Genomic DNA, 69,781 nt, shown 5'->3' with positions numbered 1-69,781 from the left:
ATTAAAATTCATCCTATTTTTTTATGTTTTATGACATACTGATCATTTTTCCCTTCTATGGTAACATCAAATTCTCACTCTAACATGTACTTATGAACATTAGGTATTTTTACCGATTATGTCGTTTTACTCGTTTTTGCTTAAAATCGCTTAGCAAAAGTTGTTTAACATAAATTCAAGCTTCATATTCTATCATAAAACATCAAAATAAACATATTTAACCTATGGGTATTTTTCCAAATACAAACCCTAAGTTAAATTATTGCTAGAATAAGCTTAAGCAAGTTACCAGGACTCCAAAAACGTAAAGAACATTAAAAACGGGGCTTGGAATCACTTACTATGGAGCTTGGATGCTTGAAACAAACCCTAGCTATGGAGAACCCCTTGATATTTGTCCTAAGGAAGAAGATGAGCATATTTTGCCATCTTTTTCCCTTTTTTAATCTTTTAATTATCATATGACTAAAATACCCTTCATTAAAATTTTTTGTTATTTCTACCTATGTATATCTTTTTTTGTCCATGAAAATATAATGGTTTAATTACCATTTAAGGAGCTCTACTTCAATTATGCACTTCAATTTAATCCTTTAACATTTAGAATTCATATTTATCAACTTTTGCAATTAGGCCCTAATATGCAAATCGGACATGCAATCACTGAAATTTCTGATCGGTACTCTAACACATACATCTAATCACTTGGTAAATCACAAAATTTAATTGAACTAAACTTTTCTATTTTGGATTCGTGGTTTCGCAACCACTGTTCCGTTTAGGCCCTATTTCGGGATGTTACATTTCTCCCCCCTTTAGGGATTTTCGTCCCCGAAAATCTTACCTGTGAAGAGATTTGGGTACTGTTTTTGCATAGCCTCTTCGGGCTCCCATGTAGCCTCGTTTATCCCATGTCTATTCCATAATACTTTCACAAGTGCAATACTTTTGTTCCTTAATTGCTTTACTTTTCGAGCTAGAACCTTTACCGGTTCTTCACCGTAAGTCATGTCTGGCTGAATCTCAACCTCTATCTGAGAAATCACGTGTGACGGATCTGAACGATAACGACGTAGCATAGACACATGAAATACATTATGAATCTTTTCTAGCTTAATCGGCAAAGCTAACAGATATGCTAATGGTCTGACTCTCTCAATCACTTCAAACGGTCCAATAAAACGTGGACTTAGTTTGCCTTTCTTTCCAAATCTGAGAACTTTCTTCCACGGGGATACTTTCAAAAACACTTTGTCACTAACTTGATACTCAATCTCTTTTCTCTTCAAATCCGCATACGACTTCTGTCTGTCTGAAGCTGCTTTTAAGCAATCTCTGATGACTTTTACTTTCTTTTCGGTTTCTTTGACCAAATCAATTCCGTAAATCTGATTTTCCTTAAGCTCTGTCCAATACAAAGGTGTGTGACATTTACGTCCATATAAAGCTTCATAAGGTGCCATCATTAAACTCGACTGATAACTATTATTATAGGCAAATTCTACTAATGGTAAGTACTTTTCCCAACTGCCTTGGAATTCTAATACACAACATCTAAGCATATCTTCAAGTACTTGGATAACTCTCTCTGACTGACCATCGGTCTGAGGATGGAAAGCTGTACTAAAACTCAACTTTGTGCCCAAAGCTTCTTGTAACTTCTTCCAAAACCGTGAAGTAAATCTCAGATCTCTGTCTGAAATAATTGATAATGGCACTCCGTGTAATCTGACTATCTCTGAAATATACAAGTTAGTCAACTTGTCAAGTGAATAATCCGTATGAACAGGGATAAAATGAGCCGACTTCGTTAACTTATCAATCACAACCCATACTGCATTTTTCTTTCTCGGTGTCAATGGCAATCCTGTCACAAAATCCATAGTTACTTGGTCCCATTTCCACTCAGGAACTAGAACAGGCTGCAATAAACCTGAAGGTACCTGATGTACGGTTTTTACTTGCTGACAGATTAAGCATCTAGAAACAAACTCTGAAATATCCCTTTTCATTCCTGTCCACCAGTACATTTTCTTTAAATCATTATACATCTTTGTACTACCTAGATGAATAGATAAGGAACTACTATGTGCTTCCTGTAAAATCTTTCGAATAAGCTCATCATTCTTTGGTACACATACCCTGTCTCTGAACATCAAACAACCGTTAGAACTGATCTAAAAATCTGACTCTATATTCGACTCACACTGAGCTCCTTTAGCTAGCAACTCACTGTCATTTTTCTGAGCTTCACAAATTTCTTCAAGAAACATCGGTTTAGCTCTCAACTCAGCTAAGATAAAACCATCATCTGATAAGGCTAGGCTAGTATTCAAAGCTCTTAATGCAAACAAAGATTTCCTACTTAAAGCATCAGCAACAACGTTTGCCTTACCTGGATGATAATCGATCACTAGTTCATAATCTTTAATCAAATCTAGCCATCTTCTTTGCCTTAAATTCAAATCTTTTTGAGTCATCAAATATTTCAAACTTTTGTGATCAATGAATATTCGGCACTTCTCACCGTATAGATGATGTCTCCAGATTTTTAGCGCAAAGACAATTGCAGCTAGCTCTAAATCATGTGTCGGATAGTTTTTCTCATGTGGCTTTAGTTGTTTAGAGGCATACGCAATTACCTTTCCTTCCTGCATAAGTACACAACCAAGTCCATTCGAGGACGCATCACTGTAAATCACAAACTCCTTACCTGGTTCTGGTTGTACTAAAACAGGAGCTTCAGTCAATAATGTCTTTAACTTGTCAAAACTCTGTTGGCACTTCTCAGTCCATTCAAACTTGACATCCTTTCGTAGCAATCTTTTCAATGGAGTAGCTATCATGGAAAATCCCTCTACAAATCGTCTATAATATCCGGCAAGACCAAGAAAACTTCTAACTTCTGATACATTTCTAGGAGGCTTCCAATCAACAATGGTTGAAATCTTGCTCGGATCAACCTTGATACCTTCACCTGAGACAATATGTCCAAGAAAACCTGTAATACCCCATACCCGTACCTGAGACCGGGATAGGATACGAGGCATTACCGAAATTTTCAGAATAATTTCAATTAATTTTATATTATTTAGTATTCATTTTCATGTTTCATGTAACATCCTTTTCATATATTCAATTCAAAATATCATATAAAATACGATATAATACTTAAATTGTCATATTTACATGCTCATTCAGGGTATCCGAACCTACCTGACTAAATTGCAAAAATACCAAGATTTAGGGGCATATTGGTAATTTACCATTTTCCCAAATTTCACCCAATCTTAAATTGATAATTTCATTCAATTTATTAATTTAGATAATAAAACAATTTATTCCCTTCAATTTAGTCATTTTTACATTTTTACAAAACTACCCCCAAAGTTTTACTTTTATTCAATTTAGTCCATGAGCTTAAAACATACAAATTAGCCATGCTAACTGAATATTCGTATATATTTTTCCTCCTCCTCCTCCTCTCCATTCCACATCCTTAATGTATATAACATTCTTATAAGTATGATTTCACAATTTACTTATTAATACTCACATCAATCTGTTCACACGAGTCATAGTCACTCAATTATTTATAATTCGAGTTACAGAGCTCAAAATTAAGATCCGTAAATTTTCCCTAAAACTAGACTCACATATAATTCCACCATAAAATTTTAAGAATTTTTGGTTTAGCAAATTATTACAGTTTATTCATTTAAGTTTCCCCTATTTCACTATCCAAGAGTTCTGACCTCTCTTCACTAAAAATTAATTATATCACAGTACAAAACTCGGACAATGTTCCCATTGATTTATATTGAAAATAGACTCATTAAGGATTTTAAGTATATAAATTTGAGACTATAATTAATTTTCTCCAATTTTTAGTGATTTTCCAAAGTCAAAATAGGGGAACCCGAATTCATTCTAACATTGTCTCACAAAACTCATTATATCTCATAATTTACAAATCCATTGCTTACACTGTTTCTTCTATAAAAAAACTAGACTCAATAAGCTTTAATTTCATATTTTATTCATCTTCTAATTCGATTTATACAATTTATGGTGATTTTTCAAAGTTAGTCTACTTCTGCTGTCCAATATTGTTTTAGTTCAAGATGTTTATTACCATTTTTCCTCTAAATTTCAAAGGTCATACAATTCAGTCCTTGCTCAATTAGCCCATCTATTAAGCTAATTTTTCTCAATTAACATTTTATTCCATCATTCTAAACTATTACACAATCTATAAAAATCAGAATTTTAATACTAAACCTTAATTCACAACTTTTTCACAATTAGGTCCTAAAATCAATTTCTATTGAAATTACTTGATAAATCATCAAACAACAAAATCAAAGCTTCAAATTCATTTTATTTCATCATAAACAGCTAAAACTTATCAATGATAGCTTTTAATTTTGTTCATAAAATCAAAAACTAATGAATTAAACACTTGGACCTAATTGTAAAAGTCACAAAAACATAAAAATCTCAAAGAAAAGGGTAAGAATTGAACTCACAGATGTCAAAGTATGAAAAACCAGCAGATTTCAGACCTCCCATGGCGTTTTTGCTGAAGAAAAATGATGATATCTCTAGATTTTTCAAATTTGTCTTGTTTTATATGTTTAATTTGAAAAATTTCCCATTTTGCCCTTGTTTCTCCTTGTCTTTTTTGCTGATTTTCTTGCCCAACCGTCCAGCCCATACAATTTGGGTCCAATTGCCTTTTAAATCTCTCCTTTTTAATCACTTAAACTATTTATCACAATTTAATAAATTTTGCACTATTTCAATTTAGTCCTTTTTAATTAATTGACTAACCAAACGTTAAAATTTTCTAACAAAACTTTAATACTAACTTAATAACACTCCATAAATATTTATAAAAATATTTATGGCTCGGTTTATAAATCTGAGGTCTCGATACCTTGTTTTCAACTAAATTTACCTGACTAATTCTTTTAAAATCGCAAAATTCACTAATTAAAAATAATTCTTTTAAGTTCGCGCTTGGCCTATAATTATTATTTTTTAATATTTCTAAACTTACTCGTCGGATTTAGTGATCTCGAATCACTGTTTCCGACACCACTGAAAAAATGGCTGTTACAAAACCAACCTCTTGTAACCAAAATTCACTTTTGCTGAACTTGGCATACAACTGATTATCTCTCAGAATTTGTAAAACTATTCTCAAATGCTCTGCATGCTCAGTTTCATCGTGAGAATAAATCAAAATATCATCAATGAACACAACTTGAAACTTGTCTAAGTACGGTCTGAAAATTCGGTTCATTAAGTCCATGAAAATGGCAGGAGCATTAGTCAAGCCGAATGGCATCGCAAGGAACTCATAATGACCATACCTAGTCCGAAAAGCAGTCTTCGGAATATCTGAATCTTTAACTCGCAATTGATAATATCCGGATCTCAAATCTATCTTGGAGAACACTATGGCTCCCTTTAATTGATCAAACAAATCATCAATTCTAGGCAGTGGATACTTGTTCTTTACTGTTACCTTGTTAAGTTGTAACAGCCTAATTTTCAGTGGTATCGGGAATAGAGATTTGAGATCACTAAATCCGACGGGTGAGTTGAAAATATAATAAATTAATATCTATGAGTCAAAAGTGAATATAAAAGCATTTTTGAATCAGTGAATTTGGTGATTTAAAAGAATTAATTAGGTAAATTGGGTCGAGAATGAGGTATCGAGACCTCGACTTCATAAACCAAGCCATAAATATTTTTAGAAATATTTATGAAGTGTTGGTGAGGTAGTATTAAAATTTTGTCCGAAAATTTTGACGTTTGGGCAGTTAATTAAATAAAAAGGACTAAATTGAAAAAGGTGTAAAAGTTGCTAAAATGATTAAATAGCTCAATTTTCAAATGAGGAAGGACCTAAAGTGCAAATAAGCCCAAAAGAGATATTTTGGGCGGCAATAGCTGAGAAAAATTAGGAAATGGGTGAAATAAGGGTAAAATTGGAAAATTGCCAAAATTAGCTAAATAAAAATGGGACTAAATTGGAATATCTAGAATTCTCTTCATTTCTCTTCATATTTATCAGCTGAAAAACAGCCATGGAGGAGGGTTCAAGCTGGTTTTCATACTCTAGCTTCATATAATTTTAATTCTTGCTTTCTCCTTGAAATTTTTTATTTTTGGACTTTTACAATTGGGTCCAACGTACTATTTCATTAGTTTTTGATTCCATGGCTAATTTTTGAAGTTTTTATGGATGAGTACTGGAAGAATATGATGAAAAAACATAGAATTGAAGCTTTAATTTTGATATATTGTGATTTTATCAAGTAAAATTGATGAAAATTGTTTTGGGACCTAATTGTGAAAGAGTTTGGAATTAAGGTCTAGTGTTAAAGTTCTGGTTTTCAAGGGTTATGAAGTAGTTTAAAATGATAGAATAAAGTATTAAATGAGAAAAATTAACTCAATTGAGGAGTTAATTGAGCAAGGATTGAATTGTATGAATTATGAAATTTGGGGCAAAATGGAAATCAATATTTTGCACTAAAACTATTTTGGGCAGCAGTAGTAGTCTAACTTTGAAAAATCACCAAAAATTGTAGAAATCAAATTATAGAATGAATAAAATATGAAATTGAGTCTAGTTTCTTATGAAAGAAATTACGTAAGCAATGGAATTGTAAATCATGAGATACAATAACTTTTGTGAGACAAGGTCAGAATGATTTCGGGTTCCCCTATTCTGAATTTGAAAAATCATAAAAAAATTGGATAAAAATAAATAGGGGCTTAAATTTATATGTTTAGAATCCAGAATGAGTCTATTTTCAAGAGAAACAAATGAGGACATCATTCGAATTTTGCACGAGAAGATAATTAATTTTTAGTGAAGAAGGGTCGGAACTGTCAGACAGCAGAACAGGGGAGACTTCAATTAATAAACTGTATTAATTGGCTCAAGCAAAAATTATGAAATTTTTATGGTAAGATGACATGTGAGTCTAGTTTCTGGGAAAATTTATGCATCTTAATTTGGAGTTTTGTAGCTCAAGATAAAAATAATTTAGTGACTATGACATGGATGGACAGCTTGAATTATTCACATAAGTAAATAGTGAAAATTATGGATGATGTTACTTACAAGTGTGTTATTTATATTAAGGATGTGGGTGGAGAGGAGGAGGAGGAAATATACATATGTGTATGAATGACTTGTGTATAAATTGATCACGTGCCCGATTATAATAGATAAATGTTGAATTAGAAATGATATAATGTTTTATTTGGAATATTTATTATGAAATTATGATTATCGTTATAATACAAAAATTGAACTTGTGAATTTATATAACTAAATTTTAGTGATCATTTGTTAATATTATTAAATTTCAATATTATTTTATGAATGGTGATTAATATTTATGTATGTTAATTGTTATGCAAATATATTTAAATTATTTGTAAGTGTTTTGTACTTCTTGGTAATGCCTCGTACTCTATTCCGGCGACAGATACGGGTAGGGGGTGTTACAATTTTGGTATCATAGCTATGGTTTAGTCAGTTCTCGGACCAAACGTAGTATATGTGAAGTCTAAAAACACATGTCACTAAAATATGTGATAGTGTGATATCTCTCGACTCTAATGAAATTTGTTTTACTTATAGAAAGAGATATTTTTTTTTCAACCAAGCTAATTCTGATAATGCTAAAAGCGATACTCAAGTATACGAGTAGAAAGTTGATTATGATGAATCGGTACCAAAAAAAAACATGAATAAATGTTTTATAATACATGTCGATGATGAATATTATGTTATATGTATTATTAAAAGCAAATTATATTACTACATGAAATATTGTGCTGATGACTAAATTACAAAATATATAAATGTAATATATGAAGTACATGATAAGGATTATTAGAGAATTATGAATGAATAGTGAATTTTGAAATATATTACATGTATTGAAGATACAGAAGATATAAGTATATGAATTATTGGTACAAGGATTAAATTGTAAAGCATGTAAAAATATTATGCGAAAGATGTAAAAGTGATATACATGTATGAAATAATTTGCCCAAGTAGACAAGATTGGAACTACTAGGATGTTAAGGGACCTCAGCATGCTCTATGAATATTAGCACTCCGGTGCTCTCTGAATATTAGCACTCCAGTGCTCTCTGATTATTAGCACGCTAGTGCTCTCTGATATTTAGCATGTCAGTGCTCTCTGTTCATTAGTGCATAATAATGCACCTCTGTATAAGGGCTCTATATCCGAAGTGTTCTATCTAGTCTACTGGGCCTCTGTTAAGTAAAAAGTAAACAATTTTCGTTACAAGGTAAAGGATTATGCCTAAGTAAAAATGTTAGTTATGATGAAGCAGAACTCGTAAAAGTACAGATAAATGTTTTATAGTACTTGAGAATGATAAATGTTATATGAATAAATACATGAAAATTAAATTATGAGGCTTTACGATCTATACCCCTTTACTAATAGAGTTATATGCAATGAAATTCATGAGATTTATATTCATTAAGTTCAAAAGTAGAAAATGAAAAGTTTAATAGTTGAGCAATTGATAATACAGTCGGAACTGAGAATGAGTTAATAAGTAAAGATAGGTTCTGAATAGAAATATCATGTTTTTTCTGAAAACTAGCTGAAATATATAGTACCACTGTTAAAGAAAGAAGTTATTTATAGGAAAATCGATTTATTCAGACATGGTATTTACAGAATAGTTAACTAAAAATTTCTTTCGAATTATTTTCTTGAATGAACTGAATGATGTGAAATTATTAATGAATATATTAGTCAATGAATTGGTGAATAAAAAAAAAGAGAAAAGAAAAGAATAAGAATAAGATATTTGAACATAGCTGTTGCAATTGGGTAATTGGTATAAAATGGTAGATATACATTATATGTTAAAGGGTGAATTAAGTAAGGGAGGATGATAAGTGAAACTAGAAGGAATAATGAAGAGTATATTCAGGTGAAAAGTTCCATGTTTATGATAAGAGTTTGAAGAACGATAAGAGGGTTATAGGTCATTAATGAATTAAAAATATATATACATAAGTATATGAAATCGAAGAGACGATTCTCGGATCAAATGAGGTGTGTAAAGTGTTTAGAAATACATGCCATATAAATCTGTGATAGAGTGACGTGTATGATCCGATCTAATTTTTGTTTTACTTATAGACAGAAAACTTTTCAATCGAGTTATTTTAGAAAGTGTTGAAAGTGACACTAAGGTGTCTGAGTAAGAATGTGTTTATGATGAGTTGAAACTTGGAATGGTATGAAAAAGAGTTCATGATATGGATGTGATGATGTATGAAATAAAATAATCATAAAATGAGAAATATGGAAAAAGGGAAATGAAAGAAAAGTTTATCTTGTGATGAGTGCGCCTATGTTGTTTTGTATTTATATGATGTTATGTTGTTAATAAATGCTATGTTAGATGTGTATATATATATAAGAGCTAAAAGTCGAGGCTTTACAATCTTTACCCCCTATCATTATAGTATTATATAATAAAGTTTATGAAATTTATATTGAATAAGGTCACAAGTGTGAAACAAAAGAGTTCAAAAAGTGGAATAATTAATAAAGTGGTCAGAGATAAGAAGGGTTTAACAAGTAAAAACGGTTCTGGAAAAGATGATAGATTGTTTTGAAAATCATTCAAATTAAGTGATGCCACAGTTAAAGAGGAGGACAATCAACTTATCTAGGTATGTAATACCCCTACCCGTATTCATTGCCGGAATAGGGTACGAGGCATTACCTGAGTTTACGAATTAAATTTTTTTTTATATTCAATATAGCCCCTTTATAAATATCTAACATTCCCTACAATGTTAAATCGAGACCAATCCACATCAACCAAATCAATTCAACATATTTTCAAGATAAATTCATGCATATTTATAAGATAACGTCATCACATATCTAAAACCAGGTTTGTTAACCATACTAATGGCTAACTTTATATTCATTTCACGTTAACATTTACTTTGTTAGTTTATACATGCCATTGATTTCCAAAATAAAGTTTCTTTATATACCGAAATCCTGAGGTTGACAGTGTGATGTGTCTCCGACCAAATCCGACCTCCGAGCTCTTAACACTACAAAACAGGAAAAAAGGAAACGGGGTAAGCACTTTGTGCTTAGTAAGCTCATGTAACAAGAATTATACTTACCTAATATTTTCAATACAATACAATAAACATCCATATATCCATTCAATGCATTATTACCCTAATATGCACAAACTCAACATTCAAGTTAGTACAATAATTTCCATGTACCAATAATATATACTATGATTGATGAGCTCGTCAATACCATGATTTCTATTTCCTTGTTATTTTTCCATATTTATCCCGTTGAATTTCTTGGAATTTCCGATGGATTTTCAGAGATACACTTTTAGTACATTTCCGGGTCCGTCAATTCATATTCATGTGCGCACATATCCATTTCAGAGAGCACACTCCCGCGAACCTCAACCTTGCAGTGGGATTACCAGTCCAGGCTAAATCCCCTGCAACGACAATTACTCTAATGAGCTTGGATCTGAATTACCAGTCCAGGCTAAATTCATACCCTAATTCGGATTACCCGTCCGGGCTAAATCCATTTTCCACATATTCTTCGGGAGGGCTATATCAAGATAGGATCACCCGTTCAGGCTAGATCCTTTTTACCGTCAATTCCTTTTCAGAGATCCATCGAATTTTCCTTTCATTCAACCGGGATTTCTTCCCATTTTATCAAATATATCAATGTTTCATAAATTTTCATACAATGAACATTCAAATCATATTTACATCAATAACATACAATCTCAAGCATTTCAGAATATAATTCAAGTTACACGAACTTACCTTGATACTTGTTTGTAAATAGTAAAAATCTACTAATCCCGAACTTTTTCCTTTTCTCGATCTAGCTTCGTATTTGAATCTTCTGGATCTAAATAAATAAATTTAATTATCAATTTAGTACATTTCATGTTCATATGCAACATTCTCTATAATTCAGCTATTATTTATAGTTCATTCAAAGCTGTCTACTTGAGTCACAGTCACTAAATTATTTATAAATTCAGCTACGGAACTCCAAATTAAGATACGTTAATTTTCCATGAAACTAGACTCATATATATTTCTACCATAAAATTTTCAGAATTTTTTGTTTAGCCAATCAGTACAGTTTATTCTTCAAAGTCACCCCTGTTCTGTTGTCTAACAGTTCTGACCCTTCTTCACTAAAAATAAATTATCTCTTTATACAGAATTCAAATGATGTTCTTGTTTGTTTCTATTAAAAATAGACTCATTCATAATTCTATACATATAAATTTAAGTCCCTAATTATTTTTATTAAATTTTTTATAATTTTTCAAAGTCAGAACAGGGGAACCCGAATTCATTCTGACCTTGTCTCACAAAATTCATTATATCTAAAAATTTAAAAATCCATTGCTTACAATATTTATTCTATGAGAAACTAGACTCAATAAGCTTTAATTCCATGTTTTTTTCATCTTCTAATTCGATTCCTACAATTTTTTGTGATTTTTCAAAGTTAGTTTACTGCTGCTGTCCAAACTGTTTTTGTGCAAGCTGTTTATTACCATTTTTCCCCTAAGCTTTTAATAAATGATAATTTCGTCCCTACTCAATTAGCCTCTCAATTGAGCTGATTTTTCTCAGTTGACATTTTATTATATCACCTTAAACTAGTTTACAACCTTTAGGAATCAGAATTTCAGCAATAGACTTTAATTCCAAGCATTGTTTACAATTAGGTCCTAAAAATCAATTTCTATTGAAATTACCTAATAAAATCATCTCATAAACAAATTAAAGCTTTAATTTAATTCTATTTCATCATAAAATTACAGAACTCAACCATGGTGACTTTAAATTTCATCCATGAAATCAAAAACTAATGAATTTAATAGTAGGACCTAGTTGTAAAAGTCTTAGAAATACAAAAATTACAAGAAAAAGGCAAGGATTAACTCACTTGGTGCAAAAATTATGAAATAACAGCTTATAGAACCCTCCTATGGCGTTTTTAGCTGCTGGAATTGAAGAGAAATGAAGAGAAATCTAGATATTTCCTATTTAGTCCTAGTTTTATTTAGTTAATTTTGCAATATTCCAATTTTACCCTTAATTTATCAATTTTTCTGCTGATTTCATACCCTTGCCATCCAGCCCAAATAACTTTTGGGTCTAATTTCCTTTTAAATCCTTTCTCATTAGACTCTTAAGCTATTTAATCACTCTAGCAACTTTTACACCTATTACAATTTAGTCCTTTTCATTTAATTGACTACCCAAACATTAAAATTTCCTAACGAAATTTTAATACCACATTAATAACATTTCATAAATATTTATAAAATTATTTTTGACTCGGTTTTACGAGATAGAGGTCTCGATACCTTGTTTTTACCCAATTTCTTCAATAATTTCTTTTTCTACCTAATCACTAAATTGGTAAAAATTTTCTATTAATATTTTCATACGATTTTCCTATCATATCAATTTTCCAGCAAAAATATTAAAATAAATTTCCGTTTAAATCGGATCTATGGTTACGAAATCATTGTTCCGATAACCTTGAATTTAGGCCATTACAAGGTATGATGTTTAAAGAATGTGTTATCAGGAATTCTACGAGTTTTGTTAAGAAGATTGGCATTGAAAAAGTGTGGATTGTGACTGTTCAAGCTAAATTTTTATATTAATTTTCTTTTCTTAGGTAATATTGATTAAGGTCAATGACATAAATCGAGATGTGGTGTTTTTTTTTGAAATAATGCCGTTAGTAAACCTATTTGACTAGCATGTTACGAAAATTGTGAAAGATTATGTGTTTGAGTTGTTTTAACAACTTGAAGAGGGAATTGTTTTGAAAGGTTATTATTGTTTGACAATTAAGATAGAATCAGATGTTTTAATCAGAACAAGTTATTCAGTTGGAAGGTAAATTGAGATATATGCATGTAAGTCGATCCTCGAGTTTGGAAATGAATTTTATGTATTCATGGGTAAATAGACGGATAGTCTGGAAAAAAAATGCTACATACTTCCTGATCCCAAGAGTTTAAAGTGCCGAATATCACAGAAAAATTTGAATTTAAGACAGTAATGATGATTTGAGCTATTGAAAGATTGTGAGTAGCTATCGATTAACCTTTGAGAGGAGTAAATGTAGATAGGTATGCTCTGAGTGATGAAGTTTTGTTTACTTTGCGAGCGATGATTACTTAATTGATCTTGTATAATGACATTTAGAAAATTAAAAGTAATCGAGTACTGTGTAAGGTTCTTAGGCAACGTTACGGGATGGAGGACTTATGCTGAAACCTTAACCTTTTTTTTTGGTAAGATTTTCGGGGACGAAAATCCCTAAAGGGGGGGAGAGTTGTAACAGCCTAATTTTCAGTGGTATCGGGAATAGAGATTTGAGATCACTAAATCCGATGGGTGAGTTGAAAATATAATAAATTAATATCTATGAGTCAAATGTGAATATAAAATCATTTTTGAACCAGTGAATTTAGTGATTTAAAAGAATTAATTAGGTAAATTGGGTCGAGAATGAGGTATCGAGACCTCGACTTCATAAACCAAGCCATAAATATTTTTAGAAATATTTATGAAGTGTTGGTGAGGTAGTATTAAAATTTAGTTAGAAAATTTTGACGTTTGGGCGGTTAATTAAATAAAAATGACTAAATTGAAAAAGGTGTAAAAGTTGCTAAAATGATTAAATAGCTCAATTGTCAAATGAGGAAGGACCTAAAGTGAAAATAAGCCCAAAGGAGATATTTTGGGCGGCAATAGCGGAGAAAAATCAGGAAATGGGTTAAATAAGGGTAAAATTAGAAAATTACCAAAATTAGCTAAATAAAAATGGGACTAAATTGGAATATCTAGAATTCTCTTCATTTCTCTTCATATTTATCAGCTGAAAAACAGTCATGGAGGAGGGTTCAAGCTGGTTTTCATACTCCAGCTTCATGTAAGTTTAATTCTTGCTTTCTCCTTGAAATTTTTATATTTTTCGACTTTTACAATTGGGTCCAACTTACTATTTCATTAGTTTTTGATTCCACGGCTAATTTTTGAAGTTGTTATGGATGAGTACTGGAAGAATATGATGAAAAAAATAGAATTGAAGCTTTAATTTTGATATATAGTGATTTTATCAAGTAAAATTGATGAAAATTGGTTTAGGACCTAATTGTGAAAGACTTTGGAATTAAGGTCTAGTGTTAAAGTCCTGGTTTTCAAGGGTTATGAAGTAGTTTAAAATGATAGAATAAAGTATTAAATGAGAAAAATTAACTCAATTGAGGAGTTAATTGAGCAAGGATTGAATTGTATGAATTATGAAATTTGGGGCAAAATGGAAATCAATATTTTGCACTAAAACTGTTTTGGGTAGCAGCAGTAGTCTAACTTTGAAAAATCACCAAAAATTGTAGAAATCAAATTATAGAATGAATAAAATATGAAATTGAGTTTAGTTTCTTATGAAAGAAATTATGTAAGCAATGGAATTGTAAATCATGAGATACAATAACTTTTGTGAGACAAGGTCAGAATGATTTCGGGTTCTCCTGTTCTGAATTTGAAAAATCATAAAAAATTGGATAAAAATAAATAGGGGCTTAAATTTATATGTTTAGAATCCTGAATGAGTCTATTTTCAAGAGAAACAAATGAGGACATCATTCGAATTTTGCACGAGAAGATAATTAATTTTTAGTGAAGAAGGATCAGAACTGTCAGACAGTAGAACAGGGGAGACTTCAATGAATAAACTGTATTAATGGGCTCAAGAAAAAATTATGAAATTTTTATGGTAAGAAGACATATGAGTCTAGTTTCTGGGAAAATTTATGCATCTTAATTTGGAGTTCTGTAGCTCAAGATAAAAATAATTTAGTGACTATGACACGGATGGACAGCTTGAATTATTCACATAAGTAAATAGTGAAAATTATGGATGATGTTACTTACAAGTGTGTTATTTATACTAAGGATGTGGATGGAGAGGAGAAGGAGGAAAATATACATATGTGTATGAATGACTTGTGTATAAATTGATCACGTGCCCGATTATAATAGATAAATGTTGAATTAGAAATGATATAATGTTTTATTTGGAATATTTATTATGAAATTATGATTATCGCTATAATACAAAAATCGAACTTGTGAATTTATATAACTAAATTTTAGTGATCATTTGTTAATATTATTAAATTTCAATATTATTTTATGAATGGTGATTAATATTTATGTATGTTAATTTTTATGCAAATATATTTAAATTATTTGTAAGTGTTTTGTACTTCTTGGTAATGCCTCGTACTCTATTCCGGCGATAGATACGGGTAGGGGGTGTTACATAAGCTACCGATAATCTATGCACAATCTCATTGATCCATCTTTCTTCTTCACAAATAACACTGGTGCACCCCATGGTGAACTACTGGGTCTTACAAAGCCTTTATCTGTTAATTCCAGCAACTGAGTTTTCAATTCTTTCAATTCCAACGGGGCCATTCTATAAGGAGCAATAGAACCTGGAGTCAACTCAATTCCAAACTCAACTTCTCTAACAGGAGGCAAACCTGGTAGTTCTTCTGGAAACACATCGGGAAACTCACATACCACAGGTACTGATTCAATTTTCAATTCTGGATCCTTAGTGTTCAACACAAAAGCAAGATAAGCCTCATACCCTTTTCTCAAACATTTCTGAGCAAACATAATAGAAATCATGGCAAATGAACTATCTGACTCTTCTGAATTAACCCGAAGAATTTCCCCATTTTCACATTTCAACTCAATAAATTTCTTTCCACAATTCACTATCACATCATGTGTAGTCAACCAATCCATACCAAGAATCACATCAAATTCGTCAAACGGCAATAGCATGAGATCGGCTGAGAAACAGTGACCTCTAATCATCAAAGGGCAATTTCTACATACTTTATCTACTAGTACATCTTGCCTAATGGATTTGATACTTTAATCACAAATTCTGTAGATTCTATAGGCATACTCATATTAGGCATCAATTTCATGCAAACATATGAATGGGTCGAACCCGGATCAATTAAAGCAACAACTCTAGTATCATGAAGAGAAAATGTACCCGTAATCACATCGGGGAAGGATGCCTCTTCGCGTGCACGAATAGCATAGGTTCTCGCAGGTGCTCTAACATCTGGCCTCACTGCCGAATCTCTAGATGCACCTCTATTACTTGCCCCAACTTTTGAATTTCTCGGTGGTCTGCCTCTAACAGGAGCGTTACCTGATCTTTCACTCAGTATCACTTCTCTTTTAATCATCTCGGGACATTCTCGAATAAAATGATCTGGTGCACCACATCGGAAACAACCTGTCTCAGTTGCTCGACACTAACCTGGGTGACGTCGACCACATCGGGGGCACTCTGGTCTGTCAGCCTGAACACTGCCAACACTTGCAATCGAAGTGGTCTGAGCTCTCGGACTCATAAATCTTCTGCCTCTGTTTCGGCCAGAATATCCAGCTGAAAAATTAGATCTAGTAGAAAACTCTCTAGGCCTCTTGGATGTAGACTGAAATGACTTGCTCATTGGTCTTTTCCTAGTGTCTTGCGTCTTTAACAGCTCCTCTGCCTTACAGGCTCTTTCAACTTGGACAACAAATTCTTTTATTTCCAGAACACCAACCGACAATCGTATATCATCATTAAGCCCATCCTCAAATCTTCTGCACATAATAGCCTCTGTAGACACACACTCTTGAGCATAGTTGCTGAGTCTAACAAACTCGCGTTCATATTCAGTCACTGTCATATTACCCTGTTTCAACTCTAGAAATTCTTTTCTTTTCTGGTCAACAAATCTCTGACTGATGTACTTTTTATGAAATTCCTCCGGAAAGAAATCCCAAGTGGCTCTCTCTTTCGGCACAACTGATACAAGTGTCTTCCACCAATGGTAGGCCGAATCTCTAAGAAGTGATACAACACATTTCATACATTCCTCAAGTGTGCAGGATAACTCATCAAAGACTTTGATAGTATTCTCGAGCTAAAATTCTGCCTTTTCCGTATCATCATCTTTTGTAGCTCGAAACTCTTTGGCTCATTGTTTTCTGAGTTTATCAACTGGTGGCTTTTCTTTTATAACCGTACCTGTGACTGGGGAAGCTACATGGGTGGTTTGAGGATCATGAGGGGGTGGAGGTCTAACAGCAGGATTCGTACGAACGAACTCGGCAAACCATTCATTCACAGCTTGGAAGAAGGCTTCTCGAGCCCCTCCTCCCTGACTAACTGTAGCGGGCCTTTCATTACGATCTGGTGGCACCGTCCCTTCTGCAGGAGCAGGCGCGTTACTCTCTACCTCATCTACACCAACTTGCTCGGGATCCATAACTATATAAAAAAAAATTCAAAATCATCAGGAGCCGTCACACTATCAACATATAAGTATGGCATGTATAGCTAGGCTCTTACTCATACTAAATATTCCGAGAACCGACTAAACCTAAGCTCTGATACCAATAAATGTAACGCCCCCTTACCCTAGACCATCGTCGGAATCGAGCACGAGGCGTTACTAAACTTACCTTACAACTTAATCAAGTTCAAACAATTTATTTTATTTCCCGCAATAAACTGTCTGTCTGCGTTAAAGTTGCTAAAAAAATCATATCTTGAGTTACAAAACTCGAAATCGAAATCCGTAAATTTTCTCTGAAACTAGACTCATATATCTACTTACTAATTTTTTCCTAGAATTTTTAGTTGGGCAAATTAGTACAGTTTATTAGTTAAAGTCTCCCCTGTTTCAGGGTTCAGCTAATCTGACATCTATGTATTACAAATAAAATTTCTTCCTATAAAGAAATCAAATGATTATTCTGTTTATTTCTTGTAAAAATAGACTCAATAAGGAATCTATACATATATAGCATGACTTCTAATTGTTTTTTTACAATTTATGGTGAATTTTTAAATTCAGAATAGGGGATTCAGAAATCACTCTGACCCTGTTTCACTAAAACTAAAGTATCTCATAAAATACAACTCATTTACCTGTTTTGATTCCTCCATATGAAAATAGACTCAATAATATTTAATTCTATCTCTTATTCACTATCTAAGTCCATTTATACTATTTTTAGTGATTTTTCAAATCCACGTCATTGCTGCTGATCAATACTGTTTTAAAGCTAATTTCACCCTTTTTCATGATTTCCATGGAATAACTAGCATTTAGGCATACATAAAACCAAACATGTCTTCAATTAGCCATTCCAATAGCTAACCATCATCAAGAATTTTCATAACATCCATAAACCATATCATAATATTATACACTCAAAATGACTGCTATGTTATACATGCCATACTCAAAATGAAGCGTCTAGCTATACCAAAATAGTTCTTGATGATAGTGTGTCCGGATCTCCGACGTGCTTTATGATCCCCGAGATAGCTTGACAAAACTATAAAAGAGAAGAAAAATAAAAGGGTAAGCATTAAGCTTAGTAAGTTTGCAAGCAGATAAATAACAACTTTCATAAGAATTATTTTACTTATCTTTTTCCTTATCAAACATACATTACCTTTGTTCTTCTATCATTAGCTTATCTTACCTTTTTATGTATAACTCGTCTTACCTTACCTTATGTTCTCTTTAAATTTTCCCTGTTGAACCACTTGGAATACTAAGGATACACGGGTACCTTACCACTTCCATGACTTGTCATGGTCTTACGTGGTATCCTTGCCTTATGAACTCACCAATGCCATGCTTTGGCATGGTCTTACATGGGACCTTTGCCTTATAGTAACTTATCAATGCCATGTCTTGACATGGTCTTACATGATTTCCTTGCCTTAGAAACCTTACCAATTGCCATGCCTTGGCACGGGCTTACATGGTATCCTTAAACCCTAATGTCATGACATTTGTATCCTACACATTCCTAAGGTTCAACCGGGACTATCTGAAATTACTTCTCCTTCAATTTATGTTGGAGTCTTCTTTGAATAATTTCATGAAATAAATATACACATGCTGGAAAATTAACAATTGTAACATGAAATAATAGAAAATTGTATTTATTTACCGCAAACTTACCTCAAAACAAAATACAATCAACTATATCGATTTGGTCCTCTATCTTTTTCTTTCCCCGATCTACCTCCGTATTTCATTCTTCTTGATCTATAATAATAAATTTAGCTTATTTAATACTCACATTTATTAAAACAATCCTTGACCCAAACTTTGACAAAATTACACTTTTGCCCCAAACTTTTACATATTTACACTTTTGCCCCAAGGCTGGGAAATTAAACTTCATCCTATTTTCTTATGTTTTATAACATGCTGACCATTTTCCCCTTCTATGGTAACATCAAATTCTCACTCTAACATGTACTTATGAACATTAGGTATTTTTACCGATTATGTCGTTTTACTCGTTTTTGCTTAAAATCGCTTAGCAAAAGTTGTTTGACATAAATTCAAGCTTCATATTCTACCATAAAACATCAAAATAAACACATTTCACCTATGGGTATTTTTCCAAATACAAACCCTAAGTTAAATTATTGCTAGAATAAGCTTAAGCAAGTTACCGGGACTCCAAAAACGCAAAGAACATTAAAAACGGGGCTTGGAATCACTTACTATGGAGCTTGGATGCTTGAAAAAAACCCTAGATATGGAGAACCCCTTGATATTCGTCCTAAGGAAGAAGATGAGCATATTTTGCCATCTTTTTCCCTTTTTTAATCTTTTAATGATCATATGACTAAAATACCCTTCATTAAAATTTTTTTGTTATTTCTACCTATGTATATCTTTTTTTGTCTATGAAAATATAATGGTTTAATTACCATTTAAGGACCTCTACTTCAATTATGCACTTCAATTTAATCCTTTAACATTTAGAACTCATATTTATCAACTTTTGCAATTAGGCCCTAATATGCAAATCGGACATGCAATCACTGAAATTTCTGATCGGTACTCTAACACATGCATCTAATCACTCGATAAATCATAAAATTTAATCAAACTAAACTTTTCTATTTTGGATTCGTAGTTTCACAACCACTGTTCCGTTTAGGCCCTATTTCGGGATGTTACAAGGAACCTCAACCACTTGTGTCACTTGACAGTACAGATGATTTGTTGATATGTTTTATAAATTAAATTTCTCAAGACCACAATACCTTATTCAACAAATTTTATTATACAAACTAATCATTGGTCCTTCAGGGTCTAAATGAAATCAACCCAAGAGCTTAAGAATTAGAGGAAAGCAATACATTGGCTCTTGCAATTATTCCATCAGGTAGGGTACCATGTTATGTTTTATTTCAATAATTAATTTCTAACTGCCTCCCCACAAAACAAACAAGTTGATGCTAATCCCTTTTAACCAAGGTAATGAATCAACAACAAATCGTGGGTTAAATGAAATTAGTGGCACGAGATGGGAACTAGCACTTGTTACAGCACCTAGCAATCATACAGCTCCACCGGTAGAAAGCAAATTGGTTAGTTTCCTCTACAAACAACTTGTATGTTAAACAGACTTTCACCCCTTATAAGTTTGAAAATTGGACACGGGAGAGGATTTGACAAGTTATTACTAGATAGTTTGTATGAAGATGATGCGGCTAGAAGGCAGTTGCAACTAAAAAATGTAGGATATGGATATGGATATGGAAGTATGGATGTAATGTATGTTACGACCATGGAAGAAGACTCTCAAGAAGGCCATCCTTGGAAGCTGAATTTTAACGGAGCTTCAAATGCTGTGGGTAACGGAATCGGGGCAGTTTTGGTATCCCCAAACGGAGATCATTATCCTTTCACCAGTAAATTGGATTTTGACTGCACAAACAACATGGCAAAATACGAGGCATGCATCATGGGCATCCGTGCAGCTATAGAACGCAAGATCAAGGTATTAGAGGTATACGGAGATTCTGCATTAGTGATCTATCAGTTTAAAGGTGAATGGGAGACAAGAGGCCCCAAGTTGATCAATTATCGAAGGCTGGTTCTTGAGTTAATTAAGGAGTTTGACAATATCACTTTCTGCTACCTCCCACGAAATGAAAACCAGATGGCTGATCCCTTGGCAACCTTAGCTTCTATGATCAAAGTGAACAAGCAAGAGGATGTGAAGTCTATCCAAATGAGTATTTATGAGGCTCCGGCTCATTGCTACAATATTGACGAAGAAGAAGAAAAGGATGATCACCCTTGGTATCAAGATATTTTGCGATATGTGAGGAATCGCGAATACCCAGACCAAGCGACGGAGAATGATAAGAGGACATTAAGAAGATTGGCCAGAGACTATGTCTTGGATGGAGAGATCCTGTATAAAAGAAGGAAGGATCAGGTACTCTTAAGATGCGTGGAAGCTGTCGAGGCTAAGCAAATATTGGAAGAGGTTCACGAGGGTATCTGCGAAACACACGCTAATGGTTTCACAATGGCCAGACAAATCATGAGATTCAGATATTATTGGTCTACTATGGAAGGGGATTGCATCAATTATGCCAAGAAGTGCCATAAATGTCAAATTTATGGAGATAAGATTCATGTACCTCCTTCACCTCTTCATGTCATGACTTCTCCACGGCCTTTCTCCATGTGGGGCATGGATGTCATAGGCCCGATCTTACCGAAAGCATCAAATGGACATTGATTCATTTTTGTGGTCATAGATTACTTCACCAAATGGGTGGAGGCCACTTCTTATGCCAATGTCACAAAGTCAGCAGTCAGCAAGTTCTTAAAGAAAGAAATTATATGTCGATATGGGATGCCTGAGAGGATCATATCAGACAATACACCGAACTTAAACAATAGCACGATAGCGGAGGTCTGTAGCCAATTCAAGATCAAGCACCATAACTCGTCACCGTATCGCCCAAAGATGAATGGTGCGATGGAAGCAGCCAATAAGAATATAAAGAAGATTGTGGGGAAAATGACTGAGACTTACAAAGATTGGCACGAAAAATTACCGTTCGCCCTCTACACCTACCAGATGTCAGTTAGAACCTCTACCGGGGCAATGCCTTTCTCTTTGGTTTATGGAATGGAGGCAGTTCTGCCTAATGAGGTTGAGATTCCCTCGCTACGAGTTCTATCAGAACTAAAGTTTGATGAAGCAGAATGGGTCCAGTCTCGGTATGATCAGCTGAACTTAATTGAAGAAAAGAGATTAAAGGCTATCCATCATGGTCAAATGTACCAAAAGCGAATGATGCGGGCTTATAATAAAAAGGTTCGCCCTAGAGAATTCCATGAAAGAGACCTCGTGTTGAAAAAGATCCTCCTCATACAAAAGGATTTTAGAGGAAAATGGATGCCTAATTGGGAGGGGCCTTATGCGGTGAAGAAGGCTTTCTTTGGAGGAGCTCTGATTTTGACTGAGATGGATGGCTAAAGCCTGCCTAATCCCATGAATTCAGATTCGGTCAAGAGGTACTTTACATAAAATAAAAAAAAACGGAGAGGCCAGGGTGAAAACCTGCAAAAGGGCGCTTTGAGACCAAAAGGGGTTTTGAGTTGAAAACCCAAGAATGGGCAATTCAAATTTTGATCGGAGATGGAGCATACGGTGGTCCTATTTTTTTCTGAATTAACAAGAAGGAGGGATGTTACATCTTGGGGCATTAAAAAATTACTCTTGATCTTCTAAACGCATATCAAGTTCAAAGGGTCCTCAAAAAGTTTGGTGCAGAGAAGCTCACGCTACGATATCTGAGGCACCTATCATTTTTGTTTATTTTATTCATTTTGTATTTTAGCAAAATTTGCTATCTTGATTTGCCTTATTCATTTTGAGATTTGCTCTCAATAAAATTCCATCTTGTCTATTGCGATAATCCTTTTCAAGCGTTTTTCATTGAAATGATGAATAATGGACTAATGATATCCAAAAAAGAGTTCTTCATATTACTCTGAAATGCTTCTAAATGATACAAAGACCTGAAACGGGACGTATTAGTTTGAATCACCCAAATTCAAGGGTTGGAAACGTTTGAGAAAAAATAGCCCAAATTGTGGTTATTCTTCAGGTTTTCTGCCAGGGATACCAGTCGAAGAAAAAGGCAGAGTAGTACGTCAATGATGAAACCTCGATGAACAACGAGTAATATCAAATCAAGCATTAAAAATGACATTTTTGCATTCATGCAAATATCATTCATACACACCTAGTTAGAAGCATTTGATTCATTTCGATCATAGCATCCTAATCATTTGGCATAAGCATAGGTACTTGAAACCGATTCTATAGATCATGCCTCTAGAGGATGGTGTAGCAACATCGGTGAATTTACAGATCTTATCTCCCTAAGCAGTAGTGGAGCAGATCGAAGATAGTAAGCCTTAACCCCTAAGAAATAGGGTAACAGGCTGAAGATTGTAGATTTTGTCTCCCTGAAGTTGCAGTGGAGAAGATTTTAAGCCTCAAATCTTGTCTCTCTGAAGTTTCAGCAGAGTAGATTGAAGTTACAGATCTTATCTCCCTAAAGTTGCAGTGGAATGGATCGAAGATAACAAACATTATCCCCCTGAAGTTGCAGTGGGGCAGGTTAAAGTACAAGTCTTATCTCCCTGAACTTGCAGTGGAGTAGACTGAAGATAACAAACCTTATCCCCCTGAAGTTGCAGTAGGACAGGTTAAAGTACAAGTCTTATCTCCCTGAACTTGCAATGGAGTAGACTGAAGATAGCAAATCTCATTTCCTTGAAGTTGCAGCGGAGCAGACTCAAAATAGCAAATCTTATCTCTCTGAAGTTGCAGTAGAGCAGATTAAAGCTATAAATCCTATACCTCTGAAGTTGCAGTAGGTCGGATCAAGTTACTATGGCGAATCTCATCTCCCTGAAGTTGCAGTGGAGCAGATTGAAGTCGCAAACCTCATCTCCCTAAAGATGCAGTGGAGCAGGTTGAAATTACCAAGTCTTATCCCTTTGAAGTTCTAGTGGAGTAGATCGAAGCTACAAATATCTTCTTCTTGAAATCACATTGGAGCTAATCGTAGCACTATTCTTATACTCCTGAAGATGCAGTGGATGGAATGAGGCTAATCGAAGAAAAGAAGCACCAAAAAAGTCAAGATTCAGCTAGACTAGGTAAAATTGGCTCTTTTAAGGTCTTTGATCCATTCTCGTTACATGACAATGAACAAAGAGGGGCAGTTGTAATAGCCAATTTTGGCCCCAGAATAATAAAACAAATAAAACCCAAAACCAAATAGCCCAACAATTAAAACCCATATCAGACCCAAAACCCAATTTAAAAACCCTAAACTACCCAAACCCAGCAAGCCCAATAAGCCTAAAAGTCTAGAAACCTTAGCCCAACTACACAAAACATTTCAGCAAAACCCTAGCCCCTTCCAAGCTTCAGCTACCGCATGCTTTGGCCACTACACCCCTGATCGGTGCCTCTTCCACGCGTCGCACGATACCTACAAAAAAATGAAGTAGAACAGTAAAAAAGGCATGCGAATGACAGAGAAGTAATTAGCAAGAGAACAAAATCCATGAAACCAACAGTTGGTAGATTGGCTTTAAAAGCCAAGATTTATTCTTTGTAAACGATTACAAACACTGAAAAAACAAGATTAATCAAAAAGAAAAAACTTTCTAAGGTGAATATTTTGTTTGTATTTCAGTTCTAATTTTTGTATTTTGTTTCTTTTTATTTATTTATTTACGAAATAATAATAAAAGGAAAGATAAATAAAAATTGTAATACCCCGAAAATCTTTACAGTAATATATTATCCTTGATATAATAAAATAAGGAAATAAAGTGATAAAAAGGGAAGTTTTGAGTTATGGCAACATTGGGAAGTAAATTATGATACCTTGATTCAGGAAAGGACTAAATTGTAAAAGTCAGAAAAGTTTTGTTGCCTAAGAGTAAATACTCAAGACTTAAGGGGTTAAAGTGTAAATATGAAAAAGTTGAAGGACTAATAGTGTAAATATTTTAAGGGTAGAATGATCTAGAAACTAAGGAAAATGGATGAATTAGGACCAAATTGAATAAGTGAAGAACTATGAGGGACTAAATTATAATTTTACCAAATTAAATGATGACTCAAGAATGGAATTCTAAAAGATCATGAAGGGCAAAATGGTCAATTAGTAAGAGAGAGAATTCTAGAATGTAATGATTATGTTGATGATATTTTAAATTAATTAATTAGATAAATATTATTTTATTAATATTTTATGAGATATTTAATATTATTTTATTATTATTTATTTAGTATATAAGGAAAGAAAGATGAAGAATTTTCATCATCTTTCCTTTCCATGCAAACCAACGTGAGAAAGAGTAAGAAGAAAAGAAGTTTTCTTTCTTTACAATTTAGTCCTTTCATCAAAAATTCATTATTCTCACCTAAAAATTGAAAGAATTTCCATAGCCATCAAGAGAGAAAGATAGCAAGGAGATGATGGGGAGCAAGAATATCAAGTTGGATTCAAGAAATAGAAGCTGGAGGAGAGAGAAAAATCAAGTTAAAGATTGAAGTTAATAAGAAAAGGTAAGAACATTAAGATTTCAATATATTTTTAAGTCTAATATTGTTGAAAAAGTATGGAATTGATGTTAATGTAGATATGGTTCCATGTTTTTGATATATTAGTGAAGGGAAATGAGAGAAAATAATGGGAAATATGGTAGAAAATGGAAATAAGAGTGTTATAAACTTGGTAATCAATATGTTGCACTAAAGTAGTTTTAGACAGCAGTAATAGACTAACTTTGAAAAATCATAAAAAAATGATAGAAATTGAATTAGAAGATAAGAGTGATATGGAATTAAATATTATTGAGTCTATTTTTATATAAAATAAATAAAGAAAGTAAAGTAATTCTGTATTCTGAGATATTTATATTTTTGTGAGACTGGTTTAGAATGATTTCAAGATCCCTTGTTCTGACTTGGAAAAATCACTAAAAATTATAAAAAAATAATTTTGTTACATACTTTATATGGTTAAATTCCTTAATGAGTCTATTTTTATAAGAAACAAACTATAACATTATTTGAATTCTATTTAAAGAGATAATTAAACTTTAGTGAAGAGTGGTCAGAACTGTCAAATAGCAAAACAGGGGAGAATTTAATGAATAAATTGTACTAATTGGCTAAACCAAAAAATTTTAAAATTTTATGGTAATAAGAAATGTGAGTCTAGTTTCATGAAAAATTAACGGATATTAATTTCGAGTTTTGTAGCTTAATATATAAATACTTTAGTGACTATGATGCAAATGGACAGTTTTGAATGTACATATAAGTAAATAGTGAAATTATTGATAATGTTACTTGTTGCATGTTATATAAATTAAGGATGTGGAATGGAGAGGAGGAGGAGGAAAATATGTATGAATATTCATCTAGCATGGCTAATTTACATGTTTTAGGCTTAGAGACTAAATTGAATAAAAGTAAAACTTTATGGGCAATTTTGTAAAAATGTCAGAAATGACTAAATTGCATGAAATAGATTATTTTATTAACAAAATTTAATGAAATTATCAATTTAGTTCAAGATTGGGGGAAAACATGTTTTAGGGATTAAATTGAAAAATGTTGAAATTGTGAAAAATTTTGATATTTTATAGAATTCATGGACTGTTATCGATATGTATGATAATAATAGCTGGAAATAAGGATTAAATTGCAAGAATTTTATTTTCTTGACCTTAAGGATGAAATCGTCATTAATTAAAAGTTTAGGGGCAAAATGGTAATTTTGCCTGGAGCATTAATTAAATGCATTAGAATATGAAATGAATGAAAATGATGATCAAATTTATTTATAAAGATCCGGACGACACAAATACGAGACTTGATCATGGAAAAGAAAATATATCAAAATAATGAAATCATAAACACGAACAATCAATGAGGTAAGTTCATGTAACTTGAATTATATTCATAAATGCTTGAAATGTATGTTATTGACGTGAATATAATTTGATTGTTCATTATATGAAAATTGATAAAATATTGATATATTTGATAAAAAGGGGAAGAAATCCCGATTGAATGAAAGGAAAATTCGATGGATCTTTGAGAATGAATTGACGGTAAAAAGGATCTAGCCCGGATGGGTGATCCTAACCTGATATAGCCCTTCCGAAGAATATGTGGAAAATGGATTTAGCCCGGACGGGTAATCCGAATTAGGGTCTGAATTTAGCCTGGACTGGTAATTCAGATCCAAGCTCATTAGAGTAATTGTCGTTGCAGGGGATTTAGCCTGGACTGGTAATCCCGACAATACTCTATGAGTTTATATTACAGGGGATTTAGCCTGGACTGGTAATCCCACTGTAAGAGTGAGGTTCGCGGGAGTGTACTCTCTGATATGAAATGTGTAAGACCATGGTTGAAAGATACCACGGCAACCTGATATGAAATGTGTAAGACCATGGTTGAAAGATACCATGGCAACGTGACATGAAACGTGTAAGACCATGGTTGAAAGATACCATGGCAACGTGACGGGAAAATGAATAAGACCATGGTTGAATGATACCATGGCAACATGACAGAAAATGAGTAAGACTATAGTTGAAAGACACTATGGCATCATGTCGAAGATAAATAAGATCGTGGAAGAGAAACGTCAAGATATCTGTTGAACAACCAATATTCAGGTAATATAACAAATGGTTAAATGAATTGGTTATACAAAATGGTAATGTGAAATGTTTACAGGAATTGGTCATATGGAAATAAATATACCTAAGATATAAGGAAATGATGGTGCATGAAATGCTGATATAATGAAATGAATGATATATGTTATTAAAGAAACGGTAAGAGAATGATATGTATCATGACATGTACATATGAGATTCAACATCTATATGTTTCGATGCAACAACAATATGTTATTTGTAACAAGTAGTTTTGTTGGTTGGTTAATTGGTCATATTTTATTGATGAAATGGGTTGGGTTTATCTTTTATATGTTAACATAAGGAAAATATGTAAGTTAAGACGAGTATTAAATTCAAATATGACATATTGAGAAAATAAAAATTTATATGAAATATGTGTAAGTACATTAACAAGTGTTGTTGTTGATGCTTAGGCAAGTGCCAAGCCATTGATTGAATGGTAATATATTTATTGATGCATTGAATTGATAAGTATTTAAGTGAATTTTTTGTTTTTAGTGATCTGCAAGTGGTAGTAATGCTCCAAAACCCTATTCTGGCAGCGGATACGGGTTAGGGGCGTTATAAAAATTACCTTCGATTTACTATTTGAGGTGTGCTCCGGCATTCTCTCGTCGATTCGAAGGTCGTCGAACCCCTGGGGGTTTGGCCATTGGCCGCGACGGAGAGCGAAGAGCCGAAGGGTCCCTCCTTTCTTGGTGGTGCTGCAGGTCGGGGAGGTTCCGTCCTTGAACCCATTCAAAAGAGGGCCGAAAGAGCCCTCTTCGCATAACACCGGTCGCCGATCGCGGCGTGGGCGTGGAGGACCACCGAGGAATCCATGGTCGGCCATGGAGTAGGCTAAAGGGGAGGGAACTTTTAGGTTTTTTTTTAAAAGAAACATAACTACAGAATAGGGTTTTTTTTAAAAAAATTGCTTTTGTATTAGTTGCAAAACGACGCCGTTTAGGGCCTGTCTCAGTGGCCCTAAAACGACGCCGTATAGGGCTACCCGAATTCGACCCGACCCGCATAGGCCAGGATCCGCTCGTTTTACATCCATTGGGCTATTTATGCGGCGAGTCCCTCCGCGTTTTCGCTGCGTTTAATTCAGCCCTTTTTCTTTTTTTAATTTTGCCCGCAAATTTGTATTTTGCTACGTTTAAGTCCTACATTGAAATGCTGCGCATAGGGGGTCGGGGGTAATTGCCTAGTTAACCCCCGCTCTTTCGCATGTGTTTCATTCTGGTCCTTAGCAGTTTTCTTTTATTATGATTTATACCCTTTTTTTTACTTTGATTTTAATTTAATCATTGCCTTTTTTTTATTTCAAACTGTTTATCACATTTTATTATATTAGATGTTATGTCTCATTTAGTTTTAAACTTTATATGTTATTTGTGAATTTGTCATTTGTTTATTTTTAAATTGTTTTTTTTTTACATATCAATTATTTTAAATATATACATATGTTATTTATTTTATTTTCACTTTTATAAACTGTTTGTTTTCTCTTATATTTCTTTATTTTGTATGTTTATTTTATGTCTTTCACATGATATTTTAAATTGTTTTTTTATTGGTCTATTTTGAATACTTTATACTATTTTATCTTATGTTAAAAACATTATTCATATTAATTATTATAAATTGTTACATTTTTACTTTAAAGTACCATTTTCTATTTTAAAATCGTTTCATGTATTATTTATTTAAAATTGTTTCATTATTTTAAATTGTTTTACACACCTTTCAAAATTCTATTTATTTATTTTAAATATTCTATTTATTATTCATTATAAGATTTTCATATTACCCGTTTTATACTTTTATGTACATATGAGTATATTACTTGTTCAAAACTTTATACATATATCATTTTTTTTCCTAAAATTGTTTTATACATTATTGATTTTAAAAATTCATTTTCTTCTTTATTCATTTTAAAACTTATTCATTATCTTTTTAAATAGTTTTTACGTTTTATTTATTTTGATTTGCTTTATACTATTTATTTTTAGATTGTTATACACGTTTTTTATTGTTCCTCGATTGCTAATGTTAGCATGTAAATAATGTATGTCGAGTCCTTATTGTCATTGTACGTACCGTAATTTGTTCACTTGTATTTTCATATTATTGTCGTACATTTGTGTGAAGTTATTCATGTATTATTGTCCACACTCATTATTATATTGTATTTCATACCATTGCTTCATGAATAAAACCCCAATACATTTATCCAATAAATCGCTTTATTTTAACCTAAACAAATAACATACGTCGTTTAAATGCTGTATTCGCTACTATTCAAAAATAAAAATTTCAAATTAAGGCAATGTTTCGCGTTTTGGAACATCGAAGAATTGTGCCCTAACTTACGGGGTTTCGATTCTCTCGTTGATTCTAAATAGCTAAATATCCTTTTGAGTTTTAAAATACATGGAATTAAAGACGACCTTGTGTTCGGGAGTTCATGGTATTGTGTCCTAACTTACGGGATGTGATACTCCGATATCTCGAGATAAGGAAATCTTTAACAATTGTTTTGAGCTAATTCAAGCATTTTAAAATCGATGTTAATAAAAAAAGGGATCGTATTTTAAGTCCATTCCCAATTTTCAACTTTCGACATTAAGACACTAACTAATCAATTCGGTACCAATTTTCGGGCATGTCAAGGGTGCTAATCCTTCCTCGTACGTAACCGACTCCCGAACTTGTTCTTTTGAATTTCGTAGACCAAAAATGCCGTTTTAGTAAACTAAATCACACCTAATAAAGATCGGTGAAGACTCCCATTTTAATTTTCGCTTTTGAACAAAGTCGATCCCAGTTTTCAAAAAAAATGATTTCGACAACAGATATGGCCAAAAAAAAATTCCTTTTCAGTCAGACGTTTATTTTATTTTCAATGTCTTGTCTTCAATTAATTTCAATTTGACGCTTTTCTGTTTCTTTGTCACTGCTTCAATTCTAAAATTAATGGAATCATAATAATATTTATTTAGTGATTAATAAGTCATCTCCGAAATTAAATTCGGAATGAATTTTTTTGGTGTTTATTCAACATCATCTATTGTTTCCAAAATACACTTTTTAAAGTCGATCCCCGTTTTTCAAAATAAAAATGGTTTCGACAACTAACTTTTTTTTTAAAAAAAAAGTTATTCAATTTATTTTAAAAATAAAATAAAAATTCACTTGCACGAAATTTTAATTAAAAATTTAATTTTTTATTACTTTATCAATAGTTATTATTTAAAAAATCATTGCTTAAATATTTAAAATTTTAATATATATTTAAAACTTCACATAGAAAAATTGTTCATGACACGTATAATTGATCCCATAAAGCTCACAATAAAGACAACAGACCTTAAAATAATTCCTTGATTTTGCTTTTGTTGATGGTCCATCTATCATGATTTAACAAATAGGTGAAGTATATTATAGACCTATCTAATTCCATTCAAAACCAAATATCATGTATGTTTTAATATTTATATAATATTTGTATATTCGTCTTATATTAATATTGTTTTATCGTATTTAAAATTTTCAAAATAGTTAATATAAAATTTGATATCTGAATTTAATTTAGTTTTAATATTCAATTTGATACTCAAATCAAATGACATCATGTGGCCTTATGAATATTTGACATGTATTAGACATTGAAGCTAAACTTAAGTATTTAAATGGGACAAAGAAAAACTTAAATAATATCAAATTAAAAATATTTTGGTATCAAATTGATCAATAAAACTAAAAATTTGTACCAAATTAAATATCGAAATCAAATTTAAATACAAAATAATATATTAACCCTTTTAAAAATATAATATTTTTGGAAGATGTCAAACTAGCATCGTATATTTAAAATACAAAATAATATATTACCCCTTGGACAAGTAATTTCATAATTCATTTTCATAATTTGAAAAACCGCGGCTGCCCTTTCATGAGAAAGGATGATTAAAGATCATGAAGAAAAATAAAATGACATGTCAAAATTTAAATATCAAGCTTGTTGCATTTTTACAATCTACAGCTTTTTCAAGTGAGCTCCCATGATGTTTGTAATGCATGTAACCAAAGGGCATACCTTGATAACTAGCAGTTGAGTTGGCGTTTTTTTAGCGGCGTGTGTGTAACAGGAAAGCAGGTGGCTAATGATAAAGTCTATATTTTTAGCTTATGAGTAACATGAAATAATCTGTATCATGTGACTAATCATTGGCAGCAAGACGTGTTAGCACAAAACAAGTGGCCCTATTTAAGAAATGGACCATGTCACCGCAGTATTTAGATTTCAGAAACCGGGAATTTGGGATCCCTTCATTGTTCAGATCAGGCTTGACAATCACTTGTATGGTGAAAAAGCCAAAAATATAACTTATTTGGTTTCAGCATTCTCAGACCAGAAAGATCTTAGAAAGGTTGCCATAGACATGTTTTGCTATCATCCTTAACATACAAATAACAGAGAAAGCATTGATCCGAATGAAGATCCGTCAGCAAAAAAACTCGATTTCAAGGACAAACATAGTCGAAAATCTAATTGCCAGCTTTCTAACAGATTTGCTTAGCAGTGTTATTAACCACCAGAACATCACCCCTCATGCCATGTGCAAGGGGCATATCCATGCAATCCACCATTATAAACAAATTTTTATTGATATTTATATGATTTAATTGTTCATCACTCATCCTCCTTCACTAGGTGACTAGCAAGCAAAGCAAACAGGTTAAAATCTACCATCAAAAGGAACAAGGTTATATATAAAACAACATGTATGTATGGCAAGAGGCAGATAAATATATACAAATCCATTTAAGTTCACCCAAAACTTTCAAAATCACATAATACATAGAAGCTAAGTATCAAAGTACCTAAAATCTGTATCTCATCTAGGCAACTGTCTTTCCATTTAATAAAAAAGGATAGATCATAACAGAATTCAAGAAGAGGCCTAAATAATGAGAATTAGTATGTTAATTGGAACAACATACTTCTGCACATAAGTTTCCCAGTAAATCTGCTGCCAATCAACTGGTTTGACACACTCCACAAGATCAGGCCAACGAAACTTAAACAATGCCTTCCACGCTATATCAAAATTTCCATATCTGTAAGAAACTAGCACTAAACAGTCACCTCACATTCTAGTCTTACTAGAACAGAGCATCATGAACAATAACAAATCATGGTCCCCTCTAACTAATCCGATGAATACGTTCATTTCCAAGCACCCAACACCCATTGATATCCACTCCAATTGACAAACATGAAACATTAGTATTAGGCTTAGTGTTCTTCCAGTTAAACAAGTAATTAATCAAAGTTGAGATACCTTCATTAGTGATGCACTAGCAGGTTAATTAGAGCCTAAAATTGCTTCATTAAAAAATTATAAAATATACTTCAAACATTTTACTTTAGTAATTGAAGGTTGTAAGCAGTTTATTAAAAAATTAAAAAAGTTATATAAGATTGCCCCTAAAAACAACCTTGCAATATAGCCTAGAAATCAAATTCTGTGTCTCGAGATTCAAGAAGCCCTACAAAGAAAGATTTTCATATGTGCATGAATTCTAACTTGAATAAACTTAAAAACCTCTTCGATACTCGGCAACAAACCTCATTGTATCAGTGCCCTTTTTCCTAAAGAAATGCAATAAGAACAAACAAAATGGGGATCAATAAATCCAGTTCAAACTCAATTTACCACCAGGGGGAGAATTTTACGAATATTTGGCTAGAACAAGGATTATTTGGTTTCAATTACCCATAGGCTTACAATCTTAAACAATTAATTTACACTATTTTGAACAAAAAGAAAAAAAGAAAAGAAGCTAGGTTGGTTGATTTGTTCTTGAATCAATACCTTCACAATCCACAAATACCATGGATCAAATCCAATTCTAATTACCCAAAATCAGGAAAATTGTTTCCAGTAAATCAAATCAGCAGATTCAAAGATAATAAAGTAAAAAAAAATCAATTACTCAAAATTGAATTAAAACACATTTCAATATCGGATTCATAAAAGGAAAAAGAAAAGAATACCTGAAGTGATTTGACTTTCATTTTCAATGCAACTACACATTTGGCATTGCAATACACAACATAATAGTTAGAGCAAAATAGACTATTAGCAACAAAGAAAAGGTATTGCAAGATTTTGGAAATTTTCCCAGAAAAAATAAAGAAAGTAAACTTACTGTGATTCTTGGGTTTTGATTGATTTCTTTATTGAGTCCTCCATGAGAGAAACTATCCATGTCGATAACAAAGCTATCGGGTTTATCAGCTGTGTATTGAAACCCATTTATATGATCCGGAACTGAGATTTTTTGTGTTGAAATCTCATTGGAAGATGCCAAATCCTATCCCCAAATTTGAAGATAAAATTTTTTCAAGGATTTATATTAGAAATGAAACGATTGATTATGATGATGAAAAAAAAAACTATTGAACAGTAAACAAGGGGGAAAAAATGAAGAAAACCCAGAGAGATTATACTTACCAACTTGGGATTTTCCTTCAAGTCCAACATTTTCTCGGGAAAATGAAACGAAGAGGTGGAATTAAGACTTTATAGAGCGTCAAAGAAAAGAAAAACAAAGACACCCTCTAAAATGGTGAAGAAAATCTTCCAAACACGAATAAAATATTTTCTTAGAAACTAAACAAATCTCGTGATTTATACACAAAAGAACAAAGACTGATGCTTTTTTAAACTCAAAATCTTGTATTTGGGTATAAAGGTTGAAGCTTTAACTGATATATGTTGCAGAGAGATTTAAAATAAAAAACACATAAAAATCAACGAAGGAAGGAAAGTTGAAATGGGTTAAGATGAAGGGAAAAAAATGATTTTAGGGGGGAAAATTAGGGGTTTCACGGGAGAAAATTTTGGGGAATGCCGCAAAAATTATTTTATTTTGAACAAAATGAGGCGGTTTTATTTTGTTAAAATTTTTTTATTTTATCTGCTAAAAATTATTAGCTACATAATTTTATAAAATATTTTTTATTATTATTTTTTATAAATTAAATTTTTATAAAAAAAAACAAGTACTCTCAAAATAAATATCATATATTTTAATAAGAAAATAAATAATTAAATGGCTATAATAAATTAAAAACATCACTTATATCCCAAAAAATTAAAATTATTTTAAACAGTAGTATTTTAATTTTTTTATTTAAATAAATAATTTTTAAAAATTTAACTAATATTTAAAAGAATTACATAAAATCTGAAATCTTGAAATTTTTTTAAAATTTTAATTCTTTAAAATTTGAAATTATTTAATATATAGATTAAAAAATAATCAGTAATATACCTAAAAAAACTTTAAAATTATTTTAAATTATAGTATTTTAAATTTTTAACATATATTTTTCACACTAATTACCCTAAAACCTAAACCCCTAACACCTATATCCTAAACCCTAAACCCCATAACCTATAAACCCATAAATCTTAACCCCTAAACCTTAAGCCATAAACCATAAACCCTAAACGTCTACCCCTTAATCTCTAACCTTTACCCCCTATCATCTAAACTTTAAATGATTAAAGTTTAGCATATATTTTTATAATTTTGAAATGATTAAATCAAAAATTTTCCACTATTTAAAGGGATGAAGTGCAATTTTACCTTTAAAATTTTTAAAATTTTCAAAAAATCGAAATGGAAAATTTTTCATTTTTAGAGGAGCAGATACCCTTTCAACCCCCTACTTATGCCCCTAAATATATATTAATTATAGGGTTTAGGATTTAATTATTGAATATGATTCACTTGAGATTAACATACTATATACCCTGGACCACAGACCTTAAACCTTAAACCTTAAACCCTAAACTCAAAAATAAATTTAATCAATATTAAGTATTGCTGCCATAATTTATTATGAACATAAACCGATTTAGGGTTTTAGGGGTTATAATTTAGTGTTTAGGGTTTACTATTTTAGGGGTTATAGATTAGTGTTTATGATTTCTTTTAGGTTTATGATTTTAGGGGTTATATGACTTTTAGCGGCGTTTTACAAAAAGTGCCGCTAATGCTCTGATTTTTAGCGGTGTTTTACAAAAGCGCCGCTAATGCTCCGGTTTTTAGCGGTGTTTTACAAAAAGCGCTGCTAATGCTCCAACTTTTAGCGACGTTTTACCAAAAGCGCTGCTATTGCTCCGTCTTTTAGTGGCGTTTTACCAAAAGCGCCGCTATTGCTTTGTTTTTAGCGGCGTTTTACCAAAAGCGCCGCTATTGCTCTGTATTTTACAATTTTTGCGGCGTTTTTTGATAAAACACCGCTAAAACCCTATTTTCCTGTAGTGTTCGAGTAATCAAGCCATGTCTTCAAAAGAAAACCGAACAATTTTGAATTCCTAAAAGAAACATGTTAACACAGGAACAAGCATGACATTTCTAGCTCTTCACATTGAATAAATAAACAATAAAATCAACTCAACTCAACATAAACATTATAAATAACTAAAAAAAACAAATAAAACTATAAGCAAGAGGAAAGGGGGCAGGTACCGAAGGAGTTTGAATCCCAAGCTCTTGACCTCATTTTAGGCATGAAGGTAGTGTGATCCCATGGCAAACGAAAGAAAGCCAGCACAACATAAATAATTATTAGGAGGAGGATTATTAGAGCAACCCTGCAATGTGCAAAGCAAGTTAGTGAGAGATAAATTCATCTAATCCTAGTACCTCTTCTATTTCCAGGAGCAAATTTACAAAGAATGCTAACTGTTCATGTAGACATAAAAAAGTGAGGTTAAATGGTTCATAAAGCATACGTAAGTTTGACGTTTCTCCACCATACTGTGTTTCTAAAACGGCGAGTTTGCTTTCGGAAGCAAAAGGTATTTCCTTGCATGTTGGCAGTTTTGTCAACCAGTAATTCTAACCGATCACCTCTCTCCAAGACTTTATCAATATTCTCTATCATTACGTTTCTCACCTAGTTGAGTACAATAAACATCATGAGAGCATTACCGATCAAATAGACATAATTTCAAAACATTTTATATCATTATAATATTCAAGTCAAAATCAATCAAACTCATACATATTGTCCCTTATTCGAGCCATCGAGGCCAAAAATACGTGATAGAAACAAGTTGGGACTAATTCGAAAATTCAGAGAATTTTTCGAAAAATAATAAAAATTTTCAAAGCTGCAGGGTTCACACGGCTGTGTGCTAGCCATATATCTCACACAGTCCAGTCAAACGCCCATGTGTCTGACCATGCGGACTCAAGATGTACCTTAAACAACAAGTTTACCATTCCCTGCAATCTTGGACAATAAGCAACTCAAACACATCCAAAACACAATCAAACACATCCAAAACATGTCAAAACAATCATCCTAAGTGCCTAACTAATATACCCTTACCACAATTATATCATTAAATTATATTATCAAAATATCATTCAAGTCCAATTTGTAAACATGCCAAATTTAATCTATTTTGCCTAATTCATGTTCAGTTAAATATGAACTCAAAATATGCCAATATATGATCTCAAATATAATTGTATATTTATATGTATATAACCAACCAAGATTAACTTATAAACTTATTTACATTCAAATCCACAAAAATATTTAATATTTAGACACCCTAGGTACATGCCAACATAAAAGAAATATACTTCACCACGTTTTGAGTTCGGGATTGTTGATGGATGCTGAATCGGCAATCTGACTTTAACCTAACCTGCGCACGGAAAACAAACCGTACGCTGAGTATAAACTCAGTGATATTTCTATAATCCGAATGCTTAAAAGTAAAATAATAAAACATACAATAACCATAGTCATACAATTATTCAATTCATAAATAAGGTATTTATAACACATTCAAATTTTATCATTTGCTATCCCAGATAGCTTTTCACAATATGAGCACAAACCATTTGTACAACAATATTGTTCATTCATATTCAATTCATAAATACACAAATTATGTGTCTCTATCCATATTTCAAATCACCACTCAATATCAATCATAGCACTATTTTATTCAATAACCCCTATTAACATGACACTGACTCGGACGGATACACAGATCCAACCAAAACATACCAGTTTGGCATCCAGTGCCTCATTGGTTAATTCGAAGCAATAAGTTGACACCTAGTGTCTCATCGGCCATGCCGAAGTAAATTGATACCCAGTACCTCATCAAATTTATCCGAAGTAATAGTTTGATACCTAATGTCTCATCGATTCGAAGTCGAAGTATCCCTGAACTCTTCCAATCCTGTGGCATGCCATTTATATCCGACTCAGCCTGATACAGTTCATAGGGTTTCAATTCACTTTTTTAATGCCACAATTATCCAATTCTCAATTATCACATAAATCACAATTTCACATACATTCAATTCAATATAAAAAATGCTAACACTTACCTTATTTACTTACCATAAACATTTAAATCAAAATACAACAATTAATAATTAAATTCGGATTATAGAAATACAAACCAGAATTATCGAGCTACTCCTCATCGACTTTATCTTTTCCTTTCTTAGTCAAAGTTTTCGGTACAACGTTAGCTACGAAAATTAAAACAATTAAAATTCATCAATACAACACAATAAAATCTCATATTTAATATTTTAAATTTTTACTCAATATTACTTAAAGTCCAATTTAGTCCTTAAACCGAGACTAACTTTATTTCTTTACAATTAATCCTATATTTTCATACAAATTCCACTTTAAACTAAATTTAAGTTCCTAATTTCACTTAAATCCCTAAATTCTAAAATTTTCACAATTTAGTCCCTAATACTCAAAATTTACAATTTATTCTACAATTCAATCCTTTTTTCATTTCTAACTTAAAAATCTATCAATTTAATCTCTAATACTAAAATTATTCAACAAAGATATCACTTAAAAACTCAATAATTTCTAAAATTTTAACATGGGCCAGGTAGTATTTAATACCGAAATTCTAAAAATATAAAAATTACAAGAAAAAGGACTAAATTGACTAACCAATTAAACTTTAAACCCTTGAAACCCCTAATTCTCCTTCCTTCTTTCTTTTCTTTCTTTTTCTCCCTGTTTCGTTTGGCCTTCCCTGTTTCTTTCTTTCTTTTTCTGTTTTCTTTATCTATTTATTTGTTTTGTTTTATTATAATAATATAATATATTATTATACAATATTATAATATATTTATTTAACATTTTATATATATAATAAATATTCACATGTTTTAAATCTTATGTCGCCTCAACTAAAGAAAATGGCATAATTTCATCTTTAGTCTCTTTAATTTTTTTTAATCTATAATTCAACTTTCATCGTATATGCAATTTAGTCTTTTTACCTAATTATTCTTAATTCAAGCTAATTCACCTAACCAAAAACTAATTATCCACACAACAACTTCGTAAATATTTTTAATAAAATATTTACAAATCAAATTTAAGGTAACGGAGTCCTAGAAATGCACTTTCCCACACCTGTGACTATCAAGCCGTTACACAAATAGTACAGGATTTAGCATAATAATAATAATAATAATAATAATAATAATATATTCTTGATTTTATTGAAATTGACGTCATAATTATATGAATGACCTTTTAATTTCTAAAACCTCAAACAATTATGTCGATGACCTTTCAATTCCTAAAACTCTCATGGAAGTTATGGAATACATTAATTTTTTTTATTTATGTATTTGTAACTTAGGGAAATGATTGTATGAAATAATAATACCACATCATTTATATCCTTTTTAATCTGTTTTATGCGAATGACGTGTTTGTTGCACATTTAGAATTTTTTTAGATGGATGGTGTGTTTATTTGCGAATCATGTAAAAACAATCATGACGGTAAAATTAAATACTATAAACATGAGATAAAAAAAACTAAACGCTTTGGACTCAAAATAAATATTTTTTCTTTAATAGGAAGGCGAAAAAACTTTTTCTGATATTATGGTGGGTACATCATAAGACAGATTTTAGTACCTTACTTTGATTTTCCTTCCCTAACACGGGAAGAGCAAGCGGCACATCAGACGGTTCTGGATTTTGTTTTAATGTTATCAAATAGCTAATGTGACTGCTTAGCCGAATATCAAAAGCTTTGAAGGATTTTTCTCCTTTTCTTTCTTATGAACATTCGGCCATGCGAGGAAGAAAAGATGATAATTTTTCTCTTTCCTTCCACTCATCACCTATTTATATGACAATTTAAGGCTTAATTAACTTTATTTTCTTAATTAATTAACATAATCATCATTTTAACTTCAATTGGAGATGGCCATCATCTCCCACTAACGTTCAGTAATTCTTGGTTTAATTATTATTTTAGGACCTTTAGTTGATTGCTATTTCAAATCCTCAATCATTTTGTCAATTAAAAATCTTTAGCAATTGGACTTTACAATTTAGTCTTTGTGCCTTAATTAACTATAAATTTGACAAAATTATTCGACCACTCTTTAATATATTTTTATATTATCTCTGTAAATATTTATTTTTAATATTTAAAGATCTGATTTATAAAAATAGGATTCTGAAACCACATTTTCCTGTATCACTGAAAATTTAGCCGTTACAACGGTGACGATTATATAAGACTTTATCCCGATGGTGTTGAATTGAGCGACTCTGCTGCACGGGTTCTGATTGACGAGGGGATCCTACAGTATTAATCACCTACCTGCCCCTTTGCTGCCGGAACCAATAATTGAAAGACATAAATATTTTTATAATAATTTTCTAAAAAATATTTTGTAATATGCTGATTTAATATCAGGCAAAAAAAATTTAAGTAGAATGAATGATAAAGTAAATTGCATTTCAAGTATGGATAATAGAACTAAAATAGAGAAATGTTATAAAAGGGTGAATATAATTTTGAAAGATCATGAATAAGGATGGAATATTGATAACAGGTCTAGAATTTAACTATTATTAGAAGTTTTGAAATTTGAATTTGGTACCTTTCACCTTACTCCATAATAATAAACGATGGAGTTAATATAAAACTTTTAAAGTGTGTAAATTGTAATTGAAAGTATAAAACATAACATAAATTTAATATTGTAACAAACAAATAATTTACACATTTTCTACATCAAAGAGTTACAAGTACAAAATATACATTTTTTCAAAAAGAAAAGAAAAAAGAACAAATATACAAGTAAATTACATTAAAAAAAAAAGCATTTAAAGTAGGGTATGGTTTCCTGGTTGGGATGTAGAAGTTGGTGGGAGACTAAAAAATGGATCTCCAAATGGGTTAGAAGGGGGCATGTTCTGTTGTTGAGGGTATTGATAAGGCACCATCATCATCATTTGCTGTTGTTGAGCAAGTAAGGCCATTTGTACATTTGTTGGGGGTGCAATGTCATTGGACATTATGAATGGGTCATTGTGTTGATACTGGTGGAAAGGGTTTTGTTGAACATTCATACTTCCATATCCATATCCATATCCTGCATTTTTTAGTTGCAACTGCCTTCTAGCAGCATCATCTTCATACAAACTATCTAGTAATAACTTGTCAAATCCTCCCCCCTGTCCAATTTTCAAACTTATAAGGGGTGAAAGTCTATTTAACATACAAGTTGTGTGTAGAGGGAACTAACCAATTTGCTTTCTACCGGCGGAGATGTATGATTGCTAGGTGCTGTAACAAGTGCTAGTTCCCATCCCGTGCCACTGATTTCATTTAACCCACGATTTGTTGTTGATTCATTACCTTGGTTAAAAGGGATTAGCATCAACTTGTTTGTTTTGTGGGGAGGCAGTTAGAAATTAATTATTGAAATAAAACATAACATGGTACCCTACCTGATGGAACAATTGCAAGAGCCAATGCATTGCTTTCCTCTAATTCTAAAGCTCTTGGGTTTATTTCATTTAGACCCTGAAGGACCAATGATTAGCTAGTATAATAAAATTTGATGAATAAGGTATTGTGGTGTTGAAAAATTTAATTTAAAAACCATACCAACAAATCATCTGTACTATCAAGTGACACAAGTGGTTGAGGTTCCTTCACTTCCTCCTTTGCTTGTGTCTCTTCTGCTGCTGTTGCTGCTGGTTCTTGCAATGGTTTATTATTCTCCTCCTCTACTTGTTTTTCTTCAACTCCATCTGCTGGTGGAGGTGACTCCACTCTCTGTTCATATTCCTTTAACAACACAAATTTTATTATAATACATAATACATAATAATATTTCAAGGTTGTCACTCACCAGCCTGTTTTGGACGGAACTTGTTTGGGGAGCTTCTTTTATATATTCTTCCATAGTTGCAAGAAATGATGGTGGTGGCTGCCCCAAGCAATTAAGTACTAATTAAGAGAGTTGTTGATTTGAAATTATAAATTTCATAAAGGAAAAGAACCTGTCTTAATGTTGGAAACTGGAAGTTCCTAGCAAGATCTAATCCTTTGCAGTATTCATAAAACTCAGCAAGACTTTCTGCCTGTATAAAAAAAATAAAATTAATTTACAATTTTACTGAACATTGATGATAAAATTACTATTAAATCCACCTGTTGACCAGCTCTTTTGTATATATTAAGAGCTTTGACGGCATCATGTTTTGACATATCAAAGAACTGTAAACAAAAGAAAAAGGAAATTTCAATGATCATAAATGATTTTTGATTTAAATGTAGAAGAGACAACATACCATATCTACAAGGTTGATAATTCCATCATTGATACCACAATAAATTTTGAAACTCTCTTTTAGTATCTGAATCAAACATCAATGCAAATAAGTAATCTAAAATACTAGGTTTAAATAGAAAAATAAGAGAATGGATAAATACGTAGTGCGTACCAAAGCTAAGGCATATTGAACGAGGTAATTGCTATAAGCTGCTCCTTCAGGCTGCGGTATTCAAAATAGATTCATTTTGACGTCAGAATTGTAAAAACTGAAATTTAATTGTACATACCTGACAACCTATAAGACGATAAAGAAGTTGTTGTAATACAGGCAATTGCTCTATTAGTTCATCACTAGCTGAAAGTATTGTTCTGCTAGTGCTACGTGACTGCAAGGATTAAACCATATGATTTCAAATTATGGTCTCATTCATGCTAACTTCACTTCCACTATAAGGTTTAAAACAGAAAAAACCTTGCTTGCGCCAGCTGGCGATGATGTTTTTGGCAACCGTTCCGTTTCAATATCAAATTTCAATACTCTAAAGCATTCAAGCCTCTCCTCTAAGAAAAGTGCATATGTCCTAACCCATGCTGAGCAATCCCATGCTGCATATCAACCACACTTGTTTTTATTTTTATTGGATTATGAAGTATTTTTTTTTATCAAAGATTAAATAAAATGCATACCAAGAGGGCTTGAATCATCTTTAAAGTTTGATATTTGAAGAATACGTCCTCTATGTGAGTAGTTCATAAGCTCTTCTCTAAATGTAGGATCACCTTCCCTTAATGTTCTATGAATAACTATTAAAACCTTTATAGCAACCTAAATCAATATAATTATTAAGTTATAGTTCTTCCAATAATAATATAAGACTTTTTTTTTGAAAAAAGAAGAAGAAATTGTTACAATCCAATTTCGTGTCTTAGATAATCTCTTTGCTAGGGCATGAATGCAATAAGCTATATCTGCTCGTGGTCGTGCAACAGCTGTGGCTGCCAATATTTCTGCCATATACGCAGATGAGAATGATATAATACTACCATAAATTTAAAATGTTTTGATTAATAAATGCAATGGAAACGTACTTCGAACATGTCGTTCTTTCGGAGGACACTCAACGTGATTAGTAGCTTTTACAATCGCAATGTCTAAATCCTTCAATCCAATATTTCATAATTAATATTTGTAAGATAAAAAATAAAAATAAAAATGAAATAAACCCCAATATACCTTGAAATCACTATTGACCTTTGCAAGACCAACGGTGGTTGAATCTTTGAGAGCCCCATAAGCTCGTCTGAAACTCTTAAATGATCCCATTTCTGTATTTTCTTCTTCTTATTTCTTTTATAAAGAAATAGAAAAAGAAAAAAACATTTCGAAGCTATTCTACAATCCTTCCCAGGAAAAAAAGAAACAAAGATCAAGCCATGTTTTGGTTCTATATATTTATTCTTTTGTTAAAAAACAAAATTATTGTTGAGCGGAATAAGGAGAAATAACTAATTTGGATATCTTAGTCTTTTGTTCTTTGTTTGTACTTTTTTACCATTTATAATAGGTTTGATTCATTGGAATAGAATAAAATAGTAATTAAATAAGATTTGATTTGATAGAAATAAAATAGATATATATATATATGTAATTTGATTGGTTGAATAGAATGAATATTATATTGTATGAGAAGAAATAAGTAATAATTAAGCCTAACAAATACATTACTACCCTTAAATAAATAATATTCTATTCTTATGTTTTTTTGATTTTGTTATATTCATTAACTAGTTTTCTTACAAAATATTTAAAATATAACTTAATAATAAGAAGGAAAAGAAAATAGAAATTATTATTATTATTTACTTTGAAAATTTTAAAATTTTTAATAATAAATTATTATTTAATCAAAATATAAGAATGAAATAATTTAAAACATTTAATATTTTATTTATTTAAAGTTTTAAAATTATATTAATTTATTAACTTTCATTTTATCTTAATTATCAAAACAATTTAAAGTTAAAAGAAAAATAAAATAATATAATGAAATTATATTTCCATGTGTTGTAATAATATACAAAGTGTAGAAAATTATAAAAAAATTTTGTTGATATATATTTATATTATATATCTAATGAATATTTTTTTTCTTTGCTTTAAAGTTCATATTTATAATTTAAAAAATTTACACTATTTAATGGTAATTAAAATTATATAAATGAGATTTTTAAAAAATAAAAATAAATAAATAATTATGTATTTGATTGAATTAACATTTAAGTAGGTATTTAGTCAAGATTAATTTTTTATTATTTATTGAATGTAATTTTTAATTGGATATTTATGTTTTAAATTTATGGTTTGGAATAGGATTTCAAGTGTATATATTAAAAAGGAAAAGTTGATGAGTAGAATTAATAGAAGTGAGTATTAACAGACATAGACTATATATATAAAAGGGAAGAAAGATGCAAGTGAATGTAGAAATCAAAAGTTAGAAAACCTGGGAAAAAGGAGAAAAGAAGAGTAGAGTCCTCTTCCTCCAACATATCTATAAAGAGAGAGGCGGCGGTTTGGGGAAGAATCCAATTTCTTCAATTCCTTGTCATCGTTAATACCGGATGCCAAACTCTGTTATTTCCTTTTATTGGTATCCAAATCAATCAATTCCATTTTAAGCCCTTTGTTTGCTTTTATATGCCGACCAAGAAACAGTTTCAGCATCTTTGAGCAGGTCAGTTGTCAATGGGTTGTTTTCTATGATCATGCTTGCTTTTTCTTAATTTGTTTCCCATTGACAGTTGCCTTTCCTCTTTTTCTTCTTTGTCATTCGTAAATAAGAAATATTAATTATGAGATGGAACAATTTATTGGAGTAGATTGGTTAGGTCTCTTTGATAGTTAGTTAAACAAATCTCGAGTACAAAGGTGATATGATCTTGACTACTTTTGGGTTGCTTCCTTTAGTTAACAAATCTTGGGGATGCCTATTGTATCCAATTCTAAATTTCTAGGTGTTTATATAGGGAAACCCTTACTTACTAGCATTACCCTAAATGTTTTCAGTTTTTGTACTGTATAGATCGGTATGCGTGGTACTGGAAAGAAATTAACGGATCACGGATCTGCCAAATCCTCTTCTTCTAAGAGAGAAGCTGGGTCTAAGCTAATTGCAACGCTAAAAAAATTTAAAAACCGATGCAAAATTTCCCATGGCAGAGTACGTAAGCCCAAACATCATGTTAAGAAAGTTAGTTCGACCTTGTTGAAGAGGAAAGTTACTGCTTCTGTTACCAAGGGGACGGGAAATGATGTCTCTTCCGCCAGAAAAGTCGGTTGTAAGACAAACCTGCACAAAGCAAACAAGAAAGGGTCTTCTAAGAAGCTGGGTTTGTCGAAGCTTCAAGGTAAAAATGCTATATGTGCTAGTTTGGAGGAGAATGGCAAAAAGGATAATGCAGATGTTAGAATTAAAAAACTAACCAAGAAGACTAAGAAGGGGCAAAAGGATAAGGTGGAGTTAGATGAAGCATCTCGATTGCAGAGGAGAACTAGGTACCTTCTGATTAAGATGAAGCTGGAACAGAATCTTATTGATGCTTACTCTGGGGAAGGCTGGAAGGGTCAAAGGTATGGAGCTTTTCTTTCTTGCAGGCTATCTTTTAAGTAAACAACAAAAGCCTAATCAAACTACTGCAAGATAAAACATAACTTAACACTTCCCTCATAGTAATCCTATATAGCAATTAGGGAAGACAGGCTATCAATTGAGCTTAACCATGTTCAAACATTCAACAGAAATTAATTATTAGAGTACTACTAGTTATACAAATATTCATTTACGTATTGTTGGATCTGGCTCTTTTTTTCTTTTTGCCTATTATCCATTTACTTCTAGTATCTTGTTTTATCACAGTCGAGAAAAGATTAAGCCAGAAAAGGAACTGCAGAGAGCCAAGAAACAAATCTTGAAGTGCAAACTTGGGATACGCGAGGCAATTCGCCAGTTGGATTCACTTAGTTCAGTAGGGAGCATTGAAGGCTCTGTTATTGCTCCAGATGGCTCTGTTTACCATGAACATGTAAATTTCCATTGTTGTTTATATCTAAGTATAAGTCATGATTTGCATGATTTATATATAATTTTTCTCATCTTCTGTTATCATTTCCTTTAGATATTTTGTGCAAAGTGCAAGTTACGTGAGGCTTTTCCAGATAATGATATAGTACTTTGTGATGGAACATGCAACCGGGCCTTCCACCAAAAGTGCCTGGATCCTCCACTGGACACTGAACATAGTAAGTTCCAGTTGTGTAAATAAAGTTGTTCTGAATTAGATAGCGTCACACTAAGATGGGTTCAATTATCAATGGACAGTACCTCCGGGAGATCAGGGCTGGTTTTGCAAATTTTGTGAATGTAAGATGGAAATTATAGAAGCAATGAATGCACATATTGGCACCCATTTCTCTGTTGACAGCCATTGGCAGGTTATTAGCACAATCTTAACAAGTGTTCCTCCCTTCCGATGCCCTTTATACTTGAATTGGATTTAATTGCTCTATCAATCAAATTAACAACAATCTGTTCTTCATGGATTAGGATATTTTCAAAGATGAAGCTGCTTTCCCTGATGATGCAAATGCATCACTAAATCCAGGGGATGAATGGCCTTCAGACGATTCTGAAGATGATGATTATGATCCGGAGAGGAGGGAGAACAGCTGCAGGATCAGTGGAACAGCCACTGATGGTGATGAATCGGATGAAACAGACAATTCAACCAGTTTAAGTTGGTCTGTGGATAGTGAAGATCTTTCTGGATTCGGAAGGCATGAAAACCATCCATTTGACAGTGGCGGAGATTCTTATGAAACCAGTGATGGGGAAATTCTTAGTGGCCGTAGGAGGCGAAGAGCAGTTGATTACAGGAAGCTATATGATGTGAGTATTTGAAGAATTTTTGTTGCTTATTATTAACTTTGAAGTAAGGAAAACAAGTTGATCTTTAAGTGATAAGGAAAGAAATGGGTAGGGGCTAGTAACATTGAAATAGAAGAAAAAGGAAGACACTTTTTGGAGTTCTAGAATTGGTTAGGGTGAAGGATAGGAGTTGAACTTGTTACTAATGTTTTGAGAGAAGAAAGCTTTTGTGATATGTCATTGCTTTGTACCTAGAATTTACAATGTATGGCTGTATGTTACATCCGCAAATGTTAGACAATTGCTGAACACTTGCTCATAGTTTGCCATCATAGTATTGCTTAAGAAACGACACTTTTAACTCCTAATATTTTTATAAGGGTAAGCAATAACACAGAGGTTTGCATGTTTTTGCAGAGTGCTTGACCGTTTTTCCATAATGTGTGTTTCTCCTTTCTGGGCAGGAAATGTTTGGAAAGGATGCCCCTCCATATGAGCAAGTCAGTGAAGATGAAGATTGGGGTCCTGGTAAAAGAAAGCATAGAGAAAAAGAGTCAGATGCTGCCAGCACACTTATGACTTTGTATGAAAGTGAGACAAAATTTCTTAACATTGAAACCACAGAAGTGAAAAGACAGCTACCTTCAGACCTGAAGAGCAGGCGACCATTTTTCAGAATTCCTCCCACTGCAGTAGAGGTAGGAATCGCTTGAATTCTCCAATAGAAGTATATCATTGGAGACTACTTGTCTCATTCACCAAGCTGTTTTCTGAACTCTCTGTAAATAAATTTTTTATCATGCTTATTTGCTGCTCTCCTTATTTTCTATGTCCTTACAGAAACTCCGAGAGGTATTTGCTGAGAATGAACTTCCATCTAGATTCGTCAGGGAGAACCTTTCAAAGGAATTAGGCCTTGAGCCTGAAAAGGTAGCAACTGAGTTTTGCAAAAATATTGAAATTTCAAAGACAGATGGCTACAAATTGATAATGCATTTTGGTGCCCATATTTACAAATATTTCTTGGGAAACCAGAGTGACTAACCATTTCAATTGCTTCACGATGATTCTTAATTCATCCTACTGAAAGCATTCTTTCTGAGATACTGACTGGAGTGTACCTTGATGTCAGTATAATAGATGGTAATATTCTATATCTATGATATCTACTAGTATTTAACCTATGTGAGCTAGTATCACTGTTATCACCAAAATAAAGCAATGGTCATTATGGCACGTGGATTTGATAGTGGTTCAAAATAGCAATAGAGAATTAGAGGAATAATGTTATATCCTTCCCAGACGTTGCCTTTTATAAGTTGTTAAGTGTTTGATCCTCACGCCTTCCAGTTCTTATTGATGAGTTTCATGGTCCAGGTAAATAAATGGTTCAAGAATGCCCGCTACTTGGCACTAAAAAGCAGAAAGGTATGTTCTTCTTTCAAATGTAGCAAGTTTTTGATTTATGGTAAACCTTTAGATTTCTCAAAAGAAAAATACATTCACGAGTCTTTGGTTCCGCTCAAACTTTGGCTGGTTTCTTAGATGATATTAATTGCTTTCTCTTAGAAGGTATGAGTTTCCCACCTTTACCATGCAATAGCATTTATTTTGGAACTGGTGAAAGCTAGAAGAATTTTAGTTGGTAATTTTTGGCCAAGTTTTTTTTTTCTGGCAGGTCAAGGCTTTTCTCACTGTTTTTGTGTGGATCAGGTAGAGAGAGCAGATCATCTTCAGAGCTCTTCTCCTAGAGTCTCCAAGGAGCCTGAAGTGGAAGCTCCAAAGAGGAAGGATACTGAAATCATGGCATTGGAAGATATGTCAGAAGCAACTTTGGTACGGACACCAAAGAGATTGAAAGCAAAATTGAGAAAGAGTCCAAACTCAAAGTCAGTATGCACCACTGTAGATAGAAGTCCACATAATGGACTCTCAATTGTTTCACATACAAACAGCGACAAGGTAATTTGGCTAAGATTTTTTTGTAACTTAGACCCCCTTTCCCCTTCTCTTTTGTTCTCTTCACATGTTTTATCGTAGTGATTAAAGAATTAGAAGCAAGCTGAAGAAGAAAAAAATAATTTTAATGGTCATTAGAATAAGAATTCTTATTCGAGTGCGTTTGAATTTTAAGCATGTAATGGCTTAATGGAGTGGTAGGCATGAAAAATGCTAAATGGGCATATTCATGCGTACTTGAAGTTGCATGTTCCATTCTGACATTTTTTAAACATTTTTCCATTCAGGTGAGTAAGGAGTTGAGTGACGATGTTATATTGAAGAAGCTTTTAAATGTGAAAAAGAAGGGGGGGAAGGAGAAGAGGGTGAAGATTATTGGAGGGGGTGGTGGGTTAGAAGCATTTGAGTTGGAGATGGAAAGACTTTGTAGGGCTAAGGTTAGGCTTGAGAACATGAAGCAAACATTATTAGGACTAGAAAGTAGGAAAGCAAGGAAGTTGAATAAAAGGCGGCGGCGGGTACATGAAGAATCGGTTATTTATATTCCGATTGCCGAGCTAAAGGAGAAGGTGGTTTGAGTGTATGCAAAAATTAACTCCGGGTACTGTTGCAGGATTTTGTTTCCTAATGACAATTGGTATATGATATAATATAGTTGTTATTTGCCAAATAGCTCGGTAGTGGGTGATTGAGTGAATTACCCTTGTATTATTACTTAAAGCTCATGAATAGTTGTTGCTGACCACAAGAAAGAAAAAAAAGTAGTGACAGTTGATGAATGAAGATGTTAGTCTTCATTGTTGAGTTAGTTTGACAGCATTCAAAGAACCCCTCTCCAATATCATATATGTTGCTTTGATGTATGCGATAATTCAACTAATTAGGGCAAACAAACAGTTATGAAAAAAAATCTGTTCAATTTGCTCTCATATTATCAGCACAATTAAGTGATCTTCATTGATGCTTCTGTACCAAAATTCATATTTAGGGTGTTTCAATAATTTACAACGGTAACATTTAGAAAGAGATTTCAATCTATGTTTGTCTTCCAATATCATTTTAATCGATATATTAATATATTTAACTCTCAATGGTTTTGATTTAAAAAAAAGTCAACAAAATTAATCAATTTATATTGATTCAAAAAAGATTATCAAATTAACGCTACCATAGGAGAGTTAGAAAATGTTTGGATGAATCGACTGCCTTCATAATCAATGATATAAGTATTAGAGTTGTAATGTGAAACAGTAAATTGATAATAAAATGTGTAAATGATGAGGGATAAATTTATTATTATTTAATTAAAAATAAGTACAATTGATGAAAAAATATTAGCATTTAATTAATTATCTTTAATTGCACACGTCTGAAATTAACAAGAATATTAAAATAGTAAAATTGACAGTTATCATATTTTTTATTTGCTACAATTGAATTGAAACAAAACCTTGCTTTTTTTCCGTTGGAACAAAATAACAATAATATGATGAAAAAAAGTGATAGAAATACTAAAAAACGAAGAGAAACACAAAATGGTAATAATAGTAACCATTTCAAAGAACAAAAAAAAAAAAAAAACCTCGTTGGCTTTATATTCCTCTTCTTTCGACTTTGAATGTGTGTAATCTTTTTCTCTCTCTCTTTATTTTGCTTGGCTGTCCAATGTTCTCACCTTTCTTCACTCACGGTAGAAGAACTTGGCCTTCTTACAAATCGTCCCTGCAACATTATTACTATTATCATCAACAAACCATCAATTCCATCCAATTTATATATAAGAAAGGGAAGTGAGAAAGGAACCTTGATTCTGGGGCGTCGATCAGCGTTGACTTTTCGGACTTGATACCTGATTTTGGTAGAGAGGAGGCGCGTATGCCGCTTCTGTTTGTAGCGAAGCACGCTTGCTTTCCTCCCTCCGCCTTCGGCCTCCGCCTCCGCCTCCCCCTCACTCAATAATTCCACCTGCGCCAGCCTGGCCTGCCCCATTCATATATAATATAATAATCTCAAACCTATCATTCCATTATCATAACAATAATAAAGCAAGGATGGGAAGGTATTTTTATATTTTTAAAATAACATAAAATCCAAAACCTTTTTAAACAATAAAGCTGTGGAGGAGGCTGAAAAAAGTGGGGGCTTCTTTTGTATTATTACTTTTAAATTAAATTCAAATTTTTAAATAATAATAGAAAATTTATTTATTTTTAATTAATTATCATTAATTTACATTTTAGTTGATTAAAATTTCAGTGATTCCTGTAGGGAGAGGAGAAGAGAAGAGAACATACATAGACATCATCATCTGCAGGAGGTTCCTCAGAGAAAGGAGAGGCACCGTCAGACCAGGCATTCACCACATTCTCGTAATTCAATTTTAATTTCAGTTTCAACCCAGTGTCGTTAGGCTTCGGATTTGGAGTTTCCGCCGCCGCAATTGGTTTTTCCGCCTTGTTTTTCCTTTTCTTTTTGTCGGCTCTACTGGTGGTGGTTATTGTGGGGTTGGTTTTGGGTGAGATTTGAAGCACATCTACGGTTGAGAAATTCCAGCAATTCCCTTGGTCAACATGTCTCAATGCTTCTATTCCTTTCCTTAATCCCATGGCCATGGGGATGGGATTGGTATACCATGAACCTAAATGGGTAAACCGACATCTGCCGTTTGATTCAGCATCCCATGTGTCCTGGTTGACACTCAGGTTCCCCATAATGCTATCAATACCTTGCTCAGTTTCTTCATCCAGAATAATGGATTCTGCATCGAAATCATCTTGGAATTCAGTGTTAAAGTAGTCAGTTTCCATGGAATCTCCTCCTCCATGGGAACTGACTTCTCCACTACTAGTTTGGGAGGCCCAGGAGGTGGTGTCGGCTTTGGAGTCAATGAGGGAACTGGGCTTTTCCCGAATGGGTGATTGATGGTGGAGCAAGAAACCAGAGTGGTGGAGATGGCGGAAAGGGAACAATAATAATTGAGAAGAAGAATCAGGGAAGAAAGAGGAAGGAGGAGGGAGGGTGAATTTTGGGGGTTTAGCGAAGGTTTTGGCGGGGAAGATATAAGGGTAGGCAGTGGAAAGGAGGGCGGCAGCTTCAGAGTAGGTTTGGTTGGGGCGTTTACGAGGGGAACGGGGTTTGCGGGTGGAGATGGCGAGTGGGGAATTGATGGCATCGGAGAGAGTTGAAGAAGAGGAGGAGGTTGATGTGGGTGGTGATTTTATTATTTCAAGGTCTAAAGCATACGTCCTGCCTAAACACGACGAACTCATCTCTCGCCAGTGAGATTTCTCAACTTTCACTCTACTTTCATACCTGCAACATAATTCTAGTATTAGCAAATCAGATAAAGAAAAGAAAAAGTAGCCCAAACTATAACCTTTCTTTCAGACCCCCAAACTGTTTCCTCATTTGGAAAACAAGTTCAAATTAAAACCCTAAACCCTGCTGGTTGGTTGGAGTATTATTATAGAAGCCCAGGAAAATGCCAAAACCAATTTTAAGAAATAAAATGGTAGAGTCTCTCCTACTAACAATATATATATATACATAATTAATTAAAACAATTCTTTGGCTTTTGTGTTGTAAATTTGATAACAAAGACTGCAATTACAAAGAAGAAACCCATATATATATATATATAAAAGAACCCAACAGGTACGGCAACCCTAAAACTAAACAAAAGAATTCTTTTAGCAACAAGCCTATATAGTAGCTTACCTAGTTTAAAAATATATACTATTGCTTTTGACCAACCAAAAAAAATGCACAAAAACCCAGATTTGCAGAGGCACCCTAGCTTTATGGAGAAAAAAGGAATGAAAAGTGTCAATAGACAAAGGGAAGGTATGTCTGTGAAAATACTAAAATTTGAGCTGAACAGAAAAGATATTTAAATATATATAAAAAGAAGAAGGGATTTTGGGTAGCACAAGAAGGGAGTGCAGAGTAGAGTAAGTAGGTCACGAGGTGGAAAAAAGGAAGAGATAAAAGAGAGAGAAAGATCCGTTTGGGGGGAGTTGAATTGAATGGTGTCAGTGATATACGCAGGCTGGCAGCGGCAGGCAGGCCACTCTTCTCTTCTATGTTTACCCCTTCAAAATTCACAAATTAATCAAATTGATTAGATGATTATGAGATATGAGAATCATCCTATCTCACATGACATCACATCGGAACAACGGAAAAGACACACACCCCCACTTGCTGGACCACTCCCCCCTTCTCTCTGTCTCTCTCTCTCCTTTTACTTTCACTGTTCAATTATTTCATATTGCTCTTTTACCATTCTGACCTCTTCACCCCAAAACACTACTTTTACTACTTTCTTAAATCTATTCCACCAGAAAATTACCCTCGTTTTCCGAGTAAATTATGTAAGTTAAATTAAAAAGAAAATATTTTATTTACTAAGAATTAACTTTTAACGATATAAATAAATAGAAATATTCGATAATTGAATATATAAGAATTAATATATTTATTTTTTGAATAGATAATATAAAATATAATTTAACTCTTAATACAAAAATTTATTGAAAAACTAATCAATTTGAAAACATGAGGGTTGGGTTGGATTTGTTGATGCTTTGCATAGATTTAAAGAAGAATGAAATTGAGAAGGGCAATTGACTAATGTAATGGTAAAGATGGGCAGGGTAAGGTGGAAGTGGCATGCTACCCCATACGTTGTCCAAAATTCTTTGAAAAGGGTCTTATCTGCTGAGATGGCACTGGCATCCTCTGATTGGGTACTCTAGATTTTCTAGGGCTGAGGTGGCATGCCCTTTAATCGTTTTCACGTGTCTCGAGGTAAGGAGGTAGGATTTTGGACATCTTTCATATACAGATATGGTATATGTAAGAAGTAATCAATCATTGATAGAGGCTTTTTGGTGCCTTTTGCCGTCTTTTGTGTGGCAGATGCTAAGCAAACGTTGTGATTATTTATATCAACCAAACTATTATGTAAATTTGACACCTTTGCAATTCTGCCCCTTTCTTTCTTTCTTTCTATGATATTCCCTTTTTCAAATTTCCTAATCTGCCACCCACTCCTCTATTTCAAATCTCCAAGTGTATGAGGTATTGGATCCTAATAGAAAGAGGTGATAAGTACACTTCTTTAGAAAATATTATATATAAATAACAAAATTTAATAGAAAGGTAGGGTAGAAGAGTAAAACATAAAAATGAAAGATCTGAAGGATGAAAAGTAATTTTTTTTTATTATCCTACCAAAGTAATAGAATGGGTGGGACTCTAGAAAGTGTCATCCTTTTTTTCTTAAAAGAAATGGGTATAGGATATTTTGAGTTGATGAGGGTCAGAGGTGTTTCCTTCATTCCAAGATATTTTACATACATCATTTTTACTTCTTTATTTATTGCTTCAACAACAAGTGTCTTCGTGTTATCCATTTAAATTCCAAAAAAACGAGCTTGCTTTTGAACCTCATTATTTGTATAATAAATTAATTATTAATTTTATATTGCATAAAAAGATAGATTCACATCTTATTTTTGAAAGTTTTGTCTTATTGGATGGGCAAAGTAGAAAGCAGGGCATGGTGAATTATAGTCATCCTGGACAAAGAATAGCCTTTAGTTTTGGATAATCACTGTCCGGTTTTAAGTTTTTTTTTTTTAATTTTCTACTTTTCCATGTTAAAAAAATTAAAATTTTCATTTTATAGCACTCTAGCAATTCCCTTATAATTTTTTTAGAAAAAAAACATTTCTTTATAGTACCTTAATTCTTAAATCAAGTCGGTTCTATTTATTTTTAATCAAAATTAGGTTTTAAAACGACATGTTAAAATTCTGAAATATTATATTTATGTAAAGAAGAAAAAGGTTGCAAATTTGAGAATTGGGGCGCAGACAGAGAAGACAAGTTTGATGATAGATTTTGTAGGCGGTGGTATTTGAACTTGTTGAGATACCAAGGAACTGCATCTGGAAATATCATGATAGTTGTCTAGGAAATCTGGTCCATGCAAAAATAATTTTGGATAAATGTATTTAGTTGGTTTCAAAAATGGATAAAATTTCTCCCCTAAAAATAATATTTATATTAAATTTCATCCATGCGTTGCTTATGGTAACTCGTCAAATATGTTAAGAAAAAACTAATTAATGATTAACTGAGTGAGTGGTATATAATTATTTCAGCTAAAAATCTTAATACTAAGAAACATGTGTCCACTGGTTTATACCAATCATCTTCTACGCAGCCTCAAACTGCTTGAATTGAAACTCTATTTCTTCAATCTTTCTCCCATATGGTATCAACGTTACTTCGAATGAAGAAGAAAGCACGAATATGTGATAACTCTAGTAATTTTACTTATAATACTCCCCCAACAAAAATTCTATTCTAACACTCACAAACTGACTAATCCTGCACTCCTATGCCTACCATTCTCTATCTCAAGCTCAATCCCGAAATCACTCAGATAGAATAAGACCTTAAAGCCTAAAAGTAGGGTAGCCACCTACATTTGAAGAAGATCCCCCATATCCGCCATAGGGTTGCATTGATAGTGAAGATGTGCTCCCCATCTGAGAGTACGAGGACCTATAACTTGAGTCTCCATAGTCGCCGCTAGTTACCGGATCTTTGTGATTGCTCATAAAATCCTGCATGAACCAAAAACTTTAATCACCCCTCATATGTACCTCACTAATGCATACACCCGTTAAAGAGAACTACCAAAAGAAAAGAGCCCTCATAGCGGGCCAAAGAATTCAATTTTGTTGGGTCTAAACTAACAAATAAGTCAATCTCAAAAGCCTCGTACCTGAATCAGTTGTTGAGCCAACTGAACCTGTGTTGAGGTACCTTTAATTTCCACAGTTATTTCATCAGACATGCCCCTACTCTCTTGCACAGTTATGACAGCTCCACTAGTGCAGCGAATATGTGCAATATTAGCTCCTCCTATCCCAATGATGTCCTCGGCATAAGAAAATGGTATTTGCATTGTTTGAGCAATCTGATACCAAGTATGCATCAAGCGAACTGATAACACATAAGGCAATATGTGTACATATAGATCGAATGAAGACACTAAACTCTAGGTGTAGATAACCCTGAAAGTACATAATGATGAACATGCATAACAGAGAAAATTTTCTACATTCAAGCCTGCAACTCAAATCGCATTGCCTTCAGACCAAGTAGGGTATGAATGAAACCAAAAAGAAGCTCAAAGTAATATTGCTCTCATCTTTTTCTATTAACATAACATCTAACATAATGGAGAATCACCTTGGGGTTATTTATTACTGCTTATAGATTTATTTGACATTTAAGTTTATGTTATTCAGATTTTCTGGCTTGTGCCTATAGATACTTCAATGGATTATCTTTCAACCAGGTTTAGGCTAAGAATTACCGAGAGTTTGGAGTATTAAACTTGGTTCTCTCTCCTTGTTCTCTCCGTTTCTCTATCTCTTAATTACCCTATTCCTGTTCTGTCCAATTTCATCTGGCCTCTAATTTTCCATCTGATCTCCACTTACTCTCTTTCGCTCCCTTGTTTGACCTCAAAATCTCTAATTTCACCTTTGACCCTTTGCAAACAGGAATTATGCATACAGAAACATACCTGTGTGACAATAGGAACAACAGATCGAACAAGTCCAGAAGAAGAATATATTGCCGAAAGCGTGGGATCCTGTGTATAGAAAGAAATTCCAGAAGATGGAATTCGTGACTCCAACTGTGTTTCATGTTCAAGGAACAAAGAATCCCCTCTTGCTGTAACAGGAAGATCGATACCAATTCCACTTTGAGAAGCCGTAAGCAGAGACGACTTTTCAGCCTGCGTCTCTGCTTGAAGATCCTGAGAGATGATTGCATTGTTCCGCAAAGGAAGACAATGCCACTTAGAAGAAACAATTGCAGTGCACATAACAACAGTTTGACAGAAATAAAACTTACCATTTTTTCAAAAAGAGGAAGAACACTGTGATCAACCAAAAATTTTCTCAGGTGCCCCACCACTTCTTCAAGAGCTTTAAGAACCTTCAGGGCTTCTCCCTGCAACTCCACAATCCTCTCATATGCTGCCGCATAAGATGGCAATTCATCTGCTATCATGACAATACCATGTCATTCTAAAATTTTCACAACCTGAAAGCCTATTATTTATGGGCACTTCTTGAACCAAAATTAAGATACAAATGCTTGGACTCACTGTACAATTTACAGTACTAAGGTGGTCTAAATAATTGGAGGACGAAATATAAATCTATCTTATTTTTATAATATTACTTCAAAAGCATCACAAATTCATCAAAGAGATGAAGAGTAAAAGTTCAAATTTAAGGGTTAGCTTTCCAACATAGAATACAACAACAGGCTCATGGTCAAGTTGCTTGCATGCAGCTCAAAAAACAATATTTCTTGTTAATAGCCCAAATTGCTACTCTAAAGCTTATGTCTTAGACCAAGGCAGAGGGCTACCAACAAATCCCCATTATTAATTAAAGAAAATAACCAAGTCAATTAATAATTTATAACCCGATCAAAAGGGTAACCTATTATGTCTAACACATGCCTGCATTAAATCACCCATTTTTCCTTTTCACTTTGATCCTTTTCTTCTTACTCTTCTTCTGACCACTTTTACATGACCATGACTCTACAACAGACATATCGACAATGTAGGTAGTCACAGTCTAACCACCAACCCCCTTAGTTGCCAATATGGGCACGATACCATGTTTGTCAATGTGTTAAATACATGCCCCCAAAATGCAAGAGCGACAGAACCAAGTAGACACAAAAATATGATAATTTGTATTTTGAATCAATGTTATTTGCTCCTCCTAGGTGAAGAGCTCTTTTAAATTGCAAAGCACTAGAAAATGTTCCTCACTTCCGCCTGCATCAGTTGGCTATAATTGTATGTGATAAGTTCATAGGGAACCTTATGCAACCTCGGATTCATTCTTAACAGTTTGCAACATCTTAAACAACTTCATAAAGTGAGTCCTGACAAAATCCCCTTTCTGTTCCTGCTGAACATTTTTTATTAATAGATGGGGAGTTTGGACTCCTCCAGAACCAGACATCACATTTTGATTTGAGTTAAATAGTAAAATATGAAAGGTACCAAAGAATCAAAAAAGTAAAGCAAACAGCCACACCAACAGTCTGAACTTTGGGCTTTGCAGCCTAACATGGAGACATGCTGATTCCTCAATCTGATAATGTTTAGCATAAGCCAGTCATTTAGAGTATTACTAACATCATGCAGGAAGGTAGCAATATCTTATCCTAGTTTTGGCAAAATGGGTTTTCAGCTAAGCATATCTACAAAACCATGTGCACCATCAAGGTAAGAATCTCAAATTGACAGGATTCAAGAAGCACCAACCAAAAAGTGATGGTGGAAGTTGTCCAGGCAACTGAAATCCTTTCAGTAATAAGGCACGAGCTTAGAAGATGACTTGAAAGAAAGGAAATGGACTTCAAAATTAATAATTACTTAACCTTCTTTTGTAATTGAAAGGGACAACCCTAACTCCGCCGAGGCAAGACGGTACAAGAAGACATGCAATCAGAAAATGAGCCCCCCTTAAGTTCTCTAAATCTTCATTAAAATTCACAAGGGACACAATAGCCCCTTCCAACAAAGCCCTCTACCCGACACAAATACACAACCAAAGCACATGAATTCCCCTAGACATAGGTAAATGAAGAATGTACATACATGCTCATATGTGCATACATAAAATTGCAAACAATGAAGCTTGGAATTTCAACCATTTACCATGTAATCCACTAAACCATGCAGAATTTAGCCAGGACTTTATTAATTTGAGGTACATTTCATGTCTAAACCTACATGAATAATGTGGCACAAAATAAGATAAGAGCATTCAAATTACACCGATCAATTCCATTTTATTCTATCTATTCAAAGTCCTATCACCTAAAAGCTTAACCAAGCAAGAAAGCGAACCCAAAGAAGTCTTTATGCATTAAAATGATGTTTTCAAGCGTCCAAAACAAACCTGCTGGCAACACCCTCACAGATGCACCTGTGCTCTCTTGTAATGACTTGATTACAGAGCCCTGTTTTCCAATTAAATTAATTGCTTGTGCATATGCTACCAGCAAACGGATTGAACAAAATGCAGCTCCAGCTGCTTTAGCATCCCTTTCGTTATCAGGTAACCCAGAGATGCGTTTGAAAACTCTTAGAGCAGCATCCATCGCAGGGGAAAGAAGTGCCTCTGGTTCTTCCTTCCCAGATACTAGCACCTACAAGGAAAGCCAATAATTTAAAGAAGTGTCACAAGGTGAAATCCAAAATTACTCCCTAGATAAGACTCCAATTGTTTTGCCACACAACCTTAGGTATAGAGAGTTGGCCTAAGACATTATGGTTTTATGAAGTTGTTACATATTACTACTTGCTTTTAGCTTCTTCAATGGCAAAACGAAAAAGTAACTGCTTTGATACCATTAAAAACTAAAAATTTTTAACTTTGCTTCGCTCAGAACCAAAAATCAACGGTGGTGAAATCTTTTGCAAATTTGATTCCAAAGACAAAAAGGAGGGAAGAAGAGCGTTACAATGCGATCAGCAGTGCCAAGAGCGCCATCAAGGACGCGGATGCGAGCGCGGGTTTCCTCGCACATCTTCTTAATGAGCTCCCCTTTGCGGCCAATTATGCTCCCCACTTTCAAAACTGGCACAATCAGCCGAAACACGCAGTGGCCTGGCCATCCGGGCCACTTCTCTATTGCAGGATTAAGGGGAGCTGCTTCTGAAGGGTTTTGGGCGGTGGTGGTGGGAGGCTGAGTCTGGGCCGAACCGTTCTCCGTGGCGTTTGCAATTTCCATGGTAAAATTTACAGCCAAGAGGTGTTCCGTTGGAAAGATTACTTTTTCCGATCGATCGCTAGAAAGCTAAAAATGTCGCTCATAAATATCGTCTTACCTCTGCCCATGGAAACTTCCAATAAATCATTTGCTTTTACTCCAATTCTAATTTGTGATTATTTTTTTTCCATTTAAGCTTAACAGCATCTATTAAAAACTAGATTACCTCACTCGCTGTTTTAACCGGACCAGTAATCCAACGGATTCCGTCCCATTTCATTAAAAAGGTTAAAAATTTGATTCCGTCCCATTTCTATGTGCGAGGGAAAGAAAATTGATATTTTTATTTTAGGCAAAGCATTTATTTTCTTCAAATTCGAAATTACTCAACTTATTTTAAGGTTATTTAAACATTTTATATTAAAAATAAAATTATATTTATATTTATTACTCTTTAGAAAAAAAAATTTAATGTTTTTTCTTTTAATTGAGTTGGTGGTATTATTAATAAATTTATTTACCGAATATAAATTATTTTTCGATAACCTTCAAAGATCAGAAGTTGCGTCTATACTTGTTCTTATTTCTTTCGACTTTTTCATATTGAAACCATTCCAAAGTCAACCAACCAAAATGATAAAAAAGAAAATAAAGTTTCTTCAAATTAAATAATTAAAAACTCAAAACATAGTGGATCGATGTGAAGGCGTGTGCCAGCAGAAGCTGAAAACAATACATAAAAGCAGATAGCCAAGAGGGAGGAGATGTTGTTTTGATTAGATGGTGATAGGAGGAGTTTGTGGACCATTAAATGCTGCAATGGCAGTTTGGATCTGCATTTTTAACTCTTCTTTCTCCTTTTCATTAGCCTGCATGCATTTATCATTGTCTAAATTAATTAACCTAGGAGAAAACAAAGAATATTATAGGAGAAGGATATATGTGATACCCGAATAAACAGCGTGTTAAAGAGATTGGCAGAGACAACAGTGAGGTTGGCTGTAATAATCTTGAGGTTCAATGATTCAAAAAGTTGACAGAGTTTAAGCATGGTGTCTGCCCTTTTCGTGCATGTAATGCTGACCAGTAGTGTGTTGTCTCCCGTGGGTGTCACGTTGAGCTGCAACATTTTAGAAGAAGAAATGAATACTAGTGGTAGATCCAATCTATGAAAGTGAGAGAGAGGGGTTAGGTATACTTGAAGAAGTTGGATAGGGGAATCGAAAACGTTGGTGTTCTTGGATGTTAGAAGCATTGGTAGGTCGTGGTTCTTTGGATTATTATTGTTGTTATTCTCCAACTCCATAATATCGGCCTGGAGTGTTGCCTCCTGTTCTTGGAGTTGCTGGATGTAGTCAATGGCATCTTTGATGATGGAAGCCTTGTCCATCTGCCCAGTTTCAATCAACCCAATATTTGTAATTAAAAAATGATGAAACAGGAAGAGCAGAGAGGAGGAGGAGGATGACCTTGGTAATATTAGGAACAAGAGCTCTGAGAGCAAAGAGGCGTTGGTTAAGCTTCTTTCTTCGGTTTCGCTCGGAAAGGATGTTGCTAGAGTTGGAGAGAGAGGCAGAATCAGGTGCTCCATCCGGAGAACTTGAACAATCATTATCATACAATTCATCCATTGCCCAACTGCTTCATTTCAATTCGACATATACTAATTGCTAAGTAAGGATTAATAAACCAAAACCAAATTCAACTGAACATCAACATTACCTACCTACCTATATTCTTCGTTTTCAAACACATAGTTTGGCTCCCAGATATTTTGGTTGTACTCCTCACTAACATTCTCCATATTCTCCATCCAGAGAATGTATATACTTGACGGAAGAGATTTGTTTAGTTTGAGTTGAAGAGTTTAGAGTAGAAGAAGAAGAAGAAACGACCTTAAGACATTTATAGGAATGTATGGGGGTGGCATGTTTAACGTTTCTTTTGTGGGTCCAATCCATTAAGCTGCGGACGCGTACGAAGAAGCATCAGCCGTAATTTCCATTTCCATTGCTCCTTCCTACATTGTTTTAACTTCACCTCACTCTGCGCTCCCCTCGTGTCTCACATCCCTATTCCTATTGACCTTGATGTTTCCCAGAACTTCTTACAATAGTTTTCTATTTTTTATTTTTTAGTCATTCAATCATTCTGCCTAAAATACTTTTTTTTATTTGCCAAAATTTCACTTTTGAAAGTTATTTTATATTTGTGGTAAAATATTATAATAAAAAAACTTTTATATATATAAAAAAATTAATTTGAAGTTATATATAAGAAATTTTATATCGGTTATTTTGATGAATTCATTTCATTTAGATACATATAAATGAAAGATAAATGGATAGAATTATTGCTTTGACTTTTAAGGTAATGCTCGTCCTAATTACGCGAATTCGTACGCTTAGTCCTAATATGCCCAAAAAAAAAAATTTAAAATTTAGTCCTGGACATCAATTTCAAGCTTGATTTTTCAGTTTGAATTGATTTAAAAATACAGATTTATAACAATACTTTATAAAAATTAGTCGTAGACAGAATTTTCAAAGTACGAACTACTTTAGCAAAAAACACAAGAATTGTGATTAGGGGTAAGAACGAACGAATGCAAATAGTACCACTTTTGACTATAAATTAAATTAGACCAAAATACATGTATTACGACGTACGACTATTCTAATATCATATAAATATATATTGGGACGTGGACATTGGTCGGTGGCCTTTCCCTCCCAAGGCTCATGCATTTCCACATCCTCTGGTCCACATTTGGGAAAAATGCATGCATCCATCACTTCAACACACATCTTTTATATGCAACTTCCCCCCTACATTCAAAATAGTGATTAGAGTATTATGGTTTCATTACTTTTTATGACTTAATGCACCTATTGTTGCACAGATAAGGGTTTTTTTTATAGGAAAAAAAAAAGTTGGCAGGCTAGTAAGTGTACATAATGTTCTACAAACAAACTTCAACCCTTGAGATACCCATTTCTAAACTTCATGACTTGGCTGCCTCCACCATATGAATGTCTGCTAAACAAAATTAGTCCCTGCAAAACGAGTAGCACAAGTTAGGCTACATCTTAGTGCCATTTATCGAGTTCTAAATGGAATAGACTACTATAATTAAATGCAACTAACGCCGATGTGAACAATTAAATGCAAGTACTATAACATAGGTAGCTATGCAAACAAATAAGATTTGGATAACATTCCCCAGTCTCTTTCCATGTCACTTCTCCTGCTTCCATCTGCTCTACTCTGGCAATTACAAAGTGGCTGAGGCGTTGCCTTAACTCTACCCAATCTACATCACTTCTTTCCTTCATTCTGAGGAATTGCCTTAATGGTTATCTAGTATCTACATCTCCTCTGAAATGAAGGTCCTGCTTCAAAACTCTTCCCCGTCCCCCCTGCCCCTACTTTAACCATTCATATTAAGGATTTAGAAATGCTAGTGTGACCCTTAGTGATCAATGATCATCTTGCTAAAAAAAAATGTAGAGACAGATGGATTATATGATCAACCAAATTTAGAACCACTTTGTCCTATTCATCACATGGACTTATTATAAGATCATTTGTGATGGGATTAGCAAATAAGGAAGGAGCGACCTTAGCTCCCTTTTGCCAACAAGCCAAGGAATTTTCTAGGTGGATAACGGTTGATGGGGCTGTTTGAGTAGTAGAATAGATATGCAGGAGCTGCTGTGTTGTTTCTTAAAGCATGACTAGTATAAATAATGGCAGCAAGTCTCTCTTGGCAGAAGCTATTGGTCTAGGAAGGGCAGAGATTAGCAAGAGACTAGTGTCTTCTTCCTATCAAAGAGGAGTTGCTTTGCAGTATGCAATATCGTACAAAGGTATCATGTAAATATGTTGGTGGAACTAAGAACTATGTGGCTCATAATTTGGAAGCATTTCCCCCTGCAATGATCTAATCTAAAGACAGAAATACATAGGGGTGCACCACTTAAGAGAATAGGTTCAACATAATATCTTCATGGGATCTACACAGTTCAGGACTGTAATTGATTATTTGCACTACAATAATTCAAGGTGATATGCTCCTCATAATGTGTCTAGATTTTATTGACTAATCCTGATAAAGAGTTTCTTCAGTAGAAAATTTTCTAACTGGTTCATGATATTTAAAAGAATGATCCTATTTCCCAAAAAGGAAAGGAAAAAAAAATAAAGAGGAGGAAGCTGCAAACATAAATATATAGAACAAGAACAAAACTATCCAACTAAAACAGCCATCAACAAGAGGTTGCTCACCAGTACTTAATCAAGCCATCCCAGCCACAAGTAGCAACTTTACTTTGCTCCAGAGGATGCCACTCACACCCAATGCAAACTCCCTCATGGCACTTGAGAATCCTAAAAACTTTGCAGCTCTTCCAGTCCCAGAACCAGCACTTACCCTCTCCATCTCCAGACATAACAAAGCGTCCATCTGGTGAAAAATTGACTTGGCAAGCATAGCCGGCCACAATGTGCCCAGCAAACCTTTTTTTCTTATTAAGCTGAAATCTTTCTCTGGTACTGTAAATAAGAATTTGGTTATCCAAACTTTGAGCTGCAAGCCAATTCGTGTTGGGGTGAAGCGAAATAGATGGCATAGAATGCATGTGAGGCTCACTAATATACTTGATAACAACAGGAATTCCAAATTCCCACACTCGAAGTGATTTGTCATCACTTGATGTAACGAATCTCCGGTTGTTATCCACAAATGTAATGGTATTCACTGCCCCCAAATGCTGATCATACTCTTGTGTAATTTGTCCAGTATTAATATCCCACTGGACAATCTTCTTATCACTCATACCTGCTAAAAGAATATTCTGCTTATCTTCATCAGGGTTAAGCTTAACTACATATGGAATCTTCCCAGTTGAGAAAGTAGAAATAACCTGCCCGGTTTCAGTATCCCAATACTTAATGTTCTTGTCATATCCAGCGGTCAAAAATTTAGTGCCATCATTACAAAATGAAATATCTCTTACTGCCTTAGAATGACCCATGTATGTCCTCATACACTTTCCTGAATTAAACACATCCCATATCTTCACTTTAGTATCCATCCCTGCAGAGAGAATTAAGTGCCCATATTTGGGGAAGAACCGAATAGCTGAGACACCTTTTGTGTGCCCACTCCAAGTGTGTACTAATCTCTTTGGTATATAACAATGATCATTCGTTGCTTTTGCATCCTTAGGAGGTGCAATCCAAGACCTTCCTTGGTAGTCTCTCTCCTCTTTGCCATGAAAGGTAGTCTTATCCACCACATGTTCGCCTTTCTCACCTTGATGGCCTTTCTCCTCTTTCTTCTTTGCATACTCCTCTGCATACTTCTTTTGCTCCTCTGTCAACTCTGTTTGCACCCCCTCTTTTTTACCTGCCCAAGGACTCCTTTTATTCTTCATCAACCACACATCAGTAGCTGGATTATCGATCTCTGTTGGATCAACCTCATCCTCATCCTTCTCCCTCTCAATTTTTCGCTTCTTTTGCTCATTTTGTGGGATGTTATAGACTGAAATGGCATCATTCTTCTGTAAAGCATCCAAATCACCAATATAGTTGCTTCCTGAAGGGTCGGCCGCATAACCATATTTGTGGAAGGTGTTGTATTGCTCATCAAAAACAAAAGAGTCAATGGAGGCATCCTCAACAAATCCCAGCTTGTGGTTGCGCATGCCCTGGGCAATTCCATCCTTGGCATATGGATGAGCTGGGCCATAGGTAGGAGCCCAGAGTTGGTCATAGGTTGGATTGAAGGCAACAACATGCTGGGTTGGATCAATGGGCCTTGATTGGGCTTGGCGTGCTTCTGCTGCAGTTAGGGCAAGCATTGTGTCATCAACCTTTGGTGCTGCAGATTTGGAGGGGATGAGCCGTGGGGGTGAAGAGTCTGCAGACGGAGTAGATGGCTGGTGACTTAGGTCTTCCTCATCACTATTATTTGCGTATATTTGGAGACTATCCATGGATGGCTTCTTGAAAGCCTGATACATTTAAACAGAAATATTAGTTAGGGTATTTGTCATTAAGATGTACTTCTAGATTATCGGAAAAGAAAAACTAGGAAATTATCCCATTTTTTATTTGAAAAGTGACCTGGAGATAGGATCAATACCAAAAATTTATGGGAAAAGGAAGAAGAAATAACATTACTACTGACATTAACTGTAGGGATACTAGTTACCAAAGGGTAATACAAGAAAAGAAAGGAAGAATCATAAGACTAGCTTGACCATTACATATTTCAAGATTGTTTTTTTCAAAGCTTTTTCAAAGAAATGGAGATGTTTAGAGGGGGGGTTTTAATATAATTCTAGATCATTGAAAAAGAACAAGTTCGTCCAAAAAAGGGAACAAAAAATTAAACTGGACATTCGCTGGATATGAGATCAATGAGATTTAACACAAAAAAATCAAAAGAAAAGCAGGAATTAAAAAAAAAATCACTGCTGACAAGGAAAGCAATATGTTCTTAACAGCTATATTGCTTGGACTCTACATTTTTCTTGAAGCACACCTGTTTGACACACACATACTGTCATACATATGAGTTTATGACTCCAAAGATCCTCCAAATACAGGAAAAAATTTAGAAAATCTAACCTATATCAGATACTCCCACTCAACACCGAGTAATATAGGTTAACACTAAGGAATAGAAGAAAATCTCGTGAAGTGGCTTGGGTCTTTTTCGGTCATGATAAAATGAAAAAGAATCAATAACACGTTTTGATTTTTCCCCCCCTTTTAACCTACACTGACAAATAGACAACAAATAGAATAAAATATCAATTACATAGAAATCGTCACTCCTGAAAGCAACCAAGACAAAGAATATACAAAGAAAAGATTGATTAGTCACTAAAAAAAAAGTAAAGAAAAAAAAGGTTTTAAATAAGAGATGACTAAGACTGCAAGATTTACCATTTCCAGATTTTAAAGAAAGAAAATCAATAAACAAAAACGATATGTCAAATTACCCCAAAAAAAAACGAATTTGAGGGGAAAAAAGTGAAGAATAAAACTACATCAATGCAATGACATTACACCTATGCATAAAAATAACTCTCAAAATAAGAGAACGATCTGGCAGGAGCATTGGGAAACAAAAGATCTATTTTATTAGGAATAGAAGTCAGTCTTATTTAGGACTTAATTTTTTAAACAAGTTAATGAGAAATTATCGTTTATTTGAAGCGGTAGAATGAACCATACAAGGTTAAAGCAGGTGCGAATCCTTCATGACATTGGAACCCAGAAGTGAAGACTGAGGAAATTGAACTGTGAAAACAAATTCTTTGTTCCAATTCTTCACTTCCTGCACTATTTCAGCCTAAATCAAATCCCTCTAAACCTTACCTTAAACCAAGTAAAAAACCATCAAATTTCAAGTCGGAAGCTCTATTAGTGTGGACCGGGAATCCGGGTTTCTTCTCCCTCATTCGAGATTGGATGCTTTCTAATTCCAATTAAAGATCTGAAACTACTAAACATAGAGCCAAATTTCTGAAACAAAGCAAATAATTAAACTGCAACAGCAGGTTCCAACATATTTTGAATTCAAATTTAAGAATGGCATGATTCTGAATAATGAAACAACCCAAAAACTATCATAAATTCAAAAAAACCCAATTTACAATAAGCATAACTAAATCGAAAAAGAAACCAATTTACCGGAAAAATAAAAGCCAGGCGACAGAAGCAGGAAAACAAGCAAAGGGAAACCGTAAAACCGCCACATCTTTTATATATAAATATGAGTAAGGTATTAACCAAGAAAAGGAAGGGTAGCACCAGATGCTGACCTGCGTGGTTTTCCAAAGCTTCAATTTTGAGAAGCAGAGAGGCAGGAGGATGCAAATGGTATCGATTGGAAAGTTGAAAGAGGATCGAGAACCCGCCCGCCAAGATAATATTACGGCTTCCCCCCAAAGTTCTACGCATTAATTAGTTTAGGGTAAACTATACTATTTCTAGACCTGCTCGTATTTTGATCACCTAAGTAATATGATTGACCGATATTTAGCTTTGAGTTAATTAATTATTTTTATTAATTGTAGAGTTTAATTTTAAAGATTAAAATATTCTTTGATTGATTATCTCATTGGTTTATATTATTTCATTAAATAAATTATAAAAAAAACTTACTTCAATATGGTTTAATTGATTTGTACCAATTCACAGTTTAATTAATCCGATGCTCCTCTTCGAATTGATATTCTGGTCAATCTAGTTCGGTTAAAACATCCATAGTTTTAAGTCTCTATATTTTGTATATTTAAAATTTAAACATTTTACTTTTATTTTTAAAAATTTTATCTCTCTATTTTTTAATTTAAAAATCTATTTTCAAATTATATTTAACTACATATTATTTTGATTAAACAATAACGTTATAAAAATCGAATTATGTTAAAATTTAAAGTGAAAAAAAATGACTAAATCTCAAGCATGTTAAAAATACCAAATAATGTTGCAAAATGAAACAGAAATAAGCATAATAGATGTACCACATGTCAGCCTAAGGTTTATAAATAAATAAATAAATTTAAAATTTTAGCATATTTTATAAAGATTAAAACTGAAATTATATCATTATTTTAAAATATCAAAGAAGGAGAGCTTTGTTTGTTTAAGGAAGAGGCATAGTTTGTACACTACTTTTAATATATGGTTATAGATTATAATTTTTTTTAATTGGTATAGTTTATATATTTTATTAATTTAATTTTGATTTTTAATAATTTTTTATATTTATAATTTTTATTAATTTGATCTTACTCTTTTCGTACATTCTATTATTATTTAAGTTTCTAATTAATTTAATGTCACGAGTTAATCGAGCACAAACTTAATTAGAAAAATTATGAAAATACTCTTTCGTGATTAAAATAAATTATATTATTAAAGAGTATTTCAATCTTTTTATTTTTTAAAAAGCCCAATAAAAGATTTATATGTAATTGAATTTGTACCCACGTTTTTGCATTAAAAATATTAACTTTTATCACTAACAAAAATATTATTTTAATATATATTTATATTTTAATTATATTATACATAATTTATTATCTTCATCAATTGTATATATTATATTGATAATGTAATTTATTGAGTTAGAGTCACAAATTAACTCACCAATATCTCAAAATTGATGATAGCACCGTAATAAAAAATCGTAGTTTATTTAATATTTTGTATATGTATTTGCGTGTTTAAATTTAATTTTGCTTGTAATTTAATATTTTTTCTTCATTTTAATGTCGTGCATATTTTCATAATTGGATTGAAACTATAAATTTTATTATTTATTTTATATATAGGTTTTGAGTTGATAGAATTTTTAATTTGAATTATGGAATTAGATTAGGATAATGTGGATGATGATCCCAAAAAACAATGGTAATAGCGGCTTCAGAGCTTTCACCCAAAAATTATAATGTTGGTAGGAGCTAGACAAATTAGAAAATAAAGTGCATAAGGCGTTGAAAAATATTAAAG

General features: G+C 33.1%; 7 protein-coding genes across 24 annotated transcripts; 1 reads left to right on the top strand and 6 right to left on the bottom strand.

Moving 5' to 3' along the window:
* Nucleotides 1-32,640: 32,640 nt before the first annotated feature.
* Nucleotides 32,641-34,789, bottom strand: LOC107907365 (uncharacterized). 9 transcript variants are annotated; one of them, XR_001686888.2, is made up of 4 exons: nt 34,356-34,778; nt 34,051-34,215; nt 33,896-33,927; nt 32,641-32,965 (listed from the first exon to the last, which is right to left on the bottom strand). XR_001686888.2 is itself a non-coding variant. In XM_016834715.2 (3 exons), the coding sequence occupies exons 1-3, from the start codon at nt 34,383-34,385 to the stop codon at nt 32,813-32,815; spliced, it is 318 nt and encodes a 105-aa protein (XP_016690204.1). In that variant the 5' UTR covers nt 34,386-34,789; the 3' UTR covers nt 32,641-32,812. The 9 variants fall into 9 exon arrangements, 2 of the variants coding, with proteins under 2 accessions (XP_016690204.1, XP_040968614.1); XR_001686889.2 differs by having other exon boundaries at nt 32,641-32,935; nt 34,356-34,774; XR_001686886.2 differs by having other exon boundaries at nt 32,641-32,955; nt 34,356-34,773.
* Nucleotides 34,790-40,877: 6,088 nt separating this feature from the next.
* On the bottom strand, nt 40,878-43,990 carry LOC107903306 (putative clathrin assembly protein At5g57200). Of its 3 annotated transcripts, none has more exons than XM_041112678.1 (15): nt 43,756-43,990; nt 43,611-43,680; nt 43,432-43,529; nt 43,209-43,347; nt 42,994-43,127; nt 42,809-42,907; nt 42,691-42,741; nt 42,538-42,603; nt 42,398-42,463; nt 42,247-42,327; nt 42,096-42,173; nt 41,849-42,019; nt 41,689-41,764; nt 41,484-41,596; nt 40,878-41,412 (listed from the first exon to the last, which is right to left on the bottom strand). In XM_041112678.1, exons 1-15 carry the CDS (start codon nt 43,843-43,845, stop codon nt 41,062-41,064), a joined length of 1,683 nt encoding a protein of 560 aa, XP_040968612.1. In that variant the 5' UTR covers nt 43,846-43,990; the 3' UTR covers nt 40,878-41,061. The 3 variants fall into 3 exon arrangements, with proteins under 3 accessions (XP_040968612.1, XP_016684815.1, XP_040968613.1); XM_016829326.2 differs by having other exon boundaries at nt 41,849-42,031; nt 43,756-43,988; XM_041112679.1 differs by having other exon boundaries at nt 41,849-42,031; nt 43,611-43,673; nt 43,756-43,986.
* A 943-nt stretch (nt 43,991-44,933) lies between these two features.
* Nucleotides 44,934-50,188, top strand: LOC107902880 (pathogenesis-related homeodomain protein). Of its 2 annotated transcripts, none has more exons than XM_041112677.1 (11): nt 44,934-45,256; nt 45,605-46,152; nt 46,439-46,604; nt 46,698-46,821; nt 46,901-47,013; nt 47,126-47,467; nt 47,911-48,144; nt 48,287-48,376; nt 48,824-48,874; nt 49,160-49,408; nt 49,693-50,188. In XM_041112677.1, the coding sequence occupies exons 2-11, from the start codon at nt 45,611-45,613 to the stop codon at nt 49,981-49,983; spliced, it is 2,202 nt and encodes a 733-aa protein (XP_040968611.1). In that variant the 5' UTR covers nt 44,934-45,256; nt 45,605-45,610; the 3' UTR covers nt 49,984-50,188. The 2 variants fall into 2 exon arrangements, with proteins under 2 accessions (XP_040968611.1, XP_040968610.1); XM_041112676.1 differs by having other exon boundaries at nt 44,996-45,256; nt 45,589-46,152.
* Nucleotides 50,189-50,843: 655 nt separating this feature from the next.
* LOC107907514 (protein CHLOROPLAST IMPORT APPARATUS 2) lies at nt 50,844-53,055 on the bottom strand. Its single transcript, XM_016834923.2, has 4 exons — nt 52,782-53,055; nt 51,700-52,717; nt 51,209-51,385; nt 50,844-51,127 (listed from the first exon to the last, which is right to left on the bottom strand). Exons 1-4 carry the CDS (start codon nt 52,811-52,813, stop codon nt 51,077-51,079), a joined length of 1,278 nt encoding a protein of 425 aa, XP_016690412.1. The 5' UTR covers nt 52,814-53,055; the 3' UTR covers nt 50,844-51,076.
* A 2,481-nt stretch (nt 53,056-55,536) lies between these two features.
* Nucleotides 55,537-60,841, bottom strand: LOC107907515 (RNA-binding KH domain-containing protein PEPPER). Of its 2 annotated transcripts, none has more exons than XM_016834926.2 (6): nt 59,996-60,841; nt 59,431-59,680; nt 57,350-57,498; nt 57,015-57,251; nt 56,205-56,399; nt 55,537-56,043 (listed from the first exon to the last, which is right to left on the bottom strand). In XM_016834926.2, exons 1-6 carry the CDS (start codon nt 60,263-60,265, stop codon nt 55,873-55,875), a joined length of 1,272 nt encoding a protein of 423 aa, XP_016690415.2. In that variant the 5' UTR covers nt 60,266-60,841; the 3' UTR covers nt 55,537-55,872. The 2 variants fall into 2 exon arrangements, with proteins under 2 accessions (XP_016690415.2, XP_016690414.2); XM_016834925.2 differs by having other exon boundaries at nt 57,350-57,501; nt 59,996-60,543.
* A 40-nt stretch (nt 60,842-60,881) lies between these two features.
* LOC107907516 (transcription factor bHLH35) lies at nt 60,882-62,136 on the bottom strand. 3 transcript variants are annotated; one of them, XM_016834928.2, is made up of 5 exons: nt 61,975-62,136; nt 61,714-61,882; nt 61,443-61,634; nt 61,194-61,364; nt 60,882-61,113 (listed from the first exon to the last, which is right to left on the bottom strand). In XM_016834928.2, exons 1-5 carry the CDS (start codon nt 62,055-62,057, stop codon nt 61,021-61,023), a joined length of 708 nt encoding a protein of 235 aa, XP_016690417.1. In that variant the 5' UTR covers nt 62,058-62,136; the 3' UTR covers nt 60,882-61,020. The 3 variants fall into 3 exon arrangements, with proteins under 3 accessions (XP_016690417.1, XP_016690418.1, XP_016690416.1); XM_016834929.2 differs by having other exon boundaries at nt 61,971-62,130; XM_016834927.2 differs by having other exon boundaries at nt 61,714-61,885; nt 61,975-62,127.
* A 712-nt stretch (nt 62,137-62,848) lies between these two features.
* Nucleotides 62,849-68,271, bottom strand: LOC107907517 (pre-mRNA-processing factor 17). 4 transcript variants are annotated; one of them, XR_005926876.1, is made up of 4 exons: nt 67,955-68,271; nt 64,532-66,264; nt 63,199-63,300; nt 62,849-63,072 (listed from the first exon to the last, which is right to left on the bottom strand). XR_005926876.1 is itself a non-coding variant. In XM_016834931.2 (4 exons), exons 3-4 carry the CDS (start codon nt 66,244-66,246, stop codon nt 63,294-63,296), a joined length of 1,722 nt encoding a protein of 573 aa, XP_016690420.1. In that variant the 5' UTR covers nt 66,247-66,264; nt 67,640-67,786; nt 68,086-68,227; the 3' UTR covers nt 62,849-63,293. The 4 variants fall into 4 exon arrangements, 3 of the variants coding, with proteins under 3 accessions (XP_016690420.1, XP_040968608.1, XP_040968609.1); XM_016834931.2 differs by adding an exon at nt 67,640-67,786 and having other exon boundaries at nt 62,849-63,300; nt 68,086-68,227; XM_041112674.1 differs by having other exon boundaries at nt 62,849-63,300.
* Nucleotides 68,272-69,781: the final 1,510 nt, after the last annotated feature.

Source organism: Gossypium hirsutum, chromosome A05 (assembly GCF_007990345.1).
Source record: "Gossypium hirsutum isolate 1008001.06 chromosome A05, Gossypium_hirsutum_v2.1, whole genome shotgun sequence".
Lineage (NCBI taxonomy): Eukaryota > Viridiplantae > Streptophyta > Magnoliopsida > Malvales > Malvaceae > Gossypium > Gossypium hirsutum.
This window is presented reverse-complemented; position numbering and strand designations above follow the sequence as displayed.

What these genes read in the sequence shown, in the direction of transcription:
- LOC107907365 (XM_016834715.2), bottom strand. Translation starts at nt 34,385, where the DNA reads ATGTTGGACTTGAAGGAAAATCCCAAGTTG. An exon ending in TGAAGGAAAATCCCAAGTTG is followed by an intron (nt 34,216 to 34,355) that starts GTAAGTATAATC and finishes ATTTGGGGATAG; the next exon opens with GATTTGGCATCTTCCAATGA. An exon ending in ATCAAAACCCAAGAATCACA is followed by an intron (nt 32,936 to 34,050) that starts GTAAGTTTACTT and finishes ATTTTGATATAG; the next exon opens with CGTGGAAGGCATTGTTTAAG.
- LOC107903306 (XM_016829326.2), bottom strand. Translation starts at nt 43,845, where the DNA reads ATGGGATCATTTAAGAGTTTCAGACGAGCTTATGGGGCTCTCAAAGAT. An exon ending in CGCCAGCTGGCGCAAGCAAG is followed by an intron (nt 42,908 to 42,993) that starts GTTTTTTCTGTT and finishes TAATCCTTGCAG; the next exon opens with TCACGTAGCACTAGCAGAAC. An exon ending in TTATCAACCTTGTAGATATG is followed by an intron (nt 42,464 to 42,537) that starts GTATGTTGTCTC and finishes TTTTGTTTACAG; the next exon opens with TTCTTTGATATGTCAAAACA.
- LOC107902880 (XM_041112677.1), top strand. Translation starts at nt 45,611, where the DNA reads ATGCGTGGTACTGGAAAGAAATTAACGGATCACGGATCTGCCAAATCC. An exon ending in TCCACTGGACACTGAACATA is followed by an intron (nt 46,822 to 46,900) that starts GTAAGTTCCAGT and finishes ATCAATGGACAG; the next exon opens with TACCTCCGGGAGATCAGGGC. An exon ending in CTGTTGACAGCCATTGGCAG is followed by an intron (nt 47,014 to 47,125) that starts GTTATTAGCACA and finishes TTCATGGATTAG; the next exon opens with GATATTTTCAAAGATGAAGC.
- LOC107907514 (XM_016834923.2), bottom strand. Translation starts at nt 52,813, where the DNA reads ATGAGGAAACAGTTTGGGGGTCTGAAAGAAAG. An exon ending in CTGCAGATGATGATGTCTAT is followed by an intron (nt 51,386 to 51,699) that starts GTATGTTCTCTT and finishes TGAATGGGGCAG; the next exon opens with GCCAGGCTGGCGCAGGTGGA. An exon ending in ATCGACGCCCCAGAATCAAG is followed by an intron (nt 51,128 to 51,208) that starts GTTCCTTTCTCA and finishes ATAATGTTGCAG; the next exon opens with GGACGATTTGTAAGAAGGCC.
- LOC107907515 (XM_016834925.2), bottom strand. Translation starts at nt 60,265, where the DNA reads ATGGAAATTGCAAACGCCACGGAGAACGGTTCGGCCCAGACTCAGCCT. An exon ending in TGTGAGGGTGTTGCCAGCAG is followed by an intron (nt 57,502 to 59,430) that starts GTTTGTTTTGGA and finishes TTGTCATGATAG; the next exon opens with CAGATGAATTGCCATCTTAT. An exon ending in TTCCTCTTTTTGAAAAAATG is followed by an intron (nt 57,252 to 57,349) that starts GTAAGTTTTATT and finishes ATCATCTCTCAG; the next exon opens with GATCTTCAAGCAGAGACGCA.
- LOC107907516 (XM_016834927.2), bottom strand. Translation starts at nt 62,057, where the DNA reads ATGGAGAATATGGAGAATGTTAGTGAGGAGTACAACCAAAATATCTGG. An exon ending in TTTGAAAACGAAGAATATAG is followed by an intron (nt 61,886 to 61,974) that starts GTAGGTAGGTAA and finishes ATTGAAATGAAG; the next exon opens with CAGTTGGGCAATGGATGAAT. An exon ending in CCCCTATCCAACTTCTTCAA is followed by an intron (nt 61,365 to 61,442) that starts GTATACCTAACC and finishes AAAATGTTGCAG; the next exon opens with CTCAACGTGACACCCACGGG.
- LOC107907517 (XM_041112674.1), bottom strand. Translation starts at nt 68,224, where the DNA reads ATGCGTAGAACTTTGGGGGGAAGCCGTAATATTATCTTGGCGGGCGGG. An exon ending in GCCTGGCTTTTATTTTTCCG is followed by an intron (nt 66,265 to 67,954) that starts GTAAATTGGTTT and finishes TAAATGTATCAG; the next exon opens with GCTTTCAAGAAGCCATCCAT.